Below are 72,089 nucleotides of genomic sequence, written 5' to 3' on the forward strand. Positions count from 1 at the left end.
ATGATCGGAAAAGAGAATGGAAAAATAGAGAAGCCAGCCTACATCTTTTAATTGAGTTTTTCAGCCAGGAGGCCTAAGTGAGGAATAAAATCAAACACTTGGCATGCGTTGTTTTTTGAACTAAGGGAGCTCAAAAGGGGGCTGCAATAGGATCCCAAAATCTCAAGAGGACAATCAAATAACAGTTGGGCGTTTGGTTTGAAGTGAGAAAATAAAAGGATAGTTGGGAACAACTAAATAATCAAATGGGCATGAGCAGTAGAATACCTGTTGCACGGGCTGTTTGAATTTCAAAGAAGACAAAAAGCATGCCATTGAGTGGCATTGATTTTGGAGGCTTACGGGTATTATTAGAAGGTCATATATATATATATGTGATTTTCTGGGATGGAAGGATTATAATATATATATATCTATACAATAGAAGTCAAAGCAATGAAGGCAGTGGCGTGTGCATATATGCCTTCTGCAGGTGTAAATGCACTTATATATATATGTGTGAATGATTAGTTATGCATATGGCTTATATTATATTATATATATACATATATATATATATACTAGAGGTGACAGGACCGCCCCCGAGTTTCACCCAGAAACCCGGAGGGGTCCTGCGGGAATCCAAATTCAAGGAAAATCCTACCGAAAATTCGGCAGAACCTCCCCTGAAAATGGACTAACCCAGAAATTTCAAACCTGTAAAAAAACACTTCTAATCATCAACCACCTCTACCACAACCAAATAGGGTCTCAGACCCAACATTTTCACAGAAATTCAACTTAAGATTTTAGAGTGGTTATCAGAGCTGCTATTCTATTACAAGGAATCTCTATAAAAATTAAAGGGCGCCTACAGGTTCCGACTAGGGAGATGGTTGTGACTGCCTCGACGTTATTGGCTCGACCTCCACCAAAGCTATTACCTGGGGGACAATTTAAGACAAAACAAATAAACCGTGAGACAAACTCAGTGAGTGGACAGTTTAATGAAAACGAAAATAAAAATAAACTTCTTGTTTTAGAAAATCTTTCAAAAAACCACATTTAGAACTAAGACCTCACGTTACACTCTGAAATCCCCCCAGTTTTAAAACGCTTTCAGAAACTCGCTCAAAATTAGTTCTGATAACCAAATAGAAAATAAACTATTTATCAAATAGAATTTAAATATTTAAAGTTCTGAATAGTTTTATAATTTAAAATAATTTATCACCATAAAACCGTATAATACGCATACAACACACCAAGCCAGTTACCCGGAGAATCTGTCATACATGCGCAGAGCCGAAGATCTGTCATACGCATGCAGAGCCTAAAAGTCTGTCGTACGTGCACGCAGAGCGGCCCCCAAAGGGCGAAGCATCCCGACACACGGCCCAAAGCCTATGTGTGTGCCGTGATGGGTCCCAAAGACCTATCTAATCTGATAACCTGGAAGGGTACTGAAGTGGGTGCTTGAAAATCAATAACTCATAAACCCATAATCCAAATCTCAAATCCTTTCATTTTTCTTTCAAAACTCTTCTTAATAAAACCAAACTCATCAAAATACATTTCCTTAAATTGTAATATCTCATAACAAATATAAACATTGGGACGAAGAATACGAAATATACATGATCTTTCCATAACCAAGTTGAAATTAAATACGCCATTCCAAATCATAGTACGTACTTTTAATACAAATTTATATATGAAAGCGCGTTAAAATATTTCTTGATCGTGAAATTTATGAAATCCAAGATAAACGTATTTAGTTAATATAAATGATTATTTGATAGACATTTAAAATTTAAAACTCAAAATGAATTCAAGTTAAGCCAAAGAAATTGAAACCACATAAAAACATAAATCATTAAAATTCAAGGTCCACTCACAGTGAGAAAATTCTAACTTCGATCCTCCGCCGGATCGTCACGAACCCCAGTTGTCTCACCTAAAGAATAAACCATAGTTTCAATTAGTCTTGAGTCGATAGTAATTAAAGTGTGTACAAGAAATATTGAACCTAATTGCCACGCCCATTTATCAATTAACCCGAGGATTTATTTACTTAATGCACAATAACTCCGTAAGCACTACTTCCTTCTTCGAATCTCCTTGGCTCAATCCACCCTCAACCACAACACCAAAACACATCATAAACTAAAGAAAATCAGCGGAAGGTCTTACCTTGATCGGAAAATTCTTCCTAAGATGAATTTTGTATCGGCAAGGTCACAAACCTATGTCCAATACTTCTCGGCTTCTCCAACAACTCCGGACCTAGCCAAAACAACAACCTATTTAGAAATTGCTCTTGGAGCAAATCCAAATTTCACGTTATGACAGCGGTGCACAAGACTACCACTAGTGCCGCCCAAAGTGGCCATTTTCAAGGCTAAAATAACCAAATAAGGATGACTTCAACAAGGCCCAATCAATTTCTCAATCCTAAGCATAAATTGAAATTTCTAGAAATCAAATTGTCCCAAAATAACAACAGTATTTCGCTCCCAATTGAAAATCCAATTTGAAACCCGAAATGGCCCTAAAACCCCAATTTTAAATTCTCTACAATTACTCAAAATAAAGCACCCAAATACTGGGAAATTGGCAGCCCATACCTTAATGAGAAAACCCCATTTAAATCCTCGAAAATTGGTGGTGAAAACTGGCCGGAAATTGGAGGATGAGGCTGGCGGTTTCGAGGTGGTTCTTGAGTCGTTTCCGACCCGTGGGAGCTGCTCGGTACAGGAGGAGGGCCAGGCTAAGTTGGTCGGCCAAAGGAAGGGTCGCCGGAGGTCTCAGGTGGTCGGAATGGCCGGCGACGTGAACGGAAATGGTGACTGGGTGCAGAGGTTGAGTGCGTACAGAGGAAAAAGGGAGAGAGAGACTAGGCTCGGGGGGGCTGGTCGGCACTAGGGGGTGCGATGGGTGGCCGGTGATGGTGGCTGATGGTCGCTGGTGGTGGCTGGTGGTGCGCGCAGAGGAGGGTGCGGTGAGGGAAGAAGATGAAGAGAGAGGGAGAGAGAGAGAATCAGGAGAGAGAGAGAGAAATGGCTGATTTAAATGGTGGTATTTGGGCTTGAAATTACCCAATTGCCCCTTTCTAGAAGATTCTCCACCCTTCTTACTAAAATTCTCAAATTGAACACCGTTTTTGTCTACGCGTTTGGAAACTAGAGTTCTAATTCACCGTCTCGAACTTAAAGGCTACAAATTTGAAACAAAACACCCCTCTAAATGCTAGAATTCCCTTCCAAAAATTTGATAAGGCCCGTCCAAAAGATATATTTTTTATTAAAGAATTAAGACTTGGGTTCGGGTCGTTACAAGAGGTCAAAGAGGTAGCATATATTGCAGTAAGTGGCGTGGCCTTTTCTCTAGTTGGCTGAGTTTGTAGTGGCAATTGAATATATATACATGCAGTTAATCACATTGTATATATACTGCAGTAAGTGGCTTTTATGTTCATGCACTAGTATATATATTATACATATATATAATATACATACATATATATATTTTATTATATATGGTTAGATATTTAGCTTAAAAGTATGTGTATATATATATATTGTGCCTAGCCAAATATATATTTTTAGAGACCAAAAAGTGGTTTTATTTTTAAGTAGGCGCATACTATTTTGAAAAAGAGACATGGAAGTTGGCCACCCAATGCCTATAAATATTTTGTCCAGTCTCATTCTTCTTGTTTTGTCCGGCCTTCTTCTCCCTATTTTGTCCAGTTTCTCTCCTCTCCTTTTCTACTAAAATTTCTTCTAGGCTATCCAGGCTACTTCTACCCACAAAATATCCTATGATTAGCCTGGATTAATTTTTCCCATTATTTCCATCCACCCAACTACTCTATCATTTTTCACACCCAAATACCATCTACATAGCCCGGGCAACTTTATTTGGTTTTCAATGATTTGATCGCCCAATCTTTTTTCTTGATTATTTCGCCCAAATATCAACTATGTTGACCACCCAACCTTGTGAGCATGATGAAAGTGATCAATTAAAAATCTATCCAGGCTACCCCGCCCTTGGTTTCAAAAGTGTTGTTCGCCCACTACATGAGGCCGAGAGAAATGGCTTATATGAGGCCGGGAGGAAATGCCTACAAGAGGCTGGGCGAAAATATTTTGTGAAGTAGCTTCAAAGGCCTAGAAGAGGCCGGATTTTGGCGAGGGATCATGAAAGTGGCTCGACTTGTGTGGGTGAAAAGCCAAAATATTTTATTGAGTGGCTCAATCCATTATGTCGTATCAAATAAAAGAGTAATTTCGACCTATTGAGAGGCTGGGTCATCTCTTTCTCATGTTTTTATAAGATGAGTTGGCCCAACTAAATGCAGTTTGCTAGGTCATGTATAATTTCAAGCAAAGAGAAATAATTTCGGCCTAGTTTGAGGCCGGGTTATGTAATTAAAATAACGAAATCGGTCCCATCGAAGATAAAAATGGGCTGGGCAGTTTTATTATTGGGTATAAAAATAAAAAGAGTTGGTTCCAGCCTAGTTTTGAGGCTGGGTCGTTTCATTTTATTTTAATTTTTTAATTAAGTTTGGGTCTCAATATTTGGGCCGAATTTTTATTAAGCTTAAAACCTCAAAGAGCTTGATCGAGCCCGAAAGCTTCTTGATGAAATTTCTTAGCCAATAATGGCTCTGCCCAAGTCACATAAGGATTTCTCATCCACCAAGAAGTTATACTTAAGCTAGAATTCCGTCCAAGTAAAGAGTTCAAATTTGGAAAAGATTCTCATCAACCATCAATGCTCAAGATCACGTGGTTATCAAAGAAGAATCCGGTCGAATCCTAATTTCAAGAGAGTTCAAATCCCATCTGTACAAGGAGTCTAGGGGGAATTCCGGGCCAAGTAATGGCCCATTGCTATCCTAACCCTTATATATAGACGCATTCATAAGAGAAAGAGGACATTCAACACACAGCAATCAACTCACAAATTTCTCAAGCTTTCAAGAATCACTCAAAGTTCTTTTGCTTTCGATTTTACTTAGTTGCTACCGTTCAAGGCACTTTTAGGTTTTTCAATAGTTCTAGTTCACTAGGTTTGTAGCTCTGCCATCATCTTTCCCAAAGGCTTGTGGTATCGATTTAGTTTTGTTCTTTACTTTTCATGCAACTTTGTTTGTCTTGATTTCAACTTTAATGCAATTTTCCTTTCATTCGCCCTCAATCTAATGCCTGTTATTTTCATTGTTTCTTTGAATCTTGAAGTTAACTTGGTTGATCAAGATCGCATTGAGTTTCATTATATTTTTGTTAACCATAGTTTCTTTGTTTTGCTTGGGCACTTGCACCACTTTGTGCACGAGTTCGATCACGTAATTTTAAGGAGGCCAACTAGTGGGTCGCATTCCGATTCCGACTAGGCCTTTAAGAGCCTTGTCCCCGAGGCTAGAAAAGAACATAGGCCAAGAGTGGTTCCTAACTTGGCCGATCAATCGCTTGATAAGAATCAATTTAGGCGCAGTTACTCAACCCAATCACTATCACATTCTGATTGAGCCAAAACTTGGCTTGACGGTGGCACGCCCCGTACTTACACGAAAACGGACCAAAGTGTTGCTTTTGGCCAACCTTGGCTAAAAACGAGTGAACATGGGACCATCAAATCTCAACTACAGCTCAACAAAGATGGCTTTATAAGCTCATGGGGTTTGACTTTGTTATTGAGTATAAGAGAGGAAAAGAAAAACATTATGGTTGATGTGCTTTCAAAGAGAGAAGAAGCGGGCAAAATATCAAATGATATGAGTTACCTAGCTACTATAAGTCAACCAATTCCATATTGGGTAAAAGCTGTCAAGGTGGAAGTAAGAACTTCTTCAGATTTGCAAGAGCTAATCCAACAAATTAAAAAGGGAGAAGTTGGGGGACCAAGGGACTTCAAAGATGGAATCATTTATTTCAAGGCTCGCATTTATCTTGGAGCAAATTCTCCTTTTATTAATACATCATTGGGCAGTTCCACAACAGTACCCATGAAGGATACCAAAAACCACTCCAGCAACACAAATAAGAACAACTTGCTCCTTATGGGTGGGAATGCATAGAAGAGTTCGTGAATTCATTGCATCCTGTGATATTTTCTAGTAACACAAATCAGAACAACTTGCTCATTCTGGCTTCTGGCTTACTTCAACCACTTCCGGTTCCTTCACAAGTGTGGGAAGATATTTCAATGGACTTTCTTGATGGGTTACCAGTGTCAAATGGCAAGACAACAATCTTTGTGGTGGTGGATAGGCTCTCCAAATATGCACACTTCATTTCAATATCTCATCCTTATATTGCTTTTGGAGTTGCACAAATTTTCTTTGACAATGTTTTCAAGTTGCATGGCATCATGGCATGCCTAGGTCCACTGTTTATGATCGAGATCCAACATTTACAAGTCATTTTTGGGCGGAATTATTCTGTCTGAATGGCACTAGTTTCAACTAAAGTTCAGCCTATCACCCCCAAACCGATGGTCAGAGTGAGATGGTTAACTGCACGTTGGAGATGTATTTACGGTGTTTTACAAGTACACAGCCAAAAACATGATGTAAGTGGCTATCATGGGCAGAGTATTATTACAACTGGCACTCCACAATCAAAACCACTAGCTCCTTTTGAGGTTGTTTATGGGCGAACACCACTTACAAATATTATCTTATATTCCGGGTGTGGCTAAAGTTGAAGCTGTTGAAAACGAGTTGACCGATGCGTCGTGACCAAATTCTCAAGGATTTGCAGATCACTATTAGAGAGGCTCAAGCACGCATGCATGAAACGAGTATATGATCGTGGTCATAGGGAAAGAGAGTTTGCTGAGGGAGAATGGGTTTATGTGAGATTTCAACCATATTATCAGACATCCATTTCTTTGCAAAAATATTTAAAACTAGGGGTTGTGGCTTATAAACTGGATTTTCCCAAGGAATCTCGAATTCATCTAGTGTTTCACGTCTCCATGCTTAAAAAGAAGATTGGTCAGAAGGTTATAGTTCAAACAGAGTTGCCTGTTACTATTGTGTTGATGATACTCTTTTCCCAAATCCACAAGCCATTCTTGATCAGCGAAGTTGCAGGAAGAAGTAAGAGGTTCTGGTTCATTGGCGTGGATTATCTCTAGTTGAAGCAACCCGGGAAGATTTGCAGACCATGAAGTTGCAATTTCTAGACTTCTGCCTTGAGGACAAGGCTATTTTTTAGGAGGGGAGAATGTTATGAGCTGATAGGATCGCCCCCGGATTTCACCCTGAAATTCGGAGAGGTCCTGTGGGAACAAAAATCAAGGAAAATTCTATCGAAAATTCGGCAAAACCTCCCCTAAAAATGGATTAACCCAAAATTTATAAAACCTGTAAAAGCACTTCTAAAAACAACATCAGCCTCTACCACAACCAAAAAGGGGTCTCAGACCCAAACAACACCACAGTTTCAGTATGCTTCTCAGAGCCACTACTTCTATTACAGCAAATTTGACAGTTAAAGTAAATAGAAACTTCCAAAATGGAAGCGATGCCACAAGATCCGAGTAAAGAAAATTGGACGTTATGCCTCGACGTAATTGGCTCGACCTCCACCAAAGCTACGGTCTGGGGGAAACAATTTAAGACAAAACAAGAAAATTGTGAGATAACTCAGTGAGTGGACAAGTTAAGAAAACGAAACATAAAATTAGATTATCTTTTAGAAGTCACAAAATAAAAACCTTTAAGACCTTACAATCGCTCTTTGAAATCCCCCAGCTTTAAAACTATTTTCAAAATCTATTCTCAAATGTCAAAAGAACTACTTAAATACACGATAGAAGCGTCAAACAAGTAAGAAGTCGTTCTTTAAACCTTTTTGAGTAAAAGTATTCTGTAGCACCATATTTAAGAATCCAAATTAACATAAAAAGAAATTTCTTCTTTAAACTTATATCATAGAAAAATCCTTGAAAAGGGGAATGAAGTTTCACCATACTCAAACCCGTAACTGCAGACAATGTGCTGACCACAATCCTGCGCACAGGCAGGCTCAAATCCTGGCCACAATCTCGTACGTAGGGGTCACTCTGTACAAGCAGGCTCGTATCCTTACCACAATCTAGTACGGAGAGGCAGGCTCGTATCATGGCCACAATCTCGTGCATTTTACACAGGCAGGCTCTTCCGATCAATACGTGTATTTACACAGCAGTTTTTAAAATATTCTTTAAAACCTGTAATTCAAATGCTAAGCTAATTGATTATAAATCCATAAGCTCAAACTCACGATTTAAAGATTTAGGTTTCCCAGAATGTTATTCTAAAACTATAAATAAAATCCCTTCTCCTTTTCATGAATAATAACCCTCAAATTGAAAAATTATGGCTAACTCAATTAGGTAAGGAAAATATCTATTCAAATTTTTTAGCAAATTGGAAACCAAGAATCCAACTCACAAACCTTATTTCTGAACCAAAACTCAAGATAACTAATATAAATTAAATCATGAAATCATAAAACACTTGCAAAGCAAAAGTCCACTCACAAACCCTTTTAACTAAATCCATACTCAATTAAATCAAGAAAAGAATTAAATTATAAAATGTACAAAACATTTTAAAAAAACAAAAGTCAATCCACTCACAGTGAAAATCCTAATTTCGATCCTTTGCCGGATCGTCTCGAGTCACAGTCGTCTCGCCTATAGAAAAAAAAAATAAATAATATTATTAGTCTCGACACAAGAACGTTCCAATGAGTGTGCATGTTAAGCCCAACGTCACAACATATTTTCATTTCCTTCCAACGGTTAATAATTTATTCTTCTTAAATACAAGAGCGCTCTCTCAAACGTCCCGAAACTTCCCGGCTCACACCAACATCACCCACTCTTCTAAAACCAATTATAAACCTCAAAAATAAATCTACGTAGCCGATCTCAATCGAGCACACCGTCCGGGAGTAAGTTCGGTATTGGCAAGGTTTCAAATTACAATTCGAAATACCTTTAATTCCTCCAATCTCTTCCAACATAACCAAGACCAACAACTAACCTAAAAATGGGCTCTAAGATAAACTTACATCCAAAAGGTGACTGTGGGGGTCGAGGTCACCACGGGTGCCGCCCAAAGCGGCGGCGCCAAAATCAATTTAGTTAAAAATACCCTTTTTCCTTAAACCCACGCAAGAATTTTCAATTCTAAACAATCATAGAGGTTTCATAGGGTGTAATTATCCAAACAAACATCAAGAAACACCCCAAACCTGGAATTCAAGGGGACCCGAAATGGATTCCTAAATCAAATTTTCAAGTTTCAGATTTCTCAAATATTACTCTACCAAATATATAGGGAAAGAAAGCCCGTACCTAGACTGGAAAAACCCACCAATCGATTTCGTGATCGGAGTTCGGTGGTGGCCGGAATCGGCAAGAGAGGCCGGTGGCTGGGGGAGTTTTCTGCTCGAGGGGGCACCGGTCGGCGGTGGGGAGGTCGAGGGAGGACGGCCGGCCCACAGGGGTCACGCCGGTGGTTTCGTGCAGCTGGGACAGTGGCCGGAGGCTGTCCTCCGGTGGTGCTGCGTACACAGAAGGGAAGAGAGAGAAGAGAGTGTCGGAGGGAGAGAGAGAGAGAGAGAGAGAGAGAGAGAGAGAGAGAGAGAGTATGAACTAGGGGGTGGTCGGCGTCGGGGTGCTCGCCGGAGGTCGTGGTCGGCGGTGGCTGGCCGGCGATGGTGGCTGGGAGAGGGCGTGTGCGCGGGGAGGAAGATTCGAGAGAGAGAGAGAGAGAGAGAGTGTGTGTAGTCGGGGGGAGAAAGAGAAAATAAAAATGAGAGAGAGAGAGACTGTTTTTTGGTTTTTAAAACCCCTTTATGTAAATTTATAAAATTGCCCCTCACTTTAAAAGCCCATATCTCTTAAACCGTAACTCGGATCGACATGTGCTACTTGTCTATGAACTCGTGGACTCGAGACCTATTTAACGTGCCCAGAGTCAAAGACGAAAACCCACTAATTTTAAAAGTCACTTTTTGGGTCAAACCCAATTTAAAACAAAAATTAAAAATTGAATTCAAAACCTTTTATTTCTGAAATAAATTCTCAAAATATTTAAAATAATTCCTTGAAAAAAAAAATACGAAGTCTCACAATTTAATCTCCCACTACGCCTTTAAATGACCATTAGGAATAAAACATAAAAATTTTAATTTCTAATGAAACTTGGATCGGGTCGTTACATAAGCCTACGTTACATTTGAATAAGTCATCCTTGGTAAAGAGTGGATAAGTAGCTTGGTCAAGAGTGGATAGGTTGTTGAGATATTTGATTATTTTCCTTAAAACGTGGTGCAATCTTGCTGTTTGTGGCTGTTTGTTAATTTGTTGCTATTTTATGGCACTCAATTGTAAACACATCTATTTAAGATGTGAGAGTCGGTAAATAAAGGCAGGGAATAACTTTTATCCTATTTGACTCTTATTTGAGTTGTGAGGTCATAGGCTCCTCAATTAGCCTATCTTGCTCGTTACTTTCCAAGCTTTTCACCATAGGTAAGTCCAAGGATCCCCAGTATGTACCAGTCTTCCAGATCAAATCTCATAAGATCAGTATAGATATGTCTATGAGATCTAAGATTGGGGGTCCAGGGAGAGAAAGAGAGTTGAGGAGAGATGGAGCCAGAGAGACAGAATGATGGATTGTTGCCTTTGGTAGAAATATTTATATCAAGGGTATAATAGGCTTTTCAAGTCAAAAAACAGTTAGAAAAGTAAAGATTTCACACACATGGCTAACAAGTAGGAGCCACATCAAAAATGTTATTTAGTGTAATTTCTATATTTAAAAGGGTTTAGGTCTGAAGAAATAAAAAAAATTCAACCCTTTCAATTACAACGCGATAAAGCAACATCTGTATGAGGGCGACAATGTCAAAATCAAAGTGGCAAAGTCATTTTCCTATATGTAGCTGCATACTTTAATTGCTATATTAATAAAATAATAGCCATTAATACATAGGCCCAGTGTTATAGAGTTTTGTAATCACTTCCAAGTAGTTTTTCCATTATCTTCTTGCCCCAGCCATTTTTGTTTGTTTTTTTGATCCCCTCACACCGTAATAGTTACACATGTACACCTCTAAAATAATTAAAAAAATAAGAGAAATTTTTGAAAACTAGTACTTTTTTGTTCTTTTAAAGACATTTAGCAACATTTTCAAAATTTTAAAAATATGAATCTCGAGTAGTGCGCAAGCACTATTTGACAAAGCTCCAATTTTGGTTCCTCACTGTTGTCTATGCTAATCCTCACCCTGGTCCTAGGGAGTTGTGGTGGCAATATATGGATGGGTTGTTGTCCACTATATATTTATGTTCCTTGGTGAGGTGTTGGTGATTTTAATGATATTGTGGATCCCTTGGAGCAACGTGGAGGTAATCCTACTACTGGTAATGGTCATTTTGCTTGGATTTGTAGAAATTCTCTGGTGGACCTAGGATTTATTGGTCCTTCTTTCACTTGGAGCAATAAAAGAGATGCGGGTGATACTATATGGAAGAGACTTGATAGAGCTCTTTGCTGTATGGGTTGGAGGTAGCTGTTTCCGGAAGGGTTTGTTGTCTCCCTTGTTTCGAAGGAGGTTGATGTTGCTCATCCTCTGTATAGTCTTGCTAATAGCTGCAGGCTACTTTTTGGTGGGTTTGCTAATTGCTTGGTGAAGCATGTGTATCGTGAGCAAAATTTTTGTGCTGATCGTTTAGCCTCCTTAAGTGTGGGGAGGGATTTGGCCGGGTGTTCATTGGTTTGATTTCCCCCCTCCTGAGGTCTGCTCCTTACTTTCTGTTGATGCTTTTGGTACTCCTTGTCTTAGAGTTGTAGTTGTTTAGTTTTCCTTTTGGGCTTCGGCCCCTCTTGTACCAAAAAAAAAAAAAAAAGAGAAAGCTCCAAGTATAACTTGAAAGTTATATTTAAAAATTCTAAGGAAAAAAAAAAAAAGGGGATAAACGTCTTTAAATGGCTCAAATTTGGGCCTATGGCTTGAATAGAAGTAAAACCGGCTCAAATGGTTGTAGACATATCCACCTTTATTGAAGCCAAATAGGTATTTGTTGAGCTTAATTTATTTACATTTTTTATCCTCAAATTCATACATTTTTGTCAATGTCTTTTAACATTTTTAGTGTTTTAATTTAGTTATTTAGTTATTTATTAAGTTGTTAGATTTTATTAATTTCATGAATTTTATGAGGCTTAATTTAGTTAGTGTTTTATTTTTTGTAGGATTTAATTATGAAAAGCCCAAAATAAAGAAGAGAGAAGATGAAGAAAATGGCCCAGCACAAAAAGAAAACAAAGAAGAACAAAAGCCCAAAAGAAGAAATGAAGCCTAGCCCAAACAAATGGAAGGCGAAGAGTCACTAAGCCAACGTCACCTTTTCGCCTTTTTCTTTCTTTCTCTTGATTAATCTTCTTTCTTCCTATCCAGTTGCGACACGTGGCATTCTCTATTTTCTTTCCTTCCACCTCCAGCCGCAATTCACTCCTTCATTTGATTAATTAGGGGTGGGCATAATAACCGGCGCACCGAAACACCGAACCAAACCAACCGTCAAAAAACTGAAAAAAAAACACCGAGTTGACCAAAAAATCAACACCGTAAGAGAAAACTGAACCAAACCTGTAACGACCTGACCCAAGTTTCATTAGAAATTAAAATTTTTATTTTTTATAATGGTCATTTTAAGGCGTAGTGGGAGATTAAATTGTGAGACTTCGTATTTTTTTCAAGGAAAATTTTTAAAATATCTTGGGAATTTATTTGAGAAAATAAAAGGTTTTGAATTTAAATTTGTAACACCCCAAACCTCGGGCCCATGAAAATACTGAACATCAAACTGTTAGATCTGCTTTCTCTTACTTTTGAGTCATACACAACAACATAAGTAAATATAATTCTGTCAAAAACATTTTAAACAAAACCACTGAGTAAAAACAATTAATTAAATCTCTCTGGGTTCCACTACCTCATCTTCTCTCCACTGCTTCCTCAGCCTGCTTAACCTGCAAAACACAAATCCTACACCACATCCATGGTGTACCGGGTTATACCACAAACCCGGTAAGCTCAATAGAGCTCGTATGAGTGAAATGACATAATAATAATTGTCCTCAATAATTTTCTAAATTCCCAAACTCAAAAATAATCCACAAAATATCCATACTTATTTAATTACAAAACATTCCACCACCAATCATCCAAGCATCAAGATAATCAAAAACTCCTCATATGCACATCAAATCTCATCAATAATAATAATAAAACATTTTAGCAAATCAATTGCCTAATCGTTAACTATTAACCTCAACATCAATCTCAAACATTCACATTCTAATTAATAACCTCACGGCATAATCACCCTCGCTTCCCTTCTCAACCTTCAAGCCTAAACCTTACCAAGTTCTAACCAGCCCAAGTCCTAACGAACAAAAGTCATACAACACACGATACAAACAAACATCTATCCAATTTCACTCACGACGCTCTTTGAAACCCTCCAACTTTAAAACTATTTCACAAATCCATCTCTTCTATCAAATCCATTTTTAAGTCATCTCAAAACTGTAATTCAAACTCTGAAGAATAAATAGTATTTTCAAGTTGTAAAACTGTTAAAATAACTGAAATAAAAACACAATGCTCTACTGAAACTGTCATTTAAAATATTTACTGAAGTAATTTCATTTCGCAAAATGCTCCACAACTGAAATCTCACGCCACACTAGTACCCGGGGAACTGCTGGTCATACACTGCCGAGTCATCTCTAGGCAAGTGCAGAGCAAATCTATACCTGCTGTGATGCTGGTCATACACCGCCGGTTAGGCAAGTGCAGAGCAAATGCTGGTCGTACACTGCCAACTAGGCAAGTGCAGAGCAAATGTCATGATGGTCATACACCGCCAACTAGGCAAGTGCAGAGCGAGTGCTGGTCGTACACTGCCAACTAGGCAAGTGCAGAGCGAGTGCTGGTCGTACACCGCCGAGTCATCTCTAGGCGAGTGCAGAGCAATATATACCTGCGTGCTAGTCGTACACCGCCGAGTCATCTCTAGGCGAGTGCAGAGCAATACATACCTGCTGAAGGGGGTACTAGTATGTCGGTTTGAAACCGCTTCTGTATATCTCAATCAACCACCTCTCAAAAACTACTCCTCCAGATAAAAACTGAAATTTAAATCTTTCCATAAATCCGCTTAAATAAAATTATTCTCAAATTGTGAAAGCTGCTCGATCAAACTTATTTTCTAAAGGACAGAAATTCATTAATAAAACTTCCCCAAAATAATACCAAAACCTTTTCCAGAAAACTGTCCATACTCAAATAAGTCTGGAAAGAGCTAAATTATAAAATGTACAAAACATTTCGAAAACCAAGGATCCACTCACAGTCTACCCTGAACTATACTGAAACCTTTCCGAAATTGATTCCTACTCACAACCCCTTCCTCACTTGTTTGTCATTCCTACTCACAGTCTATTGTATGATAATTGCCTAATCCTCACTTAATCCTTTAGTCTCAATCTTCGTCAATTCCTTCTCATGGTCTGAACCCTATACTTGGCTTCCTTTAACATAAAGCATTAAATCACACAAAACCGACGATTTATTAACGGTACTCTACATTCAAAGTCCGATACATTTCACTCACAATTTAACTACGTAAAAGACCGAAATACCCTTCACAGGGGCCATTGCTCGGATACCAAATCCGGCAGCATAACGGCATCTAGAATGAGATTTCCCGAGCCCGTGTACCTGTTAGGACAAGACAACCAACTTAAATATAAACAGAAATTTCACAGAATTCACCAAACAACCTCCGAGGGTCTCCTAGAAGTTCAATTTGGCAAAAAGAAGCAAATAACCACTGACCCGCCGCCACAAGTGGCGGAGACAGTGGTGGCAGCGGCGACAAATCCTAAAAAAAATTAGTCTTTCAACTAAAATCAACCCCAATCAACATAGGTACTTCAATTGGACCAAAAACAACTCAGAATTTATTCAAATATGCTCAATTCAATGTAAACCCGAAATGGGTACAAGCCCTAAAATTTCAATCTCCAAATTCTCAAAATTGACACGCAAGAACAAGGGGGAAAGGAAGCCCATACCTAGAGGATCATTTCTCGTAACTGGATCGAGGGCCAAATCTCGCCGGAAAAGCTCGAACTAGCCGAAGAAGCCGTCGGCCTTGGAACTTCGATTCGCCGCTGTGGGAGGTCGCCGGAGCTAGGGAAGAATACAGGGAGGCTCGCCGCGACAAGGGGATGACAACCCAGGTGGTCTGGAGTTGCGTCGTGGCCGGAAAAGCGAGATCGCCGGTAGAGAGACTCGGCCCTGTTTCACGTCGTTTCTCCGTCATGGATGATCGATTGGAAAAATGGGGACCACCGGGAGAGAGAGGGGAGGGAGGCGATGGCGGCAGGCCAAAACCCGAGCCCAGCCGCCGTCGGACGCGCCGTCACGCGCCAGTGACAGGCGCGGCGAGGGTGAGGGGCGTGAGAGAAACAGAGGCGCGGGGGAGAGAGAGAGACAGAAAAATGAGGAGAGAGAGAGGAAATCTGACTTTTGGGTATTTAAAACCCACTTTCATAAAAATTACAAGTTTGCCACTCGCTTCAAAAGCCCGTATCTTTCAAACCGTAGCTCCGATTGACGCGTGCCGCGTGTCTACGAACTCGTGGACTCGAGACCTTTCCAACGTGCCCAAAGTCAAAGACGAAAGTCCATTATTTTTAAAAGTCAACTTTGGGTCGGGTCGTTACAAAATTTTAAATTTTTGATTTTAAATTAGGCTTGACCCAAAGTTGACTTTTAAAATTAGTAGGCTTTTGATTTTGACTTTTGGCCCGTTGGATAGATCCTGATCCCACGAGTTCGTAGACACGAAGCACGCGTAAATGGGAGTTACGGTTTGGGTTTTACGGACGTTCAAATTGAGGGGCAATTTTGTAAATTTCATGAAATGGGTTTTAAAAGCCCCAAAGGGACCAGAAAATTGGGGACTCTCTCTCCCCGACATTCTCTCTCTCTCTCTCTCTCTCTCTCTCTCTCTCCCTCGCCCATTCAGTACCGCCGAACTGTCATCGGCGCGTGGGCGCGCGTCCGGCGGCGGATGGAGGCGGACGAGAGCTCCCCGAGCTCGCCGTCTCTCCCTCTTCCTCGCCCTGGTGTCGGCGCAGCCCAGAAACCCCTCAGAATCGAGAACTCAGATTTTGCCGTTTGGAACTCCGACGTTGACTTGCCGTTTCCGGCGTCTTCGCGGCCAAGCACCGGCCTAGAAAGCTTCCTCTCGTCGAGCCGAGCATGGTGGTGTGCTCCGATCGTCCACCCGACGCCCCTCGAAGACAAATCGACGCTATGAAGGCCGGCGGCTTCCGCCGCCGATTCCGACGATAATTGGTCGTCGGTCCAGTTGTCAAAAACGATCCTCTAGGTACGAGTAATATTTTCCCTAAGGTGTTGATTGTTAATTTTATGAAATTGGTGAAGTTGGATTTTAGGGTTTTAAACCCATTTCGGGTTCCCTTTGATTTCGATTTTGGGAAATGATTTTGGATGGTTTTTAGACAATTCTCACCCCTAATAACCTATAATTGTTATTTGGAATTGAAAACTTTAGGAAATTAATGATTTTAGATTGTGCCGCTGCTGTCACTGTCGGCTCCGCCACTTGTGGCGGCGAGTTGGGTGGTTTTTCTTGTTAATCAGCCTTCCCAGAACTCCTAGAGGCCAATTCCAGGGTCTGTATATGCGTTGGTGAGTGTTGTGTGTGGTTTGGGGCCGGGCAGCCACCGTGCGTGGTGGTTACCGTCCATTTCGGTCGTTGAACGGCCAAGTTGTGAACTCTGAATATTTAAATATTGGTTGTCTGGTCTTAACAGGTATACGGGTTTGGGAAATCTCATTCTCGACGTTGTTATGCTGCCAGATTGGAGATCCGGGCAATGGCGCCGTGAAAGGCATTTCGATCTTTTACGTAGTTAAACATGTGAGTGAAACTTATCGGTTTGTAATGTAGAGTATCGTTAATGAATTGCAAGTTTATGTGTTTGTTGTTATGTGTTAGAGAAGGCTGAGTGTAGGTTTTGGATCATGAGAATGTATAGATGAAGATTTGAGGCTAGGAAATTAATTAGGAATTATAGAGTTAGCCCAAGAATAATTGTTGGATTAGAGAAGAAATGCTTATTGTCGAGGATTTATGAACGAGGACTAAGCAACTATTATACAGTAGACTGTGAGTATGAGTGACAAACAAGTGAGGAGTCGTGAGTAGGAATCAATTTCGGAAGGGATTTGGTGTAGCTCGGGGTAGACTGTGAGTGGATCTTTGGTTTTCGAAATGCTTTGCAAATTTTATAATTCAACTCTTTTCTTGATTTATTTGAGTATGGACAGTTTCTGGAAATGATTTTTGGTATTATTTTGGGAAAGTTTTATTAATGAATTTCTGTCCTTTAGAAAATGATTTTGATCGAGCAGTTTTCACAATTTGAGAATGATTTTATTTAAGCGGATTTATAGAAAGAATTAAATTTCAGTTTTTATTTGGAGGAGTGGTTTGGGATGTGGTTAATTGAGATATACAGAAGCGGTTTCAAACCGCCATATTAGTACCCCCTTCAGCAGGTATATATTGCTCTGCACTCGCTAGAGATGACTCGGCGGTGTATGACCAGCACTTGCTCTGCACTTGCCTAGTTGGCGGTGTATGACCAGCACTCGCTCTGCACTTGCGTAGTTGGCGGTGTACGACCAGTAATATATTTGCTCTGCACTTGCCTAGTTGGCGGTGTACGACCAGCTTTTGCTCTGCACTTGCCTAGTAGGCGGTGTATGACCAGCATCACAGCAGGTATAGATTTGCTCTGCGCTTGCCTAGAGATGACTCGGCAGTGTACGACCAGCAGTTCCCTGGGTACTAGTGTGGTGTAAGTTTTCAGTTGTGGATCGAGTATTTTAAGGCATTGCGTATTAGAATTATTTTGCACCAGTAAATGTTTTAAATGATAATTTCAGTAAGACATTGAGTATTGTTTCAGATATTTTAACAGTTTTACAGCTTGAGAGTATTAATTGTTTTTCAAAGTTTGATTTACAGTTTGAGGGGATTTTAAAAATGGATTTGAAAAAAGAGATTTTGAAAGTAGTTTGGAAGCTGGAGGATTTTAAAGAGCGACGTGAGTGAAATTAAATAGATGACTTTTTACATGGTATGCTAGGATTTGGTTAGATCTAGGCTTGAATCTTGAGGATAGACAATGATGGCGATTATGCATTGAGGTTGGTAATTAGGATGTGAATGGTTGCTGTTTAGAAGTGCTTTCAACAGGTTTTGAAATTTCTGGGTTAGTTCATTCTCAGGGAAGGTTCTATCAAATTTTCGGTAGGATTTTCCTTGATTTTGGATTCCCACAGGACCCCTTCGGGTTTTAGGGTGGAAACCGAGGACGTTCCTGTCAAAACCGTATATGGATGGTTCCAGTTCCGGTTTCATGCTTATTTTACCCGAACCAAACCGTGTAATTTTTTAAAAATATAATTATATATTTTTATGCACATTTTATACATTTTTGTACACATTTTATATATGTTTATACACATTTTATACATTTTTATTTTTGACCCTAAAATATATTTTATATAACCCTATGAGTTTAATATTATATATAATAATGTTTTAGTATATAATTTTAGTTATATCTTTTACAATAAAATTAGTATATTCTATTTCTATATACTCTATAGTCTATGTCTATATAATAATGTTTTATGCATATAGAGTTATATATAACTAAAAACTTAGTATAGTTAGTTATATATAACTATATAGTTAGTAACTTAGTATATATATAGTTGTATACATACTACAATAGTTATATATAACTATATAAATAATATATAATTATAGTAGCATACTAGTATATACTATAGTAATATATAGTTATATATATATACTATACTCATTACTCTATAATTGTTATATATAATCTTATATATAGTTATAACTTATAACCCAAATTTGTCCAAATCCCAAACGAAATCTCAATCTCCCCAAAAATGCCAATATGAATAATAACTCATTAAACCCAGAACCGTAGTAGAGAACCAAACCGAACCGCACCGCACTTTGAATGGTTTGGTTTGGTTTGGTTTTTCTCCTCCCTTTCTGGTTTTTAGCACCGAACCGCACCGTATAGGAACGTCCGGTGGGGTGCACGGTTTCGGGGGTGAACCGGGCCGAACCGCACCCCGCCCACCCCTGTGATTAATCTCTCTTTCTCTCACCCATGTGAGCCACTTCTAAGCCACAAGCCAAGACTAGCCAACTGCCTTTTCTTCTTTTCTCCCTCTCTCACGTTCTCCCATGTAGCCACTCAGCACAGGTCCAAGCCAGCCGCCTCTCTTCTCCTTCCGCCCAGCAAATTGGTTGATTAATCTTCTTTCAACCAACCATACTATGACACGTGTCCCATCCTCCAGTTGTTGACAGCCTTTCTCTAGCCATTCATCCCAGCCTATAGTTGCGCGACATATGGCAAAAATCCTAGATATTTCCAACCTTGCACCAGCCTTTTGTGCTGATCCTTTCTTCATCACTAGCCCTAGTATTTGCCAATTTAAAGGTACCTTCAGCCCCTTCTTCATAACTTTTACTCTACATTTTTAATTTTATACCTTTCTCTAGTATTCTTCTAGGATTTCTCTCTCAAGCCCTTTGGCTATGATGTTTGAGAGAGAATAGGAATGTAATTTTCTTGCACTTTTAATTAATGAAACTTTAATATTATGTCTCTTTTCTCTCTTCTCCTAATCCTTTATTTACTTTATGCTTTTTATTTTATGTAGTTCTTTACTTTATGGTTAGTAGTGTTATTTATTTTCTTGTTCTTTAAATTACATGCTTATTTATTTATTTATTTAAGATTTAAACTTATGGGTGGTCACTAAACCCCCTTACCTTGGTAAGGGGGAAGCACCACCATGAATATTATTAAGTGAGGTCTTTATGTTAATTTCTCCCTTGTTTAAGATCCTACAAGCTCTAGATTTTGATATTAAAATGAGAAAGAGATCATCTTTCACCCATAATGTCATATATTATGGGTAGTTAGATCCTCTTTCCACATTTTCGCTTTATGGTTAATCTTTTAAAACACAAACTTTTTTGAACTCTAGTTGTTCCTTAGGTTTGGTTCACTTAAGTTGCTTAAAGTTTGTATTTTCTTAGAAAAATCAAGATATACTATATAAATCTTCAATTTTTGTGCTCAAGTCATATTTATCTTTATAAGAGAGCATCAAGTGACTCTTGGGTGCCCTCCTTTTTGGAGAAATTACTATAAATCTCACTTAATATGTTCATAAGTGGTGTGGAACCCTAACCTTGGTTCTTATACCATTGTTTAACTTCTAAAACCAAAAAGTTGTTAATTTCCTTTCTAGATTTAATATTTAAATTCTTGCACCTTTATTTACTTTATTCTCTTTTCATCTACTTTATTTGCTTTTTAATTTAGTTGCATTTTATTTTAAGTTGTCTCACAAACCAACAAAATTTCCAAATTAGGTTAGTTTTAAATTAATTTAAGTTTAAGCTTAGTGTATCGTTTTGCATCACTCCTTGAGGTTCGACCTCATTAGTATACTACTAGACTTGTATATTTGAGTAAATAAAACTTTAATAATAGGATTGCAAGATCTGATTCCAAATGAGTAATTTTTCTATGCATATAAGCTGATGTGTGTTAGGAATCCATCCAAATTATAAAATCATACAAACATTAATAAGAAGTGATTTGATATCAAATATTTAATTTCTTTTTATATTTATTTTTAACTTGTAGCTCTAAAAGGATTTTTTATGATCATAAAGAATCCTTTTAGTTCTTAATTGCAACATTGGTTCATAAATTTTTACGCAATTTTCAATTTGGTCTACAAATTAAATTTTGTACCAAAATGGAATACAAAATGTCAATTGTGTCCCATTTTTGCCCAAACCATTCACTCTGTTTGAGTTTTCATCTATTTTGACCACATGAAGTCAATTGGAAAAACAAAAGAAGTTGACAATTTGGACCAAATTGGAAAACATGACAGGACCGCCCCCGGATTCCACCCAAAAAACTCGGAGAGGTCCTGCGGGAATCCAAAATCAAGGAAAATCCTACCGAAAATTCGGCAGAACCTCCCCTGAAAATGGACTAACCCAGAAATTTCAAAACCTGTTAAAAGCACTTCTAAATCAGCAACCACCTCTACCACAACCAAAAAGTTCTTATTCACCAAGGCACATGATAATCAGAGCAAAACTAAACTTCCATTGCAAAATAAAAGTTATATCCACAACTTAAGGGAAATGACGCCGAAGAACTGAAAGTCCTGCCTCGACGTGGTACGGCCCAACCTCAGCGATCTATAACACCTGGGGGGAAAAATGTTATAAACAAAATAAAGAAAACGTGAGATAACTCTCAGTGAGTGGACAGTTTAAATAAACGAAAACATAAGTAAAATTGCTGTTTCAGAAAATCCTTAAAAAAAAAACACGTTTAGCTTTAAAACCTCACTTCACTCTTTGAAATCCCCCAGTTTTAAAACCATTTCCAAGCTTTAAGAATGTTATAAAACTCATGGAACTCAAGGAAAAGATAACTCAAAACACATTTCTCAATAACCAGCCATCTAAATTAACAAAGTCGTAAAAATAATAATAAAATCAAAATCATTATAAAACTCGAAAGATATTTCTCACTTAAAATCCATACTTAAACTCTGAAGATACCAATTCCATTTTCCACCATGCTATATACCCTGAATAATCCTGGCCATACACCTGTGTGGAATTACAGGCAGGCAATATCCTGGCCATACACACGCGTGGAGTAAAATCCAACACGTGCAGGCAATATCCTGGCCATACACACGTGTGAATAAAATCAGCACGTGCAGGCAAACCTGGTCATACGTGCACGCAGAGCAGCCCCCAAAGGGCGAAGCATCCCGACACACGGCCCAAAGCCTATATGTGTGCCGTGATGGGTCCCAAAGACCTATGTATCTGAAAATCTGGAGGGTACTGCAAAGGGTGGTTTGAAAACCATTTTTCTCCATAAACCAAATAATAGATCATTTTCTCATCGAAAGCAAATATTTTCGAAACCTTCCAACAAAACTTAAATCAAAATGCCAAGGTGTATTATTTCAAATAAACATGAAACAAATCCAAACTTTCGACAATACCCAAATTATTAAATAAACCACGTGAATAAAACAAGAGACTAGATTCTTTTCCAAAGTCCAACAACTCAGAAAAATCAACATCACGGAATAACTAAAATGATACGATTTTTATAACTTATTAAGGATTAAACAACCAACTCAAAGATTTTTATTTCTCAAACAATAATTAGAAAACAAGTATAAATTAAATTATAAACTTCCATAAGCATTTTCAAAAATAAAAGTCCACTCACAGTTTAACCGATCAATGTCTAATCCTTTCCGGAAATACGTTCCCATTTCATGATCCCTTCTTGTTCGTCACTAAAAATAGCCAAAAGACGAGGCTCCATCCACCTAACACAAAAGTACCACTAACTTAAATAGTCAAGAATACGAGTGTCGATTGAAATCGAATGAAGAAAAATCTAAGTGCCCCTATGACTTATCCGAAAGTCTAGAGTTCGTCCCGAGTTAACTAAATTTTATACCAAACAAACGCGATTACTAAGTCGCCCAATTATCAATACAACTCCAAGATCAACGTAAACGATATAAATAAATCATCACCAAGTAATTATCTAAACCACCTTGTTAATTCGATTCCAAGTTCGGCAACTGACCAATCACATAATCGAGCTTCCCAAACATCCTTTCTCACGTCTGATAACCACCATGACACGGCTTAAGGTTTCCTTAATAGATCGGCCACGAATTGTTGTCCTTAGGATATGCATACTCTGTCCATAAAAACAATGCATTACAATCTAATTCCAGAGTTCACAAAAAATATTAATTTGGCCGTTGATCAATCGATTTGGGTGATAACCACCATGCACGGTGGCTGCCCGACTCCAACTAACACATCAAAACTCACCCAAAACACAACGGAGCCTGGATTTTGTCTCTAAGAGTCCCGGGGAGGCTGAATAGCAAGAGGAACCACCCAACCCGCCGCCACAAGTGGCGGTTTCGACGGGGGCTGCGGCGGCACAATCTAGAAAACACCCCAAAACAACTCCAATTAGTCCTAATTGCACGGTAGGACGTTCAATTGCACCAAAAACAACTCGATTTCATCTCCAATTTAAAAATTCGAAAAATAACAAAAACTCTTAAATCAAAATTTCAATTTCTCAAAATTGGGCGTGTCCATCTTAGGGGAAAGATTACCCATACCTCGAGGATCGTTTTTGACAACTGGACCGACGGCCAAAAGTCGCCGGAAATGGCCGAAATCGGTGGTGTGGCCGACGATGGAGATTTGGTTTCCCAAGCTCATTGCTCCGTCGTGGAGCATCGTATGAACGAATGGAGACCATGGCTAGACTCACCATGACGAGGGGAACAAAGCCCAGTAGGTCCGGCCATCCAATTTCTACCGGAACAGTGAAATCGCGGTGGTGCAGCCGCAACTTTGCTGGCTTGCTGCGCTGTCGTGAGTGGTCGGATGGTTGATCCGAGACAACCAATAGAAAGGTATCGTCGATAGCTTTCCAACGCCACCAAGAACGCCTGAATCGGAGGTCGGGAGCGAGAGTTATGGCCGGTCAAAGTTTGGTCAAGAGGAAAGGATGAGAGAGGAGAATTCGGGAAGAGAGAGAGAGAATGCACGAGAGGGGGAGAGAAATGAGGAGAGAGAGAGGGGTTTCTGACTTTTTGGGTTTAAAAAACTCACTTTTGTATAAATTACAAGTTTGCCACTCACTTCAAAAGCCCGTATCTTTCAAACCGTAGCTCCGATTGACGTGTGCCGCGTGTCTACGAACTCGTGGACTCGAGACCTTTCCAACAGACCCAAAGTCAAAATTGAGAACCCACTAATTTTAAAAGTCAACTTTCGGGTCAAGCCCAGTTTAAAACAAAAATTAAAAATTAAACCAAAACCCTTTTTATTTTCCAAATAAATCCCAAAATCCTTAAAGTAAGTTATCGTAATATTTAAAATAAATCTTTGAAAAAAAACATTTCCAAAGTCTTTCACATTTCGTTTCCTTATAAAATCTCTTAAAATGAACCAAGTAGAATAAAAATTTTAAATTTCCGAGAAATTTGGGTCGGGTTGTTACAACCTTCCCCCCTTACAAAAATTTCGTCCTCGAAATTTAGTATAAACATAAAAGATAGGTGACACTCAAATTCAAAATCTTCTATCAAGTTTTGAAGCCGATTCCTCCAATGTATGATCCAACCAAGAGACTTGACCAAAGTTAATCTCTCCTTATATGTAGTATCTTGCTTCTCTGATCCAAACAAATTCGAGGTGGATTGTCGCTATGTCGATATCCAGAGGTGAGCCACAAGCTCCTGTCTTAAAATTATGGTGATGACGTGCCCTGAAATTCGTTAGGTGATTCATAAAAATTTCATCATTGTACCGCGGAAGTATACGTCACGAATAGGTAACGAGAGAGCGTCTTCTTGTCCATAAAGAAAATCAAGATGAGACGTCAAGATCGTTATCAGTGCATGATCGTGTATTATGCTGTCTGACCACAACAATATACAATCGAAGTGTTTGCTAAATTACTTGAGTTGACCCGCGAGTCCTCAACTTGCATGACTCATAGCTGTAGTCCATAATTCTGTTTTCATATCCGAAGAAAACTCGAGATCTTGCCCAAACTATCTCAATTCATATCGATCTCGCTAATCTCCTTGCTAACAACATGTCAGGGTGATCAGTCTAAGTCTCACCATGCTTCCGTTGCGCTACTCTAATTAACTTTGTAAGCTCTAACAATATCCAATACTATTAGAGATAAATCCAATGACAACCTCGAGCATCATTATTGTGATTTCGTCTATCGAGTAATCATTAACCTCCAGTCGTGAAAGTTTAGTGAGTTACTAAAATTTTCGGGTTCACCCCTAACTTAATTCACCACTTCACATGCTACTGACAAACAATGTACTTCTTCTCTCTTTTTCTTTTATCAATACCACTAGCATCCATTACCTTAGGGCTGTCACTTTCAAGATGCTTACTATCTCCTAATTTTTATTATCGTTCCTCACCTACGGTCGTGTCACCTTACTCAGTTTCCTTAATTTCCTTCCATGAACTTCCGAAACAAAATCAATCCATAAAACCTTTAATCATACTTATGGTATACTTATTCCAATCCATACACATGAAATAAAGTCAATCAGGTGCCACCATATATCGTAACTTTTCCTCCACATAGACAATCCAATATGTCGACGTCTATCCTTGTTTATCTTTACTATAATCCTTCAATTCTCAACTCCAAATTATAAGTTCCATTCCATAACGAGACCTGACATCAATCCAACATAACTTATACATTTATCAATTCTTCGGACATTTATCCTCAGCACAAGACACCAAGCTTTACTTCCATCACATGATACTTAAGTCTCCAAAATAGTAAAACTCTTCCTTACTATCCATCAAGTCATCATCAACTCAACTTTAAAAATAAAATCAAACTTATAAATCTCTTAATCATTTTTATAGTATCCTTATTCCAATATATAAACATAGTACACTAAACTCTTATCCTTTATTTCAAGTGTCATGCCGTTAGCACTCTTAGCATCCTCCATCACATATCACATTACTTCAATCCTTTGAACATACTACTTAATCACAAGTCGCGAAGCCTTCCTTTCATTCACATCTAATTCTCAATAACTCCCTTGCTCTTACTTCACACTTAGCTTAAGATCCATTCTAATTCCAAGTGAAATTTCCCTTGAGAATTTATATTCTCTTGTAATAACTAGACACACACTTTCTTACTCCCTCAACCGTAACGATACAAAAGAATTTATATTTCATCAACTTCCCTTGAGTTTAATCATGTTACCTCCTCAATATTTAATCCCACTGTGTCGAATCAATAAACTTTCAACCAGATCACTATCTATAGGATTAAAACTTGATTGCTCGAATTGAGTTCATAACGTCTTACTGAAGCTTTTAAATTTTGTTTGTCGAAGAGTATGATCACAACCATCAAGTATTTTCTACCGTCTCAATTCCCCCTTTACTGATTATCTAAAAGTCCTCGAGTGTAAGAATCAAGACTACCGCTAATCACGTTAACGTCACGTCAATAAATAAACTATATCCCCCAAAACTTACTACAACTTCTGTGAGGTCGGCCACGTCGAGGAGGCATATCCATACAAGCTGACGAGAACCTTTCCATAGACCGAAGGATGCACACAAGGTGCCGAGTCTACAGGAATTTTAAAACCTAATGCTCTGATACCAAGTTGACAGGACCGCCCCCGGATTCCACCCTGAAAACCCGGAGAGGTCCTGCGGGAATCCAAAATCAAGGAAAATCCTACCGAAAATTCGGCAAAACCTCCCCTGAAAATGGACTAACCCAGAAATTTCAAAACCTGTTAAAAGCACTTCTAAATCAGTAACCACCTCTACCACAACCAAAAAGTTCTTATTCACCAAGGCACATGATAATCAGAGCAAAACTAAACTTCCATTGCAAAATAAAAGTTATATCCACAACTTAAGGGAAATGACGCCGAAGAACTGAAAGTCCTGCCTCGACGTGGTACGGCCCAACCTCAGCGATCTATAACACCTGGGGGGAAAAATGTTATAAACAAAATAAAGAAAACGTGAGATAACTCTCAGTGAGTGGACAGTTTAAATAAACGAAAACATAAGTAAAATTGCTGTTTCAGAAAATCCTTAAAAAAAAAACACGTTTAGCTTTAAAACCTCACTTCACTCTTTGAAATCCCCCAGTTTTAAAACCATTTCCAAGCTTTAAGAATGTTATAAAACTCATGGAACTCAAGGAAAAGATAACTCAAAACACATTTCTCAATAACCAGCCATCTAAATTAACAAAGTCGTAAAAATAATAATAAAATCGAAATCATTATAAAACTCGAAAGATATTTCTCACTTAAAATCCATACTTAAACTCTGAAGATACCAATTCCATTTTCCACCATGCTATATACCCTGAATAATCCTGGCCATACACCTGTGTGGAATTACAGGCAGGCAATATCCTGGCCATACACACGCGTGGAGTAAAATCCAACACGTGCAGGCAATATCCTGGCCATACACACGTGTGAATAAAATCAGCACGTGCAGGCAAACCTGGTCATACGTGCACGCAGAGCAGCCCCCAAAGGGCGAAGCATCCCGACACACGGCCCAAAGCCTATATGTGTGCCGTGATGGGTCCCAAAGACCTATGTATCTGAAAATCTGGAGGGTACTGCAAAGGGTGGTTTGAAAACCATTTTTCTCCATAAACCAAATAATAGATCCTTTTCTCATCGAAAGCAAATATTTTCGAAACCTTCCAACAAAACTTAAATCAAAATGCCAAGGTGTATTATTTCAAATAAACATGAAACAAATCCAAACTTTCAACAATACCCAAATTATTAAATAAACCACGTGAATAAAACAAGAGACTAGATTCTTTTCCAAAGTCCAACAACTCAGAAAAATCAACATCACGGAATAACTAAAATGATACGATTTTTATAACTTATTAAGGATTAAACAACCAACTCAAAGATTTTTATTTCTCAAACAATAATTAGAAAACAAGTATAAATTAAATTATAAACTTCCACAAGCATTTTCAAAAATAAAAGTCCACTCACAGTTTAACCGATCAATGTCTAATCCTTTCCGGAAATACGTTCCCATTTCATGATCCCTTCTTGTTCGTCACTAAAAATAGCCAAAAGACGAGGCTCCATCCACCTAACACAAAAGTACCACTAACTTAAATAGTCAAGAATACGAGTGTCGATTGAAATCGAATGAAGAAAAATCTAAGTGCCCCTATGACTTATCCGAAAGTCTAGAGTTCGTCCCGAGTTAACTAAATTTTATACCAAACAAACGCGATTACTAAGTCGCCCAATTATCAATACAACTCCAAGATCAACGTAAACGATATAAATAAATCATCACCAAGTAATTATCTAAACCACCTTGTTAATTCGATTCCAAGTTCGGCAACTGACCAATCACATAATCGAGCTTCCCAAACATCCTTTCTCACGTCTGATAACCACCATGACACGGCTTAAGGTTTCCTTAATAGATCGGCCACGAATTGTTGTCCTTAGGATATGCATACTCTGTCCATAAAAACAATGCATTACAATCTAATTCCAGAGTTCACAAAAAATATTAATTTGGCCGTTGATCAATCGATTTGGGTGATAACCACCATGCACGGTGGCTGCCCGACTCCAACTAACACATCAAAACTCACCCAAAACACAACGGAGCCTGGATTTTGTCTCTAAGAGTCCCGGGGAGGCTGAATAGCAAGAGGAACCACCCAACCCGCCGCCACAAGTGGCGGTTTCGACGGGGGCTGCGGCGGCACAACCTAGAAAACACCCCAAAACAACTCCAATTAGTCCTAATTGCACGGTAGGACGTTCAATTGCACCAAAAACAACTCGATTTCATCTCCAATTTAAAAATTCGAAAAATAACAAAAACTCTTAAATCAAAATTTCAATTTCTCAAAATTGGGCGTGTCCACCTTAGGGGAAAGATTACCCATACCTCGAGGATCGTTTTTGACAACTGGACCGACGGCCAAAAGTCGCCGGAAATGGCCGAAATCGGTGGTGTGGCCGACGGTGGAGATTTGGTTTCCCAAGCTCATTGCTCCGTCGTGGAGCATCGTATGAACGAATGGAGACCATGGCTAGACTCACCATGACGAGGGGAACAAAGCCCAGTAGGTCCGGCCATCCAATTTCTACCGGAACAGTGAAATCGCGGTGGTGCAGCCGCAACTTTGCTGGCTTGCTGCGCTGTCGTGAGTGGTCGGATGGTTGATCCGAGACAACCAATAGAAAGGTATCGTCGATAGCTTTCCAACGCCACCAAGAACGCCTGAATCGGAGGTCGGGAGCGAGAGTTATGGCCGGTCAAAGTTTGGTCAAGAGGAAAGGATGAGAGAGGAGAATTCGGGAAGAGAGAGAGAGAATGCACGGGAGGGGGAGAGAAATGAGGAGAGAGAGAGGGGTTTCTGACTTTTTGGGTTTAAAAAACTCACTTTTGTATAAATTACAAGTTTGCCACTCACTTCAAAAGCCCGTATCTTTCAAACCGTAGCTCCGATTGACGCGTGCCGCGTGTCTACGAACTCGTGGACTCGAGACCTTTCCAACAGACCCAAAGTCAAAATTGAGAACCCACTAATTTTAAAAGTCAACTTTCGGGTCAAGCCCAGTTTAAAACAAAAATTAAAAATTAAACCAAAACCCTTTTTATTTTCCAAATAAATCCCAAAATCCTTAAAGTAAGTTATCGTAATATTTAAAATAAATCTTTGAAAAAAAACATTTCCAAAGTCTTTCACATTTCGTTTCCTTATAAAATCTCTTAAAATGAACCAAGTAGAATAAAAATTTTAAATTTCCGAGAAATTTGGGTCGGGTTGTTACAAAACAACTGACATCTTATGGACCATTATGGTACAAAATTTAATTTCTAAATAAAGAATCACGTAAAAACTTGTGGAACATTGTTGCAATAATATGAGAAACCTCTAGATCAGAGCATATAGCTTCAACAAAACCACCACAAAAGAGTGGAAAAATCACCACAAAAGGGTGAAAAAATCACCACAAGAGAGAAGTGAGAAACTGAGAGTGAGAGAACAAAGGGAGGTGAGTGAGAAATAGGTGGAGGTGGATAGGAGAAAGGGGGAGGGGGAGGGGGAGGGGTAGAGGGGAGTCGGCTGACTCTCAAAACAGCCCAAAGGTCCTCTTGATTATGCTTATACCAGTGATTGCTTCGTATTCAAAGGAAACAATTAATGTTGCATTTTTATTGATTTAAAGATTCTTGTTTTTTTTAAACAAAGGAGTCATGTACGAATTTCTAGCTAGTTACACCCCTTTAGAAATAAAGAAATAAAGAAATTGAAAGGAATAAAGGATCCATCAATTACATATAATATACCTAACCCTTAATTAAGCTCAACTCAAACGCTCACCAAGAACCTAAATGCAAAGGAGAATATTCAATATTCTCATCCTCATGCCTAGGCTAATTTGTACATTAGACAAAGAAAAGAATTAGCATAGAAATGGAAGCAGCCGCCAGAGCTACCAGAAGATCTCAATTTCCTGTTAATTCCTTCACCCAAGAAAATCCACCAAAGTCCAATTCTTTCTTATTCTCTTTGTTTATGGATGTCACACTTCAAAATGGGGTATAGCACTTTGGGCATGTGGCAGCGCCACATTGGTCTTCAACCTCAACGCACTCTCACTAAGCCCTAAGTAAGAACATGCCAAGATCGAAGATCAATGTAAGGCTTTAAATAAAAACCAAACTAACTCCAAAACAGTGGGGAATTTTTTTTCATTTTTACAATAAATAATCAGAGTGTACCGAAATAGAAGCTTTGTAAAATTGTGAGCTTTTAGTTATTCACCTTTTAAGATAAATCAATTTCCAAGTATAAAGACAGACCCTTTGTTTTAAAATTAATAAACAAAACATCAAATAAGAAATTGAAATCCATTTCAAAGTGAAAACTTTATTTTAAATCCTAATTTTTGTGTAAACAAATCAACATATAGAAGTATTAAATAACAAGTAAGTAATTGAGCCATACTAATCCTTAAATAATCAATTCCACAGATTTCTCAAGTAAAAATATAAAAAAGATAGTAACAAAGGGATAGTAACAAACTCATCCATAATTGGGTCATCTTCCTCATTACACTACTATAAAAGCACTTATTATTGCCAGAATTAAATCGCCAGGAAAAACAATTTTCTGGCGGAAAAATAGCGAAATCCGCCAAGATTATGAAGCAGTGGCGGATAGAGTTTCCGCCAGCATTAAAACTGCAGGCAAAACACTTTTCCTGGTGGACAGCTGTCTAAATCTGCCAGGAATACCATTTTACGCTGACAAGGCATTAAAATTTTCCTGGCGGATATATCCGCCGGCATTAACTTATTCGCGTCGGATATATCCGCCGGCATTGAGTAATTCCCAGCAGATATAGCCGTCGGCATTCACTAACCCTGGCGGATATAACCGCCGGCATTGATAGTATATCCGCCAGGAAAAGTAATAAAATATATTAAAAAAATACTTTTCTGGCGAATATATCCGCCGGTATTGATAGTGTATCCGCCAGGAAAAGTAATAAAATATATTAAAAAATCCTTTCCTGGCGGATACAACCGCCAGAATTATTGAATATATATTAAAAAAAATAAATGAAATTATATTTGAAATAATTAATATAAAACATTTCAAATAATAATTATACACTAATAAAGATAAAATCTTTCAATTAAAAATACATGTCAAATAATATTGTTCCATCAATAGAGATAAGATAAAGTAGGCAAACAAAAATAATCTACTCAAGTCCCGCAACAGAACCCGAACCGGAAGCTGAATGTGATCCTGATCCTCCCTGCGGACCAAACTGTCTCAGAAATTCATGATCACCTAAATTACCGGAAAGCAATCCGGAAAATCCAACACCCATAGAATGATGTGACCCGCCAGGAGATGGCTGAGAAGGTACCTTTAGCCGATACATAGGCATTTGCTAAGGTGACTGAGGCATAAACGGTATCTGGTACATATGATGCATCGAGAACATTCCATAGGGAGAATGTGGAGGCTGACTCTGGCCAGAAGGCTGTTGTGGATGCGAGTTCTGCGGGTGTGTCTGTGTCTGCATCATCACTTGATGTTGCTGCTGCATAAACATCATCATCTGTTGCAGCTGCAGCTGCTGTAGCTGAGTCTTTAACAGCTCAATTACCTCCTCTTGGGCATCCTGCTTAGCCTGCACAGCCTCATGCTTCTTCTGCCATTCGAGGCACTGTGCCTCCAAAAGAGCTTCTCTTGGCTTCAATGATCTCCGAGAAGAAGTACTAGATTGAGCCCTAGCATAAGGCACCATTTCAGGTGTCACGCCATGTACATAGAGTCGAATTTTATTTTTTCTCTCAGGACCCATCTCCTCAACATACACTTCTGTGCGAAGTTCAGAAATGTCATCTGCTCCAGACTCAACCCGTGAGTCAACATAATTCTCCATGGACATCTAATAAACAAATATTTAGATAACTTTATAAGTTAAATTTAAGAACATAAAATACACATTATGAAAAAAGAAAAAGAAAAACTAGTATAATATTTACCCCTCTCTCCTCCGATGGCACATCAATCCAACTATTGTCTTTGCGCGTGTGGGTGACACGAAAGAAAGTAACGGGATCGGGTTCAAGTCCATGCTTCTTCTTCTAAAAATTTAAACCATTAAAAAAAATAATTTTGAATATATTTCTGTGCCTTAATTAAATAAAATTGTAACTCAATAAGATGAAAAAAATTAACTATACTCACATAATCTTCACGAAAACGTTCAAATGTCCACGATCCTGATGTATGGCTCATCGTTTATTGAGAACGATTAGCTTTATTTTTCACAGCTATCTCCTAAAAGGTCAAACAGAATATAAATTAGTTATAATTGCACATACTAGTATTATTAAATATTTGATTAAAGATTGTCACCTGAGTTTTTGGGTTATCCCAATGTTCCACCATCTTCGCCCACTGCACAAGATCTACATTATTGGGACATCTCAACCGCCGCTGACCTGTCCTGCCAGTGTAGTACTTCCCTTTCAAATATGCTTTGTATTCTTTATAAGCATGTTCAGCAATGTGCAAAGTCATGGTCTTAATCACGAGCATTTTTACCAAATCCTCATCACGAAAAGTGATAGTGCCCTATATCCATAAAAGATTAAAAAAAAACAATTATAAGTAAATATTTACAAGTATTTTACTTTTAATATCATTTTAAAAAAATAAATTTATAACCGTATTTTGTCCCACAAAGTGTTCTTTGTTTCTTCTTCAACCAATCTCCAATCATGCACTAGAGGAACATTTTTGGGATCTTTTACTTCAGAAGATATAAACTTGGAAAACTCTTCACTGTTTTGAGAAATACACTTCCCGCTCGGACTAAATTCACAATACTCTTTACCCTTATGATCTTTACCAGCCCACTTAATCTTTCCGGGACCACGTCTTCTCCTTTGGGGCATTGGTACATATTAATCCAAATTAATATACATAAATGACAAAAATATTGTAAATAATAGAATAAATAAAAACTTTATATAAACAAACTATAACTTACCATTTGAACTAGTCTCAACCTGCTCATCGTGGTGCTCGTCCATATGTTCTTCATTATCACTCATCTAAATAAATTATAATTAACTATATATATATGTAACGACCCGACCCAAATTTCCACTAAAAATTTAAATTTTTATTCAATTATGGTTTTAAGAAGTTTTTAAAGGATGTTGAATTGTATTTTAAAATTTTGAGATTTTATTTGGAAAATAAAAAGGGTTTTGATTTAAAGTTTTGATTTATTTATTTTTGTTTTAATTTAAGCTTGACCCAAAGTTGACTTTTAAAATAAATGGGCTTTCGATTTTGACTTTGGGTCCGTTGGATAGGTTTCGAACCCACGAGTTCATAGACACGTAGCACGCATCATTTCGAGTTACGGTTTGAAAGATACGGACATGTGAAGTGAGGGGCAATTTTGTAAATTTATAAAAGTGAGTTTTAAATACCCAAAAATCAGATTTCCTCTCTCTTATATTCTCACTCCTCTCCCGCACTCTCTCACTTCTCCCTCTCTCTCCCCGAGCTCACTCTCCTCCCCCTCTCTTCTCTCACCGGCGCGGCCAGCTCTGGCCTACTTCCCGGCGACGAGTTCCTCTCGTCGTCACAGACCCCACAGACCCCCAGTTTTCTCTCTCTCTGTGACTCCCTCTTCTCCCTCCTCCACTGCGCTTGACCAGCTCAGCCCAGCCCGGGCAATTCCGGCCACTACCCGACCGGCCTAGGCCACCGGCGAGCCCTTCTCTCAGGCGCCGACCCCCTTGTAGCCCAGCCCCCACACGCGCGAGAACGAGGCCAGAAGAAGCCCAGCTCGCCGCCACTGCTTGCCGGATTTCCGCCAAATCCCAGCTCATTTCATCCCTATTTTTGGTGAGTTTTCTTCCTTTTCCATTGGGCTTTCATTTCCCTAAACTTATATTGATTTATTTCGAGTAATTGGGAATCTGAAATTTCTGGAAAAGGAGGCCATTTTGGGATTTACTTTGGGTTTTTGGTTTAGGGGCGACTATAGTTGTTATTTTGGGTAATTTCATCTCTAGGAAACCAAATGTATGTTTGGAATTAAAGATTTGAATAGATTTGAGAAGTTGAGTTTGCAAGGGTTGGAACCCATTTCGGGTTTGCTAAGGATTGGCTGAGTTTTGGGGTGATTTTGGAGCCGTTTTGGGTAATTTTCCACTAGTAGAAACCTCCAAGTGCCGACCCTAATGAGAAACTTCAAGAATTTTGAGTTTTGGATGAGTTTGATCTTTGAAACCGTCACTTTGGTCAGTGACAGCAGTGATGACTACTTTTTAGTTACTAATTTTGGTTTCTAGGGTCCTTTAGAGAGTCTATTTGGGAATGATTGTTGATTTTGGATAGGGTGGAAGTATGGGTAATGTTCGGATTTCTTTGGTCGGTGTTTGGGTACCTTTCCGTTACCAAAATTAGCCTTAAAATAAATCGTGGTTTTGGGATAGGCTATATATTTATTGATGTATTTAAATTTTGGAATGATGGTTGAATTATTTTGTGTTATTAACGATAAATTGAGCCGAGAAACCTTAGGGGCGGTTCTGGAAGTGTTATTGGTCAATTCGTGTAGATCGTAAACCAATCGCGTAGGAACGAAGTCGAGTGGGACGTTAGACTCCACACACACATCCTTTAAAGGTCGTAGAACCGAGACTAATCTATGTTTTTGTTGTTTATTTTATAGGCGAGACGACCGTGGCTCGTGACGATCCGGCGGAGGATCGAAGCTAGGACTTTTCACTGTGAGTGGACTTTATTTTGCAAATACTTTTCTAAATTCATGATTTATTCATTTGGTTATTGAATTTGTTTGAGAGATAATAGAAGTTGAATTGGATCTTTGATTTGGAAGTGTTTTCTTAAATTATGATTTTATTATTTGGTTATCATGAGTCTTGAATTAGAAATATTGATTTGAGAGTTAGGACATTTTCCTTATGAACATATGTGGTATGTAACGACCCGACCCAAATTTTCACTGGAAATTTAAATTTTTATTTAACTATGTTTTTAAGAGGTTTATAAAATATGTTGGATTGTATTTTAAAGATTTTGAGATTTATTTGGAAAATAAAAAGAGTTTTGATTTAAATATTTATTTTGTTTTAATTTGGGATTGACCCAAAGTTGACTTTTAAAATAAATGGGCTTTCAATTTTGACCTTGGGTCCGTTAGATAGGTTTCGAACTCACGAGTTCATTGACACGTAGCACGCACCGATCCGAGTTACAGTTTGGAAGTTATGGGCGTTTGAAGTGAGGGGCAATTTCGTAAAATGGACAAATTGGGTTTAAAAATCAGATTTTTTCTAGAAGTTTCTCTCTCTAGAACATTCTCTCCCTTTATTTATTCTCTCTCCGCACATTCTCTCGGGCGGGCGCCTTCCTCCCCTGCGCGCACCAACCAGTCACCACCACTGGCCTTCGCCGGCCATTTCCTCCGACCCGGACCTCCGGCGAGCATCTCCCCCCGACGCCGACCACCTTCCCAGGCCTCTCTCTCTCTCTCTCTCTCTCTCTCTCTCTCTCTCTCTCTCTCTCTCTCTCTCTCTCTCTCTTTCTCCTGCAGACTCTCTCTTTCCTCTCGTCTGCGCGCGCAGCCTCACCACTGGAGGCAGTGGTCTGACCACTTTTCCGGCGGCGCAAGGCCACCAGCGTGACCCCCAGGAGCCGGCCTCCTCCCCTCGGCTTTCCCTTCGCCAGCCGGTGTCCCCTGTGTGCAGAAACAACTCAGAAAAAAAAAACCAAGCCAGCCGCCGATTTCATTTCTCGATTCCGGCCACCTTCGAGCTCCAATCAAGAAATTGGTTAGTGGATTTTCTTCTTTTCTTCATGGGCATCCAAATCCATATGGTTTAGATTGTCAATTTTGAGGATTTTTGTGAATTGAAATTTGGGGTTTTTAGCCAGTTCGGGATTCCATGATTTTTTCTGATTAGAGGGTAGTTTTTGGTTAATTGTTGGACAATTTCTATTCCTATGGACCACTAGGGGCAGATTATAATCGGTAATTTAATTAATTTTCGAGAATTTTTGATTTTTGGGTTTTGAACTACCACTTTAGGCGATGACGGTGGTGGTTCCGACCACCCAGCCATCACCTTGTTTAGTTAATATAAATTTTGGGCCTGTTGGAGTGGATTTTGTTGTTGGTTAGATAGAAATCGCTTAGAGTTGACGAAACCTCAATTTGGACCGAGTTTTGGGAACTTTACGATACCGAATGACTTTCGAACGAACCCCGACTGAGTTATAGCGTGTATAAGGTTTGAATGAGTGATTAGAGTGGATTAAAAGGTTTGGGTGTTGTTGGAGTTAGAGCCGGGAAGGAGCTAGAAGGCTTTCAAGTGATTGGGCCTTAAGTGGAATTTTAAAACTAACCATGAGAAAATAAAAATAAAAATAAATAGAATTAAGCGGAACGTTTAGGTTCACACACGCATCTTATATTTTCATTGAGCCGAGCCTAATTTCATATTTATTTGCGTATATTTTAGGCAATATCAACGAGGCTCAAAACAATCCGACGGAGGATCGGCGTTGATTTCGCACTGTGAGTGGACCTCTTGTTTTTATAAATGATTTATGAATTTCATGGTTATTATTCTATTTGTTATCCTGAGTTTATTTAGATTATTGCATGGTGGGTTGGACTTGGTTTTCAAAAGAAATTTAATAAATTTCATAATTTAAATCTGAAATTCAAGAGGCATGTATACTGATAAATAAATTTAGTGTATGAACTAGTTTGGATAATGCTGTGATTGAGGTTGTGCGAGAATACCGGCCTGCCCGTGCATTGATTCGCTCTGTACGGGAAGTGGCGAGCCTAGATTCCTGCCTGCTCGTGTATGGATTCGCTCTGCACGAGAAGTGGCGAGCATTCCTGCCTGCTCGTGTATGGATTCGCTCTGCACGAGAAGTGGCGAGCATTCCTGCCTGCTCGTGCATCGATTCGCTCTGCACGAGAAGTGGCGAGCATTCCTGCCTGCTCGTGCATCGATTCGCTCTGCACGAGAAGTGGCGAGCATCCCGGCCTGCCCGTGCATTGATTCGCTCTGCTCGGGAAGTGGCGAGCATACTTATATAATGTGGCGAGTTTAATTACCCAAGAATATGACTAGAAGCTTTTCGGATACTTATATAATGTGACGTTTTATTTCGTAGCCTAGAGATGGATAGTTTACATGAATGACAAATGGAGGATGTGAGTTAAATATGTTTATAAAGGGTTTTTCTGAAAAGATATTTAATCTTTGATTTCACTTCCATTTAACCGTCCACTCACTGAGCCTATCTCATCGTTTTCTTGTTTTGTCTTAAATTTCCCCAGGTACGAGCGGTCGAGCCAAGAAGAACGTCGAGGCACTCTGAAAGCGTGTGAAGACCTTGTAGGCTTTTAGAGTTTCATTTTAATGCTATTTGTATAAAGATAAAATCTAGAATGGCTCTGATAACCTATGAAAATTAGTTGTATTTATCTTTGGACGGGTCTGAGACCCTTATATGCTTGTGGTAGAGGTGGCTGAAAGACTTAGAAGTGCTTTTGACAGGTTTTGAAATTTTGGGTTAGTCCATTTTCAGGGGAGGTTCTGCCGAATTTTCGGTAGGATTTTCCTTGATTTTGGATTCCCGCAGGACCTCTCCGGGTTTCAGGGTGAAATCCGGGGGCGGTCCTGTCAACTTGGTATCAGAGCATTAGGTTTTAGATTCCTCAATTCTGCACTGAATGTGCATCCCTATTATTGATAAAAGTTTGGTTTTCATATAGGTATTATGTCTTATCGACGTGGCCGACCGCCGGGAACCCACCGTAGAGTCGCTGAAGGTACAGATGAGACAGAACAAGGTTTTGAGCAGTCAATTAATAGATTAGCCGAAGCGGTTACTATTGCTATGCGTACTAGAGCCTTTCCTGACGGCGAATACAGTATTGAGCGTGCCCGTAGGCTTGGGGCCTCAAATTTTTCAGGCACTACTGACCCTAGTGAAGCCAATGAGTGGATAACACAACTTGAAAGGATCTTTGAGGTTATGGGATGTCCCGATGATCGAAAATTGGTCTTAGCTACTTTCCTACTAGTAGGCGATGCTTATCACTGGTGGGACTCCGAGCGTTTGGGACTCACGGCGGCCGACATCACTTGGGACAGATTTAAGAGAGTCTTTTATGAGAAGTACTATCCGCGGGTATATTGTGATGAGAAGAGGGCTGAGTTCCTGAGGCTTAGACAGGGATCTATGTCAGTAGCAGAGTATGAGAGAAAGTTTACTGAGCTTTCTAGGTTTTGCCCAGCACTTGTGGCAGACGAGGCAGATCGATGCTCGAGATTTGAGGATGGTTTGAGAGACTCTATTCGCACGGCGGTTACTGCGGCTAACCACTCCACCTTCTCTTCACTGAGAGATGCTGCCATGAGGGTTGAGAGATCTTTAGCTGAACGGAGCAGCAGCGGCGATGGGAGACGTCGCCCTTATCAGAATGCTACAGTGACCATCCAAGAGGGGCAGCTTTAGCTCCAGCTCTTCAGGGAGCGGTAGATTTAGAGGTGTCAGATATGGTTTTGGTAATAGTCCAGGATCTAGACTCAGTCAGGATTCTAGTTATCAGTCTGTGGATATGTCAGGCCGAAGCCCAGCGCAATCGAGCGGTTTCCAACGTAGACGAATTCGTGGGACAAGCCACCCTTTATGTGGTTTGTGTGACAAACGTCATGATGGTTTATGTCAAAAGGGAAACACCGGGTGTTTTTATTGTGGGCAGATGGGGCATATCAAGAAAAATTGCCCAACATTACAGCAAGAGGGTGATGGGCCAACAGGATCTGCCCACCACCAAAGACAGACTAGTGGTGCCCAGTCCAGCCATGTCAGTAGAGGTGGAGTACAACAGAGGGGCCAGCCAGGACGCCCTAGAGCCCAGGGCAGAGTTTTCGCCATGACGCAGCAGGACGCTTTGGCTTCTCCGGATGTCATCATGGGTACGTTATCCATCTTTGGGCATAATGCAATATTTTTATAGACTCTGGACACACACACACTTTTGCGTGTCACGTATTCTCGTTTTGGTTGTCGATAAGAGATAAACTTTCTCAATTTGTGGGTTAGAGTGGTTTTCAAAAGATTTAAAGGTTTTAAATTGATTTACTTCGTAATGGTCTTATCCTTGAAAACTTTATCTAGGGTCTGGTGTTTCTATTACATTCTAAGCTTTTATTTCTTGAGGCTCACTTAATTTATTTAAGTTTGTCGTGGGGTGATATTCTTAGTTTAAATATCCATGGTTTTCTCAAACGGAAGGAAATACCAAAATTCACCCATATTTTAACTTATGGTTGCTGAAAGGAGGTTTGATTTGATGGGTGATAAGAAGTTTGCAACTACAATTCACTTAAATTAAAATTTTCTACTAAATTTCGAGGACGAAATTTTTTTTAGGGGGGAAGGTTGTAACGACCCGACCCAAATTTTCACTGGAAATTTAAATTTTTATTTAACTATGTTTTTAAGAGGTTTATAAAATATGTTGGATTGTATTTTAAAGATTTTGAGATTTATTTGGAAAATAAAAAGAGTTTTGATTTAAATATTTATTTTGTTTTAATTTGGGATTGACCCAAAGTTGACTTTTAAAATAAATGGGCTTTCAATTTTGACCTTGGGTCCGTTAGATAGGTTTCGAACTCAAGAGTTCATTGACAAGTAGCACGCACCGATCCGAGTTACAGTTTGAAAGTTATGGGCGTTTGAAGTGAGGGGCAATTTCGTAAAATGGACAAATTGGGTTTAAAAATCAGATTTTTTCTAGAAGTTTCTCTCTCTAGAACATTCTCTCCCTTTATTTATTCTCTCTCCGCACATTCTCTCGGGCGGGCGCCTTCCTCCCCTGCGCGCACCAACCAGTCACCACCACTGGCCTTCGCCGGCCATTTCCTCCGACCCGGACCTCCGGCGAGCATCTCCCCCCGACGCCGACCACCTTCCCAGGCCTCTCTCTCTCTCTCTCTCTCTCTCTTTCTCCTGCAGACTCTCTCTTTCCTCTCGTCTGCGCGCGCAGCCTCACCACTGGAGGCAGTGGTCTGACCACTTTTCCGGCGGCGCAAGGCCACCAGCGTGACCCCCAGGAGCCGGCCTCCTCCCCTCGGCTTTCCCTTCACCGGCCGGTGTCCCCTGTGTGCAGAAACAACTCAGAAAAAAAAACCAAGCCAGCCGCCGATTTCATTTCTCGATTCCGGCCACCTTCGAGCTCCAATCAAGAAATTGGTTAGTGGATTTTCTTCTTTTCTTCATGGGCATCCAAATCCATATGGTTTAGATTGTCAATTTTGAGGATTTTTGTGAATTGAAATTTGGGGTTTTTAGCCAGTTCGGGATTCCATGATTTTTTCTGATTAGAGGGTAGTTTTTGGTTAATTGTTGGACAATTTCTATTCCTATGGACCACTAGGGGCAGATTATAATCGGTAATTTAATTAATTTTCGAGAATTTTTGATTTTTGGGTTTTGAACTACCACTTTAGGCGATGACGGTGGTGGTTCCGACCACCCAGCCATCACCTTGTTTAGTTAATATAAATTTTGGGCCTGTTGGAGTGGATTTTGTTGTTGGTTAGATAGAAATCGCTTAGAGTTGACGAAACCTCAATTTGGACCGAGTTTTGGGAACTTTACGATACCGAATGACTTTCGAACGAACCCCGACTGAGTTATAGCGTGTATAAGGTTTGAATGAGTGATTAGAGTGGATTAAAAGGTTTGGGTGTTGTTGGAGTTAGAGCCGGGAAGGAGCTAGAAGGCTTTCAAGTGATTGGGCCTTAAGTGGAATTTTAAAACTAACCATGAGAAAATAAAAATAAAAATAAATAGAATTAAGCGGAACGTTTAGGTTCACACACGCATCTTATATTTTCATTGAGCCGAGCCTAATTTCATATTTATTTGCGTATATTTTAGGCAATATCAACGAGGCTCAAAACAATCCGACGGAGGATCGGCGTTGATTTCGCACTGTGAGTGGACCTCTTGTTTTTATAAATGATTTATGAATTTCATGGTTATTATTCTATTTGTTATCCTGAGTTTATTTAGATTATTGCATGGTGGGTTGGACTTGGTTTCAAAAGAAATTTAATAAATTTCATAATTTAAATCTGAAATTCAAGAGGCATGTATACTGATAAATAAATTTAGTGTATGAACTAGTTTGGATAATGCTGTGATTGAGGTTGTGCGAGAATACCGGCCTGCCCGTGCATTGATTCGCTCTGTACGGGAAGTGGCGAGCCTAGATTCCTGCCTGCTCGTGTATGGATTCGCTCTGCACGAGAAGTGGCGAGCATTCCTGCCTGCTCGTGTATGGATTCGCTCTGCACGAGAAGTGGCGAGCATTCCTGCCTGCTCGTGCATCGATTCGCTCTGCACGAGAAGTGGCGAGCATTCCTGCCTGCTCGTGCATCGATTCGCTCTGCACGAGAAGTGGCGAGCATCCCGGCCTGCTCGTGCATTGATTCGCTCTGCTCGGGAAGTGGCGAGCATACTTATATAATGTGGCGAGTTTAATTACCCAAGAATATGACTAGAAGCTTTTCGGATACTTATATAATGTGACGTTTTATTTCGTAGCCTAGAGATGGATAGTTTACATGAATGACAAATGGAGGATGTGAGTTAAATATGTTTATAAAGGGTTTTTCTGAAAAGATATTTAATCTTTGATTTCACTTCCATTTAACCGTCCACTCACTGAGCCTATCTCATCGTTTTCTTGTTTTGTCTTAAATTTCCCCAGGTACGAGCGGTCGAGCCAAGAAGAACGTCGAGGCACTCTGAAAGCGTGTGAAGACCTTGTAGGCTTTTAGAGTTTCATTTAATGCTATTTGTATAAAGATAAAATCTAGAATGGCTCTGATAACCTATGAAAATTAGTTGTATTTATCTTTGGACGGGTCTGAGACCCTTATATGCTTGTGGTAGAGGTGGCTGAAAGACTTAGAAGTGCTTTTGACAGGTTTTGAAATTTTGGGTTAGTCCATTTTCAGGGGAGGTTCTGCCGAATTTTCGGTAGGATTTTCCTTGATTTTGGATTCCCGCAGGACCTCTCCGGGTTTCAGGGTGAAATCCGGGGGCGGTCCTGTCATGGTAAATTTCAATGGTTTAAGTTAGGGGTGGGCACTAAGACCGAAAATACTGAAACCATACCGTTCCGTGCCATTCCGTATCGTTTGGTCTCATCCTTTTTTTTTTTTTTTTTCAATTCCGTACCGATCCCGTACCGTACCGATCTCAAACAGAATGGGATCAGTCCTGAATGTTCAATACCGGGATGGTCCCATCCCATACCGATTAATTAAAATTTAATTATTTAATTAATGGGCCCAAATATCACTAAGCCCAGTTCATTTTTTAACTTGGATTTAGAAGATGAACCTTGTCTTGAAGAACTTGAATTTTATGAAAGTGTTGAAGCAGGTAATGTTTTGTTTATTATCTTAAACTTTACTTGGTTTGCTTTGTAAGTTTGTATTTGTTTTGTAAGTTTCATGGACTAAGTTACTAATTATTATGAATTATTTTGCGTAGAATATGCAAGTACTACCATTATGCCACTTGTAGTTTGAAGAGTTCAAATCCAAAAGCAAAGGGAAAGTAATTTGGATTTCAATTACTTATGAGTTTGAGATGTAATAAGCTATAAGGCTTAATTATGTTTGTTGTGTTTGTGATGTAATAAGCCATATGTTTAATTATGTTTTTCAATTTTTTTTTAGTTTGGGATGTAATAAGTCATAAGGCTTAATTATGTTTTTTAGTTTGGATTTGGTAAATAAGCTATAAGGCTTAATTGTGATTTACTGATTTATGAGTTTATGTTTGAACTTTGAAACTTTGAATATTTAAATTGTTGAAGTTTATGTTGTATTGTTGTTTATTTGAATTTTGAATTCTTGAATAATTGAATTCTTGAAGTCTTGAAGATGAATTGATTTTTAATCTTGAATAAAAACAGGTTATTACTTGAATTTTTGTTCCGTTTGCATAGTTGAATAAAAATATGTTATGTTTACAGGTTATTATTTGAAGATGAATCTTGAATAAAAATTGAATAATTGAATTTTATTATTTTTTAGTCTGGGATCGGGATGGTACCGAACCCGTACCGAACCAGTTTGGTACGGGACGAGATGGTACCATAATCCCAAAACCCCCATCCTGTCCCGTACCGATCCCGAACTTAAATCATGAGATGGGAACGAGATGAGGTAAGTCCCGTCCTCCCCCATCTCGTGCCCACCCCTAGTTTAAGTATCGTTTAACATGGATTTGATTTGAGTTACGAATTTTATGAAGTTAAATGAGCAGTTTTAAACCGCCATATTAGTACCCCCTTCAGCAGGTATATATTTGCTCTGCACTCGCCTAGAGATGACTCGGCGGTGTATGACCAGCACTCGCTCTGCACTTGCCTAGTTGGTGGTGTACGACCAGCACTCGCTCTGCACTTGCCTAGTTGGCGGTGTATGACCAGCATGACATTTTCTCTGCACTTGCCTAGTTGGCGATGTACGACCAACATTTGCTCTGCACTTGCCTAGTCAGCGGTGTATGACCAGCATCATAGCAGGTATAAATTTGCTCTGCACTTACTTAGAGATGACTCGGCAGTGTATGACCAGCAGTTTCCCGGGTACTAGTGTAGCGTGAGTTTTCAGTTGTGGAGTATTTTAAAGAATTATATTACACCAGCAAATGTTTTAAATGACATTTTCAGTAAGGCATTGCGTATTGTTTCAGATATTTTAACAGTTTTACAACTTAAGAGTATTAATTGTTTTTCAGAGTTTGATTTACGGTTCGAGGTGATTTAAAATGGATTTGAAAGAAGAAATTTTGAAATGGTTTTGAAACTGGGGGATTTCAAAGAGTGACGTGAAGTCTTAGTGCTAAATGTGGTTTTGATGGATTTTCTGAAAACATAAAGTTTACTTTTGTTTTCGTTTCTATTAAACTGTCCAGTCACTGAGTTTATCTTGTTTTGTCATAAATTGTCCCCCCAAGTAGTAGCTTTGGTGGAGGTCGAGCCGATAACGTCGAGGCATTTTACGTCCACCTCTTGACTCGGACCCTGTAGGCGCCCTTTTTATTTTTGTAAAAACTTCTTGTAATAGAATAGTGGCTCTGATAACCACTCCTAAGGTTTAAGTAGGTTTTCTTTGAAATTGTTAGGTCTAAGACCCCTATTTGGTTGTGGTAGAGGTGGTTGATGATTTAGAAGTGCTTTAACAGGTTTTGAAAATTTCTGGATTAGTCCATTTTCAGGGGAAGTTCTGCCGAATTTTCGGTAGGATTTTCCTTCATTTTGGATCCCACAGGACCTCTCCGAGTTTCATGGTGGAATTCGGGGGCGTCCTGTCAATATATACACCACCAAATACATACTACATAAATATTAATTAATTAAATAAAACTAAATTGCTATAAAACCAATATATAAACACACAAATATATTTTAACGTATAAAACCCTCGAAAGGTAAAAACCACGAGACCTAGTCCAGCACAAAAAAAATTCACTAATAAAAAAATATTACATAAGAGTTCTTAATTACAAAACAACACCAAAAAAAAAAATTAATCTAAGCATCTATATCATCATCAAGCTCATCGTCAGCAATTGAATTAACCAATTCAGTGGGCAAATGTAATGCTTCATCAAAAGGTGTCTCTTCCACGCCAACCCTTGTTTTCATATCTTCATTGTCAAGTACCCGATCATCCAAATTTGGTATGGCATAATCATCAGTTGTATCTTTATTCTCTAATACATCAAAAAAATCCCTCGGATGCGTTCGGACCACTACCTGCCAATATGTTTCAATCAAATCTGCAACATAAAATACTTGCATTGCTTGTGAAGCTAGTATGAAAGGGTCATCCCTAAATCCCAATCTATTGAAGTTCACCAAGGTAAACCCATATTGATCTGTCTTCATACCCCTAGGACTTCCATTATCAAACCAATCACACTTAAACAACATCACACAACAACCCATATCTTCTACCTCGGTAGGACCACAATATCTAACCAGAAACATATCAGTGACAACACCATAGCAATTAACTTGCCCAACACCACCCGGAATATTTGTAGGTACAAATACCCCACAATTCTGATTCTTATGCTTATCATCCACCGATTTTATTCGAAATCTGAAACCATTAATAGCGTGGCTTTTGTCTTTCATCACAAGTGTGCGAGGAGGATTAGCAAGCCAATGCAAGTCATCGGATATCAACGGATCATTAGCATAAAACCTTGCATTAATCTGTGAAAAAGATGATGTAGAAACATTAGGTAAAAATTAATATTAGGGACATGATGCAGAAACTTAGTAATTGAATTCTTACATGTTTCTTGAACCATTCAGGAAATTCCTTCTTGCTTATCTCCATGATTTGTGGCCTAGTGAACCTTTCTCTTTGATGTTTATCTCTCAAAAAGTCCTCATGTTGCCTTCTAAAAGGGATTACTTCATCACAATTATCAAGAATGTATCTGTGGCATCGATTCTAATCATTTAGATCAAACTCCACATTTTCACCTGAACCTAAATATTGGCCTGTGGAGTCAAATATTGATAACCCACCACATATTCCACGTCTAATACCATATGCATTTCGACCCTTACGATTACGACGAGTATCAACATCTCTAAGGTACATGGAACAGAAAGATAAACCCTCATCAACCAAATACCCTTCAGCAATAGAACCTTCAGGACGACTCTTATTTTGCACATACCGCTTCAGTGTTTGCAAATACCTTCAATATTTAACATGAATAAAAAATATGAGAGAGTCAAAACTAAAATTAATGAAAATTAAGCATAAGGAAATGACCATTACCGTTCAATGAGATACATCCATCTATATTGAACTGGTCCTGCAATAGCAGCTTCATTTGCCAAGTGAATTGGGAGATGCACCATGACATCAAAAAATGAAGGAGGGAAAATCTTCTCCATCTGACATCAGGTCAATGCAATTCTAGAGTTTAGTTGATTGAATGCTGCCTTAGTTTCCTTCTTAGTACACAACTGTCTAAAGATAGCACTCAACTCTAGTAAAACCATAGTGATAGATTTGGGTAACAGACAACGTACCGCAAGCGAGAGTAATTGTTGCATTAAAACATGACAATCGTGACTTTTCAACCCATTTATTTTTCTCTCATTCACATTCACACATCGAGACAAATTTGCTAAATATCCATCAGGAACCCGAATAGTAAACAACACTTTGCAAAATGAGGTTTTTTCTTTTTTGCTCAATGTGAATATTGCCGGGGGCAAAAATGTTTTATCTCCTTTTCTACGAGAGTGTTGACTATATCTTATATTCAAGACTTCAAGATCTGCACGTGCAGCCAATCCATCCGTTGTCCTTTTCGCAATATCCAACAATGTTCCAACCACATTATCACATACATTCTTTTCAATATGCATGACATCGAGATTGTGTCTGATCAAAAGATGCCTCCAATAGGGTAGTTCAAAAAATATGCTTTTCTTTCTCCACTGACCATTATTACTTCTAGAAATTGAAGGCCTTCGTCTTCTTTGTCCAACAAAAGCATTTTGGTCATGCTTTCCAAAAGTGAACCTCAAACTAGATAGTTGTTCAAGACATTGTAACCCATTCAACTGTCTTGGTGCCTGACGATCTTCTCGATGACCATTCAATGCTACTTGTTCCCTTCGAAACCTATGCCCAATTGGTAAAAATCTTTGATGCCCCAAATAACAAATCTTACGACTCACAGGCAAAAGTTCAGATACATTATCATCCATGCAATGCGGACATGCTTTATATCCCTTAGTACTCCATCCAGACAACATTCCATAAGCTGGAAAATCACTAATGGTCCATAACACAGCAGCCTTCATCGTAAAAGTTTGGTTTGAAAACACATCATACGTGGTAGTGCCAACCTCCCACAACTCATTCAACTCATCAATTAATGGTCGCAAATACACATCAATGTCATTTCCAGGACTTCTCGGTCCTGGAATCAACAAGGACAATAATAAATTTGGTTGCTTCATACACATCCATGGAGGCAAATTGTAAACAGAACGCACAACAGGCCATGTTCTATGAGCATTGCTCATATGGCCAAAAGGATTAAATCCATCACTTGCCAACCCTAAACGCAAATTTCAAATTTCTGACGCAAAGTCAAGGTACAAATTATCTAAATGCTTCCATGCTGGAGAATCTGACGGATGCCTAATAAACCCATCCTTGGGACATTTAGTTGCATGCCACCTCAAATGTTCAGCAATATGCTTCGACATATAAAACCTCTTCAATCTTGATTTTAAAGGGAAGTACCACATAACCTTAGCTGAGACTTTCTTTCTAGAAGTATCATCTCCTTTGTTATCTTTATATCTTGATTTGCCAAAAACCGAACATGCAGTCAATTTTGAGGTGTCTTTCCAGTATATCATGCAATCATTAGGACATGCATCAATCTTCTCATATGTGAGACCCAACCCATTTATAAGTTTCTTTGCCTTATAACACGAGTGCGACAAACAATCTCCATCAGGCAGCATTCTTTTAACCAACTCTAGTAACGTAATGAACAAACTGTCCGGCAAACTCCCTAAACACTTGATCTTGTACAATCTTACAACGGCCTCCAATTTCTTAAACTCTTTACAACCAGGATATAACTCTTGATCTGCCTCTTCAAGCAACTTGAAAAAACTTTCGGCCTCTGCTGGATGCGCATCCACGATAGTAAGTTGGGTCGATGACCCAACCTCTTCTTCCGCTACTGGTTGAACAAATATGTCATTAAGAAAATCATGCATACCATCCATCTCTCCTCCTACGTCATCTTCTATCTCCCTTAAATCTGGCTCTCCAATATTAGGCTCCCCATGATGCTGCCACCAAGCTTTTTTGTAATCTTTATCCATATCATGCCAAACAAGATAATCCACAATAATTTGTCTTCCAAAAATATATCTATTGCAACATTTTTTACACGGACATTTCAATTTATCTGGCCCAACACCATTCGCAACCGCTTGATCCAAAAACAAATTGATTCTATCTACGAATGCCTCTAACTGTCGCGGTATCGTCAACCAAGTCCTATCCATGCTTTAGCTCTTAGATGAAAACTCTAGACCCTGATGCCTACAATCTTTCAATCTCTATCATGTAGGCATACCTATTCATACCTATTAGATTAAATTAAAAAAAATATTCAATAATAATTTATGATTATTTATATATGTCGAACAAATAAATTAAATTCACAAAATATTCACAAATAAGTTGTATGTTTGTCAATCTACTTAACCATTTTTTTTATTTGAACTGTAACAAATAAATTATATCTACAAATAAGTTGTTTTATATTTATTTATCTAATTAACCTAAATTTTTAAAAATTTTCAGTCAATTTTATTTTTAATTTGAAATAGAACAAATGAATATATTAAGTTCACTAATATGTTATATTTTTATTTATCTATTTAACCAAAAATTTTCATTTTTTTATTTCTCCTATTATTTTTATTTTTAACGTTGATACATGAACACTAACATAATACTAAAATTTTTCATATATACTACCCTAATAATTGTATGTTAGCTAAATAATTAATATTTTTCATACTACCCTAATAATATATTAACACTAACATACAATGCAAAAAATGAACACAAATCTAACATATACATATATATCAATTAAATCAAGCATATATAATTTTTAACATATCTAACATATATTAACATATTTCAACACCAACATATAAAAACATATTAAAAAATATTCAAGCTAGTCATAGAAAAACCTTGTTGCAAAATCAAATCAACACTTAAATCTTGCTGCACCAAACTCACCACTTAATTGGCCTGCAAAAAAAAAAAAAACACAAAAAATCACATATATAACAATAATGAAAATGGATATACAAATACAAAAATTAAATATAATCTAGCATATACAAAAATCAAATTCGGCATACCCCCAAAGAATTCAAGAATGAAGTGGATCTTGGCCTTTGAGACAAGAAATTGGAGAAAATTTGGATAAACCTAACAAATTATAAAACAAAATCAGAAAAAACTTAACACAATCTGAAAATAAAATCATAAATAAGAGAGAGAGAGATTACCGGAGCTTGGTGGCGAGCGTGGTGGTTGAGCCGGAGCCAAGCGTGGTGGTGGCAGCGATGAGGAGGAAGAAGAAAGAAGAAAGATGGAGAAAAAGCAATAAGATGGAAGAAAAAGAAAGAATCGGCGCGAGGAAGAAGAGAAGCAGGAAGAAGGAGAAGAGAAAGAAGCGGCGCGAGGAAGAAGAGAAAAGGAAGGAGAAGAAGAAAGAGGGTGCGGATTAGGTTAAGTAGTCAATCCTGGCGGTTTTGACCGCCAGGATTTATTGATGCTTGCAGTCCAATCCGCTAGGATTGAGATCGCGAGGGAATTTTCCCTCTCACTCAATCTTGGCGGATTGGACCGCCACCATTTATAAATCCTGGCGGTCTATTTCGCCAGCATTGATCAATTGTAACGCCCCGAACCTCGGGCCCATAAAAATACCGAACATCAAACTTTTAAATCTGTTTTCTCTTTCTTTTGAGCCATGCACAACAACATAAGTAAATAAATATGTTTAATAAATCAGAATATGAGCCCAAAAACATTTATATAAAATCACTGTATAAAAACAATCACATAAATCAAAATGGGTCCCACTGCCTTGTCTTCTCCTCACTGCCTCCTCAGCCTGCTTAACCTGCAAAACAACAACCACACTGCACCATATCCATGGTACACCGGGTCATTCAAACAAATAACCCGGTAAGCTCACTAGAGCTCGTATGAGTGAAATGACTAGATAATAATTATCCTCAATAAAATCCTCAAGTTCCATACTTAATAATAATCCACAATAATATCCATAAATATTCAATCACATAATAATTTCATCACCAATCATCCAAGCATCAAGATAAATCATAAATCCTCGTAATCAAATCAAATCAAATCCCACCACTAATAATAATAATCATTCCATCATTCTGGCCAATCAATTGCCTAATTGTCAACTATTAACCTCAATCTCAAACATTCACCTCCTAACCCATAACCTCAAAGCATAATCACCATCATTTCCATTCTCAAGGATTCAAGCCTAGACTTTACCAAGTTCTAGCCAAACCAATTCCTAACAAGCAAATGCACACAAGAAATCAAGCAAATAGTTAAACTAACTAATTTCACTCACGTCGCTCTTTGAAATCCCCCATCTTTAAAATACGTTTTTGAAACTTTTCGCAAATGATCAAAAGAAAGAAATATATCAAATATTCGTTGTAATGAACTCTTTCACAACTTAACAAATACTTACATCATCAACATAATTCCAATAGAAAGATTCTTTATAATAACTTCAACTTTGAAATTCCTTTTTGAACATAGAAAATAATGGGAAGTAATAAAAATACTTTCTCTTATAAAATTTCTAGCTAAAATCCCTCTTTTTGAGTCTTGAACTGATAGAAAATAACTAAAATATTTTATCTAATTAAGTTTTTAGTAAAAACGTTTGCCATATAAGCACCCAATTGACAGGCTCCACATTGCTACCGTACAAGACCGTCGCACCAAGTGGACCGTCTACATAACCTTCCACCCGCACCGTCGCAATGCCGTCATGCGAGTGGACTTACGGTGTCCCTTGTACCGTCGCAACGCCGTCATACAAGTGGACTTACACTGGCCCTTGTACCGTCGAATCGTCGTCGTACAATAAGCTAAAGTATTGTACGTGCACATAGACTTACGGTGTCCCTTGTACCGTCGCAACGCCGTCATACAAGTGGACTTACGGTGGCCCTTGTACCGTCGAATCGCCGTCGTACAATAAGCCAAAGTATTGTACGTGCACATAGACTTACGGTGTCCCTTGTACTGTCGCAACGTCGTCATACAAGTGGACTTACGGTGGCCCTTGTACCGTCGAATCGCCGTCGTACAATAAGCCAAAGTGTTGTACGTGCACGTAGACTACCCCCAAAGGGCAAGGCATCCCGGCACACGGCCCAAAGCCTATGTGTGTGACATGATGGGTCCCAAAGACCTATCTGTATCTGTACCTGTGGGTGAGGGTACTTATATGGCGATTTGAAAGTCACTCTGCCACTTTCTAAAATCATTCTTGTAAATAGATAAAGTCAGCAAATTACGATTTCTTAAGCTTTTCACAAATCCTCAAATCATGCAATTAATAAATCGTCTCAAAATAATATAGCTCTTATAACCATAAGCCTTTTAATATCAAAATCAATTTCACCATTCAACAACTCCAAATAAAACTCAAGGTATCAAATAAGAGTTTAAATCATGAAACTTCATAAAAACGTTTATAAAACAAAGTCCACTCACTGTCTACTCCGAACTATACCGAAACCTTTCCGAAATTGATTCCTACTCACGACCCCTTACTTGTTTGTCATTCCTACTCACAGTCTATTGTATAATAATTGCTTAATCCTCACCCATATACCTCAACAATAAACATTTCTTCTCTAGTTCAACAATTATCGTCATAGCATCTCTATAATTCCCACTTAAACATTTAGTCTCAATTCCTCGTCAATTCCTTCTCAAGATCTAAATCCTATACTTAGCCTCCTCTAACATAAAACAACAACACATAAAACAGACAAATTCACTAACGATACTCTACATTAAAATCTGATAAATTTCACTCACAATTTAACTACGTAAAAGACCGAAATACCCTTCACGGTGCCATTGCTCGAATACCAAATCTGGCAGCATAACGGCATCGGGAATGAGATTTCCCGAGCCCGTGTACCTGTTAAGACCAGACAACCAACTTAAATATATACATAATTCACAACTGGTTGTTTAACCGTCCAAAATGGTCGGCCGCCACCACACACGGTGGTTGCCCGGCCTTAAACAACACGAAAATTTCATAGAACTCACCAAACAACCTCCGAGGATCTCCTAGAAGTTCAATGTGGGCAAAAAGAGACAAACGAACGCTGACCCGCCGCCACAAGTGGCGGAGGCAGTGGCGGCAGCGGAGAAAGATCCTTAAAAATTTGTTTTTCAACTAAAAATCAACCCCAATCAACCTAGGCACTTCAATTGGACAAAAAACAATTCAGAAATCATTTAAATATGCTCAATTCAAGGTAAACCCGAAATGGGTACAAGCCCTAAAATTTCAAATCTTCAGATTCTCAAAATTGACACGCAATAACAAGGGGAAAAGAAGGCCCATACCTCGAGGATCATTTTTCACAATTGGACCGACGGCCAAATCTCACCGGAAATGGCCGAAAACGGCGGTGGAAGCCGACGGCTGACTTGGCTTCCCGAGCTCATTGCTCCGTCATGGAGCATCATTTGGACGAACGGAGGCCATGGTTGAACTCACCGTGGTGAGAGGAAGAGGACCCAGTAGGTCCGGTGTCCCGTCGTCGCCATAAATGAGATCACCGGCGGTGAGCTGTGTTTTCTCTCGGTTGTTCCTGCGCGTGGAAGAGCTCGCCAGTGCAAGGGAGACGCGAGGGAGGATGGCCGGCGGCTAAGGGTCACGTTAGTGGCCTTCGGTCGTCGTGGGTTGGTGACAGGACCGCCCCCGGATTCCACCCTGAAACCCGGAGAGGTCCTGCGGGAATCCAAATTCAAGGAAAATCCTACCGAAAATTCAGCAGAACCTCCCCTGAAAATGGACTAACCCAGAAATTCAAACCTGTTAAAAAGCACTTCTATACAGCAACCACCTCTACCACAACCAAATAGGGTCTCAGACCCAACAATCTCACAGAAATCCAACTTAAAATTTGTAGGGTGGTTATCAGAGCTGCTATTCTATTACATGGAATTTTTACAAAAATTAAATGGCGCCTACAGGGTCCGGCTAAGGAGATGATTTCAACTGCCTCGACGTGTTTGGCTCGACCTCCACCAAATCTACTACCTGGGGGACAATTTAAGACAAAACAAGAAACGGTGAGATAGGCTCAGTGAGTGGACAGTTAAATGGAGATGAAATCAAGTCTAAATATTTTTAACTCTAAAACCTCACGTCGCTCTTTAAAATTCCCCAGTTTTAAAACAATTTCACAAGTCTTAAAAATGTTATAAAACTCATGAAAAACAATTAATACTCTCAAGCTGTAAAATTATTAAAATATCTGAAATAAAATGAAATGCCTTAATGAAACTGTCGTTTAAAACGTTTACTGGTGGAATATATTTTCTCAAAACACTTCACAACTGAAAAACTCACGCCACACTAGTACCCGGGAAACTGCTGGTCATACACTGCCGAGTCATCTCTAGGCGAGTGCAGAGCAAATATACACCTGTGCTGGTCATACACCGCCGAGTCATCTCTAGGCGAGTGCAGAGCAATTATATACCTGTGCTGGTCATACACCGCCGAGTCATCTCTAGGCAAGTGCAGAGCAAATATACACTTGTGCTGGTCATACACCGCCGAGTCATCTCTAGGCAAGTGCAGAGCAATTATGTACCTGTGCTGGTCATACACCGCCGAGTCATCTCTAGGCAAGTGCAGAGCAATTATGTACCTGTGCTGGTCATACACCGCCGAGTCATCTCTAGGCTAGTGCAGAGCAATTATGTACCTGCTGAAGGGGGTACTAATATGACGGTTTTAAACTGCTCATTTATCTTTATAAAATTCGTAACTCAAATCAATATTTTCAATTCAAGACTCATGATAACCAAATAATAAAATCATAATTTATGAAAACACTTCCAAATCACAGATCCAATTCAACCTCTAATATCTCTCAAACAAATTCAATAACCACATAAATAAATCATGAAATTTAAAAAAAAAAAAACATTTGCAAAATAAAGTCCACTCACAGTGAAAAGTCTTAGCTTCGATCCTCCGCCGGATCGTCTAGGCCCACGGTCGTCTCACCTATAGAATAAACAGTAAATAGTATCATTAATCTCGACCTCAACGACCAATTACAAGGTGTGTGTATAAAACTAAGTATTTCGTTCAACCCCCTATTTTCAACGGTAAAAATGAACTTCATCTTAAAGCCCATAAACCCAAATTAGTATATATATTCTTCCCGGCTTAGAACCCGCAACACACCAAACTTTTTATTCCGTCAACTCTACTCAAATAAAACTTCTTGCATAGGACTCCGCGGTCGGGGTTCGTCCGAAAGTCGTTTCGGTAACCAAAAGTATCCAAGTAACACCCAATATTGAAGTTTTCGTCTATTTGGGTAACACCCAACAGTCCAAAACAACGACCGACTTAATGTGAGTTCTTGATTTCGTGTCCTCTTGAAGAATTGACGGCTGAGTGGTCGGAACCACCGCCATCGCCACCCACCATAGTGAATCCTACAACTTACTCCAATTTACTCCAAATTACTCCAAATTTTGATCCTAAACATCAATCATCCTTCCTAAGAGGTGGAAATCGCCCAATAATAGCCCAAGAACAATCTCCAAAACCAAATTTCAAAGCACACCCGAATTGGCTTTAAACCCCCAAATTTCAAGTTTCAAATTTCTAGTTTTTAACAACCAAATACATAAGGGAATGAAAAACCCAGTAGGAGAGAAGAAAAACCCACCGGAAAAGCATTGATTGGCGACGGAGGATGGCCGGAATCCTGAGAAAAATGGCGGCGGGCTGGGTGGTCTCTGGCCCTGTTTTTGCGCGTGTGGGAGCTGGGCTGGCTGGAGGAGTGGCCGGGAAGGGTGGTCGGCGTCGAGGGAGGCTCGTCGGAGCCTTAGGTCGCCGAAAAAGTGACCGGACGTGGCTGGGTGGCTGGGGCAGATGTGTGCAGGGGTGGGTTGCGACTACGTGTTGTGGCCCTCGTCGAAGTGGTGGCTGGCTGGGGGATCGGCGCCGACTCGCCGGTGGTCTTGGGTCGTCGAGACGGTGGCCGGGGCTGGCCGCGCCGGTGAGAGAAGAGAGGGGGAGGTGAGTGAGCTCGGGGAGAGAGAGGGAGAAGTGAGTGTGCGGGAGAGAGAGAGAGATATATATATAAAGGAGAGAGAGAGTGTTCTAGAGAGAGAGAGAAATTTCTAGAAATCTGATTTTTAAACCCCAAATTGTCATTTTACGAAATTGCCCCTTGCTTTAAACGCCCATAACTTTCAAACTGTAACTCGGATCAACGCGTGCTACGTGTCTATGAAATCGTGGGCTCGAAACCTTTCCAACGGACCCAAAGTCAAAATCGAAATCCCATTTATTTTAAAAGTCAACTTTGGGTCAAACCCCAAATTAAAACAAAATTAAAAATTTAATTCAAAGCCCCTTTTTATTTTCCAATAAATCTCAAAATTCTTTAAAATACAAATCAACATTCTTTAAAGACCTCTTAAAAAAAAACATATTTGAATAAAAATTTAAATTTCTAGGAAAAATTTGGGTCGGGTCGTTACAGTTGGCAGGCGAAGGTGAGTTTTCACCGGAGCTGGCTGTGCGCAGAGAGAGGTAAGAGAAGGCAAAGAGAGTCGGGGAGAGAGAAATAAAAAGGGGAGAGAGAATGTTCTAGAGAGAGAGAGATCCCTTTAAAAAAATTTGATTTTGAAATTTTTAAAACCCAATTTGTAAATTTTACAAAATTACCCCTCATTTCAAACACCCATATCTCTTAAACTGTAACTTGAAATGATGCGTGCTACGTGTCTATGAACTCGTGGGCTCGAAACCTGTCCAACGGGCCAAAAGTCAAAACCCAAAGCCCACTAGTTTTAAAAGTCAATTTTGGGTCAAGCCTAGTTTAAAACAAAAATTTAAAATTAAATTTAAAACCCTTTTTAATTTCCAAATAAATTCTCAAAATCCTGAAAATAAATTCTAAAATTAATTAGAATAATTATCTAGAAAAGTACGGGGTCTCACATCAATCATGGCGGTCCAATCTGCCAGGATTGAGTGAGGCGCGAGAGTTTTTCTCTCACTTACTCCTGGCGGATTGGTCCGCCAGGATTGATCAATGCTGGCGGATACTATCTTCCGCCAGGAATTCTTAAGCATTCGTGGTGGACAATGCAACAACTCTAATCCGCCAGCATTGTCCGCCAAGAATGACCATTTTTGTAGTAGTGTCATTACTTGAGTATTCAGATGTGGGTGGTGTTGGTATGCTATTCCTTGGTGAATTCTCTTTACTTCCAAACCTTCATCCTTCACTATCTGAAAATGTCTATGAAGCTAACCATTCTTTTGTCCTAGAGGTTTCCCGCAACTTAACAAACTGTGTAGGGGTGAGCATCACCAAAACAGCTGATCACACACTCAAATAGTCCAACAAAACTCAATCATTTCAATACAAACAATTCAATAAAAAGTAGGGTATATCAATGGCCTAAGCCCTTGCTGAAATGGCTTAAGCTCAAACATGTAATTTAAAGAATAAATGGAAAACTATTTAAAACATTTAAATGGAAACCAAATCATTCTTTGAAAAATAAACATATCTATTTTCAAAGATCGAAACCACAATTATACAAGCATATGTATAATCAATTTCAATGCTCAAAAACACAATTACACATAGATCAAGTCATGGCTATAATTTTATAAATATTTCCATGCATTCTCGAGTTGGGTATGGCTAAACCATTATGCATCTATTATTAATATATCCAACATGATTATTCTCATGAAATGCAAATGTATGTTTAATTAAATAACAATGCAATCGTACATTTTCCTCCATAACATTGCAAACCCGTCAAAGTTTATAAACAGTGGACTTATTCTCTAATTTGTAAACTTGATTACCTCTATCCCTCATATCTTACTAAAAAGTAAGATCTAGATAGTAAGATATCCTTTCATTGAAGTAAATAACAAACCATCTATTTCCCCTCGAGCGTATTCTTAACTTTCATAACCAATTCTAGAAGACACTTGCATGCATACTATTTAGGGAATTGAAACCAAGGATAGAGTGAGAACCGTACCCCTTCATCTCTAATTAGGAAGTCCAAACACTTAAACTACATTAATGTAAATATTCTTGATTTAATAAATATGAATGTTAATGTATGCCTTGGGCAGCCCCCATGAAAGGCATGGCTGCCCTCAATGCTTCACATGTATATATTATGCTATGTAATCTTGTAATGACAATTCAAATATATAAATAATTCATTCCTTTAATTAATCATATAACACAACAAGTATAAAACAATAAGAGCAATTAAATAATTAAACAACCAAGTTTATTTTTAAAAACTCAGATCCAAAACCAATAGTCAAGTCCAAATAAACATATACTTCTTGTTGGTTCAATCATCTTTTACCCTTTAATCTAGTTCTTGAACCTTAGAACCTTCAAGTTTAACAACATGATAGAAAATCAATCCTTAATAGTTTTCGGGTACCACCAATTACGTAAGCCCTATTAGTTTAGGTCTAGGTGATCTAGTACCCTTTTAATGCAACATTAAAATAGCATGTAATTGGTTACTTTCCAAAATAAACCAATCTAAGTTCACTAGAACCTTAAATCCTATGTTAGTTTTAAAACTAAACATGCATGCAGCCCTAGTAATTCAATTCTCAATTAAACTTACATAAGTCCACTTGTCTAATCCTAGAACAAATAAGTTAGCCTTTTCCATCCTAATTAGGCAAATTGAAGTAATCAACATGCATACCCAATTTAATTTATTCTCGGTTTCAAAAGCAAATTGATTACTAACTAAATAAATCATAATTTCCTTTTGAGGTTAATTATTTAATTCCAAACAAACATAGCAGCCAAGAAGCAAATTAAAACATCTAAGACCAGAAACAATATGAGTCAAGCATTCAAGGAAACAACCATTTCCATCAAATTAACTAGGAATTAAATCATATTGAACATAGAGTTTAGAAAGGACTAGCTCCCCCTACCTTAATTGAAGCTTCTTGTCCTTGTGGTGATCCACCAAACTGAAAATCAATCCCAAACACAAAGGGAATTAGATTTCACATTGACAGGACCGCCCCCAGATTTCACCCTAAAACCCGGAGAGGTCCTGCGGGAATCCAAATTCAAGGAAAATCCTACCGAAAATTCGGCAAAACCTCCCCTGAAAATGGACTAATCCAAAATTTCAAAACCTGTTAAAAAAAAACACTTCTAAGTCTTTCAGCCACCTCTACCACAAGCATATAAGGATCTCAGACCCGTCCAAAGATAAATACAACTAATTTTCATAGGTTATCAGAGCTATTCTAGATTTTATCCTTATACAAATGATAATAAAAGGGAACTCTAAAAGCCTACAAGGTCTTCAAACGTTTTTCAAAGTGCCTCGACGTTGTCCTTGGCTCGACCGCTCCTACCTGGGGAAATTGTTAAAATAAATAAGACGTGAGAGAAAAGTCTCAGTGAGTGGACATAGAAGTTTTAATAGCATGTAGTTTTTCGTAAACTCTAAATTTGATTTTTCCTCTAGAATTCCCCAGTTTTAAAACATTTTCATAAATCCCTTTCTAAACCATCTCAAAACTGTAAATCAAACTCTGAAAAACAATTTATACTCTCAAGCTGTAAAATTATTAAAATATCTAAAATAAAATACATTGCCTTAATGAAACTGTCGTTTAAAACGTTTACTGGTGTAATATAGTTTCTCAAAATACTTCCCAACTGAAAACTCACGCCACACTAGTACCCGGGAAACTGCTGGTCATACACTGCCGAGTCACCTCTAGGCAAGTGCAGAGCAAATATACACATGTGCTGGTCATACACCGCCGAGTCATCTCTAGGCGAGTGCAGAGCAATTATACACCTGTGCTGGTCATACACCGCCGAGTCATCTCTAGGCGAGTGCAGAGCAATTATGTACCTGTGCTGGTCATACACCGCCGAGTCATCTCTAGGCAAGTGCAGAGCAATTATACACCTGTGCTGGTCATACACCGCCGAGTCATCTCTAGGCGAGTGCAGAGCAATTATGTACCTGTGCTGGTCATACACCGCCGAGTCATCTCTAGGCAAGTGCAGAGCAATTATACACCTATGCTGGTCATACACCGCCGAGTCATCTCTAGGCGAGTGCAGAGCAATTATGTACCTGTGCTGGTCATACACCGCCGAGTCATCTCTAGGCGAGTGCAGAGCAATATATACCTGCTGTAGAGGGTACTAATATGACGGTTTAAAACTGCTCATTTAACTTTATAAAACTCGTAACTCAAATCAATATTTCTAATTCAAGACTCATGATAACCAAATAATAAAATCATGATTTAAGAAAAGACTTCCAAATCAAAGATCCAATTCATCTTCTTTTATCTCTCAAACAAATTCAATAACCAAATAATTAAATCATGAATTTAGAAAAGTATTTACAAAAGTAAAGTCCACTCACAAAGATTGCCCTAGCTTCGATCCTCCGCTGGATCGTCACGAGTCACAGTCGTGTCTCCTAAAATAAATAGAATATTAAAATATAAGATTAATCTTGGCTCAACTACATTTAAAAGTGTATGTGGCAACTTCAACATCTCCCTCAACTTCCATCTTCACAACGGTTAATAAATTCCTCACCTAACTATAAACGCTCTCTAATTCACTCCGAGTCCTCCCAAGTTCAATTCCCACGTCACACGCACTCTCCAAACTAATCATAAACCCAAAACAAAACCTATGTAGGATCTACTTTGATCGGAAGTTCATCCGAGAGTTGTTTTGATATCGGAACAGTGTTTAATTACTGCCCAAAATGGGGTTTCATCAACTCGAGCTACTTCAACTTATCCAAAACCATTAACTAACTCAATACAATCCAAATTTCACATTCGACAACCAAATTGACGGTGGGGGGTCAGAACCACCGCTGTCACCACTCAAAGTGGCATTTCTAAAATCCAACTTTCACAATCTCTTAACATTTCTCAAATCTTTCAAATCTACACAACAAATGGGGTTTTCTAGGGGTAGGAATTGTCCACAAATATACAAGAATAACTTCCAGAATTCGAAATCTAAGGGCAACCCGAAATGGGTTCCAAACCCCAAAATCCAATTTCTCCCAAACTCAAAATTTAACTTTCAATTTTAATTAAATTTTCAGGTTCTAAACGACCAATGGGTATTTTAGGGATGTAATACATCACAGAAAAACAGAGGGAAAAGCCCTCAATCTGAAATCTACAGAAGAATCCGAAATGGCCCTACAATCCTCCAAAATCCAAGTTTCTAAATGTTGAAATTGATCAAGATAGATATAGGGGAAATAAAACCCATAGAAAATGGAGGAAAACTCACCTGAAACCAGGCCAAAATCAACGCCGAAAATGACTGAGATTAACGAAGAGGGGTGGCTGGCTTGCTGATTTTCCGGCTTCGATCCGCCTCCGTGGGTGGCTGGGTGATGAGGTGATTGGCAAGGAAGTGATGACCGGTCAGAGGGAGTGTTTCCCGACTGGTGGGGCAGCTGGGTTTCGCCGGAGTTGTGGTGGCGCACGGGTCAGTGCAAAAACAGAGTGTGTGTGAAAGAGAGAGAGAGAGAAATAAGGAGGCTGGGGGGTGGGGTCGGCGACGACGAGAGAGTCCCGCCGCCGGCCTCTGGTCACTGATAAACTGGCCGGAGCTGGCCGCGTCGGAGAGAGGAGAGAGGGGAGAGTGTGAGCTCGGGGAGAGAGAAAGTGAGAGAGTCTGTCTGTAGGTGCGGAGAGAGAGAGATAAAAGGAGAGGGAGAGTGTTCCCGAAAATTCTAGAGAGAGAAATCCCCTTCTAAATCTGATTTTGAAATTTTAATACCCAATTTTGTAAATTTTACGAAATTACCCCTCGCTTCAAATGCCCATAACTCTCAAACCGTAACTCCGATTGATGCATGCTACGTGTCTATGAAATCGTGGACTCGAGACCTATCTAACGGACCCGAAGTCAAAATTGAAAACCCATTCATTTTAAAAGTCAACTTTTAGTCAAACCCCAAATTAAAACAATAATAAAATAAAAAATTTTAAATCCAAACCCTTTTTATTTTCCGAATAATCCCAAAATCTTTAAAATACAATTCAACATCTTTTTTAAAAAAATCTCTTTAAAGCATAGTTAAATAAAAATTTAAATTTCTAGTGAAAATTTGGGTCGGGTCGTTACACACATTCTCAAACTCAAATGAGATTTTCTAAGGTTTTGATGTCGTTTTGGCTAAGTTAAGTGGAATCCGAGACCTCCAATATATAAACAAACATCCTATATATGACCTCAAAAAAGTTCTAAATCATGTATGCAAACATAATTGGAAGTTTAAAAACCAACACATAGGCCATGGCAGAAAAGAGGTATGCTGCAGCCTAGTTTTTGTTAAAAAAGTGGGGTTTTGACAACCCAAATTTCATTCCAGAAGTAAACGAACTCCCTCATATTCATAGATCAATCCCATGGATGATTGTAACTTGTGTGAACCAACAATTTAGGCCAAAAAGCCTTAATGGCAAAAATGGCAGTTTTGAGGTAAGTTTGTTTATTTAAAAATGCAAATGGCCAGTACCTGCTTATTGAATTTTATAAAATCACATAAAAATAGTTTGAATAAGATTTTTCACAGGAAATTAGAAGACATACTAACACTCATGCACAAAAATTTTCAAAGCAATTCGAGTTTTGTAAGTATGCTTTTCAAAAGCCTAAAGTTCATATTAGAAATCTAATTTTGATGCATAACCACTGTTCATGTGGTAAAAGTGTCATTTTCGGGTTTAATGCACCAAATCAAGTAAAATCAATTGGTACAAGACCAAAATCTGTCCTATAATCTACTGTGATGATTTCAAAACAAGTCTCCAAGTAAAACAAAATTCGAGCAAGCAAACCTCAATAATTTTCTTTGAAAAAGTTGCAGAAAATAGGCAAATTTTTAGGCAAATTTTAAAAATGCATAACTCACTCAATATAAATGGGATGTGCACGATTCTTGGCTTGAATGAAAGGTGTATATGTCTGCACTCTGTAGCTTTGCACAAAAATAGTTTTGCAAGATTCTTTCTTGATTGGTACAAAAATCAAGTTTTGTCAAGAAAGATCAGAAAATGCGAAAATAGCCAAATAAGGTTAGGTTGTGAGACTCTTGGATTTTTCTTTGGATGTACTTAACCCTAGCCATTCAACAAGGGTAAAAGGTATTGAAAATCAGATTTTAGGGGTAGGGTGATGGTTCTTACCAATTCTTGCTGAGGTTTCCAAAGAGCAATGCAGGCTGCAAAACTCCCTTCTTCTCGGATTGGCTTCCCTCTTCTCCTTCTCTTGTTCTTTCTCTTCCTCTAACTCTCTCTCTTTGCCTAAGAACTCAGAATTTTGTGGGGGGTTTGGTCTAAACAGTAATTGGTTCTTGATGAGTGTACATTTTGCATCATTTTATGATACTAATTCCCTAACCTAGAGTGTTAGAACTCAATACTTTTGTGTCTGTTATCTTTTTTTTTTGTGTTTTTAGGTCAAATGAAGCATAAATAGGAAAAAGGAGCAAATGGAGCCATTTTGGGACATTTCCTGGTCAAACTAGGAAAAGAGCAAAAATCCTAGTCAAATGAGGATTCCTAGTCGTACAAGGAAACATCAAGCCTAGAACCATCATTATCAAGCTAGAAATGAGAAATCATAATTGGAGCAGAAATTCCTGATTGAACTAGGAAACTTAACCTACTAGGGAAATGAGTCCTAATGAGGCTAGGAGTCACTAAGGGCAATATGGTCATTATGAGAATTTGAAATAGATAAGAAATCCTACATCTACAAGGAATCCTAGTGAGACTAAGAAAGGTTGGTCAAAGTCAACTCAATCAAGTCAAGGTTCCAGAAGCTTCTAGAAGGTATTGGACATTCATGGAATCAAATGGGGTGAAGAAATGAATTCGAATCCAAGAGGGAGAGATGGGCGAAATTGGAAGTCAAAGTCAAAAGTCAAGGGTTAACCATGTCATGTCATGAAGTCAAATGGGCCATGAGCCTATGTGAAGTCGAAATCAAGAGGTAGCAGCCCATGCATGCATGTGCAAGTGGCAGCCTATTCCTTGAAACCCTAGCAGCCCATCACGCCGAGCCCATGCGCATGTTTGAATGAAACCCTAAAGGGCCATGTGCATGTCACTTAAGCCCAATGCGCCAAAGCCTTGTAGCAACCCATGAGGTTTAGAAACCCTAGTCCTTGCCACACACCCCTATGCCTTGTCTTATAATGATTTCTCTCCTGCCTCTATATAAACATTTCATTCTCTCATAATTCAGGGATCCATCAATTCACAAAATTAAGAAAGAGAGAGAGAGGGAGAGAGAGAGAGAGAGAGAGAGAGAGAGAGAGAGAGAGAGAGAGAGAGAAGGAGGCGTGACTTGAGAGAGGGAAGGAAAGACCCTTGCCGCAAGCCCTAGCTCACCATTGCCGTGAGCCCACCTGCTTGCTAGGTCTCTCTCTCTTCTTCCTCTTCTTGCCGCAGCCCCCTTGTGATGTTTTCTTTAATTTTCAGTTTTCTTTTCTTTTGGAATTCTAGTTTTTAATTGTTTTGTGTAGTTGATTTTATTTTCATTATGGATTGAGAATTTATTTATATATTTTAGTTTTGTTTCTCTATTTTAATTATGTAGTAGTTTATTCTATCTTGCATGTTAAGCGTAGGTTGATTTTCGAATATGTCATATTCTAACAAATCGTTTATCCGTGTCTTGATAAATTGATTTAATGTTTGCACGTATCAAATTTCTATTATCTATTTGAATCCGTTTGCTAGCTGTTTGCGTCCTTTGATTGGTGACAGGACCACCCCCGAATTCCACCCTGAAACCCGGAGAGATTCTGTGGGATCTAAAATCAAGGAAAATCCTACCGAAAATTCGGCAGAACCTTCCTTGAAAATGGACTAACCCAAAATTTCAAAACCTGTTAAAAAACACTTCTAAGATAGCAACCACCTCTACCACAACCAAAAAGGGGTCTCAAACCCAATTATTTCAAAATAACCTTATAGTTTAAGTATAGTTATCAGAGCCACTAGTCCTATTACAGCAATTATTACATTTAAAGAAAATGAACTTCCAAAATGGAAACGAATCCCTACAAGATCCGGGGGCAGAATGGATGTGATTTGCCTCGACGCGAATGGCACGACCTCCACCAAATCTATTACCTGGGGGACAATTTTAAGACATAAAATAGAGAAATGGTGAGTTAACTCAGTGAGTGGACAGATTGATTGAAACGAAACAAGGTTAAAATGTCATTTCTGTACAATCATGTAAAACTACGTTTAACTTCAAAATCTCACGTCACTCTTTGAAATCCCCCAATTTTAAAACGTTTTCAGAAACACGTTCAAATTTTTTTTCATAATTTAATAAACCAAATAGAAGCATAAACCATTTATCAAATAAAAAAATAAAATAAAAAAATAAAACTCAAATCTTTTTGTATCCATCTAAACTTTCTTTAACAAAACCAAATTCATAAATCCAAGAAACTTTGAATATGCATTTGTTCAACTCACAATATCTCAATTCATAAATCCATAAAACTTTTAATATGCAAAAACCATAAGTATCAATTTAAAAGGAAAATTTTAAAAACAAAATTCTAACTCAAAATCTTTTAGCTTAAATTTCAAACTCAATATAGCCAAGAAATAGAATTTAATTATCAACATATAAAACATTTCAAAAAAATTAAAAGTTAGTCCACTCACAGTGAGAAAATCTAATGTCGATCCTCCGCCGGATCGTCGCGAACCCCGGTCGTCTCGCCTATAACACAAACGATAAAATATGAAATTAGTCTCGACTCCAATACATTTAATTTTGTGTGTGTTAATCCTAATGTCCCGCTAAACTCACGCTCGAGTAACGGTTATAAATCATCTTCCTCAAAACTATACGCTTTCTAACCTATTCCTAAACTATCTCGAAACTTCCCGGCTCACACCAACGTTACCCACACTTCTAAAACCAATTATAAATCTCGAAAATAAATCTACGTAGCCGATCTAAAAAGAGCACACCATCCGAGAAAAGTTCGGTATCTAAAAACTATCCAATTACGATCCAAATTTGAAATTCTCGTCAACCCAAGGGCATCCACCTAACCAAAATCAATAATCAACTTAATTTGAGTCTCAAATTTATACTATCCAAATAAATTGACGACTGGGTGGTCAGAACTATCACCGTCGTCGCCCACAGTGACGGATGTCTAGCCTAAAAGTCACAAATTGTCCAATTTCTTAATTTTTCTAATTCTAATAATCAAATATCATTTTCTAAGGGTGTAAATTGTCCACAACTACATTAATATCATCCATTTTCCGAAATTCTCAAGAGGAACCCGAAATAGGATCTAAATCCCCAATTTCAATTCTCCAAAATTACTCAAAATAAAGCACCAAAACGCTGAGAAATGACAGCCCATACCTCAAGGAGAAAAACCCACTTAAACCCTCGAAAATTGATGCTGAAATCTAGCCGAAAATTGGTGGATGGGGCCGGCGATTTTGAGGTGGTTCTTGAGTTGTTTCCGACCCAGGGGAGCTGCTCGATGCAGGAGGAAGGCCAGGCTGAGCTGGTCGGCCAAAGGAAGGGTCGCCGGAGGTCTCAAATGGCTGGAATGGCTGGCGGCGTGAGCGAAAGTGGTGACTGGGTGCAGGGGTTGGGTGCGCACAGAGAAAGGAAATAGAGAGAAAACACGGGGAGAGAGAGTAGGCTCTGGGTATGGTCGGTGCCTGGGAATCACGTCGATGGGTCTGGGTCGGTGGGAGGTGACCGACGTCTGGGAGAGGTGGTAGCTGCGGCAGCTGGTGAGCAGGGGTGGTCGCGGGGAGGAAAGACAGAGAGAGATAGGTTTAGGGAGAGAGAAATAAAAGGAGAAAGAGAGAGAAAGAGAGAGAGTATACCAGAAAATTCTAGAGAGAGGAAGAGAAATCAGGAAAATTTTCTGATTTAGGGTATTTAAAAACTCACTTTTATAATTTTACAAAATTGCCTCTCACTTCACATGTCCTAACTTTCAAACCGTAACTCGAAATGATGCGTGCTACGTGTCTATGAACTCGGGGGCTCGAAACCTATTCAACAGACACAAAGTCAAAATTGAAAGCCCATTTATTTTAAAAGTCAACTTTGGTCAAGCCCAAATTAAAACAAAAATAAATAAAAATTTAAATCAAAACCCTTTTTATTTTCTAAATAAATCTCAAAATCTTTAAAATAAAATTCATCATCCTTTAAAAAAATTCTCTTAAAAACATAGTTAAATACAAATTTGAATTTCTAGTGGAAATTTGGGTCGAGTCGTTACAATTGGTCACCTTAGGATAATTGCATCTAATTTATTTATTAGGTTTAGATGTGAAATAGTCAAAGACACTAAATCATAAGTAACAAGGGAATAATAAATTGTTCTTGATAATGGTTTTGTAGGACCTCTACAAGGAAATAGTCAAATGTATGTTGTGCATGTTTGACGTTCTCATAGATTTTAATGACTCTTGCATGGGTAACAGCTGTCTTGGCTTAGTACTAGGGAACATGTAAGTTAACTAATTAGGGGAGGTCTAAGAAGCTCTTAATTATGTCTTAGAGGAATAATTGCGAGAAAGTAACTAGCCAAACCTTTTTAGTAGTCAAATTTTGATATGTTGTGTTTAAATTAATTTGCCATTAGCCTTGGATGGTTAGGGTATGCTTATTTGAATTGATGGCTGAATGCTTGACATTGCAAGATAATGTAAAGTGTGTGTGCGTGTGGTGATGTGTGCATGTGTTTCCAACTTCCAAAACCCCCCATTTAGTTGTTCTAATTGATTAATTGAATTGATTTGGTGTTTATTAATCATTTCATGTGGGATCGACCTCGTGCTTGTACGCTTTGCTACTGATGCAATTTGTGCACTTGCGAGTATACTTAGAATAGAATGCATTTTTATTTTGTTATAAGAAAACAATCAATAGTTCTTGTGTCTGTTGGAGGGAAAACTGAAGAGACATTTCCTTTCTTGCATGGGAAAGGTTTCTGACAAGGCTCTTGCACTGTTTGTTAGGGCTTTTGGTTTCCCAAGAGGCTTCTAATAGGCTGGCCAATCCCTTAGGGCCTTTTTAATTGAGTGTTTAGTCTAAAGCTAAGCTACACAGCCCAATAACCAATCAAAGGTTTTTATTTAACCCAAGTCATTTAATTAAAAACCATCATGACCTTTTATTTGGTTTTTCTTTCCTCTTTGCCGAAAACACACACTAAGTCCAGCCCTAGTCATGACCTCCATGTCACACAATAGCCATCATTTTTATCTCTTGCTCAAGTAATCTAGGTTTCTAGCCCTAGTGGTCTAGATTAGTCAAAGAAAATAGGGTTTCAAGGTCAACTTTGCAACCCTTGGTAATTCTAGTTGTCAAATCCTAATTCTAAACATGTATAAGTCACAAATACATGTTTGCACAAGTAAGAGCATGTGTGTGATCCGAAAGGATCTCTTGAGTGTCCAAACAATCAATAAAAATATGTCATTTAAAATGAGTGCATTAAAACAATTTTTGGATGAAATATAAACACACAAGCTTTTGGCTTTCCTTTGAAATTCGAAATCACCAATTGGATGGACAAAGTAGCAAATAATTAATTTAACCAAACATAAGCAATTAGGTCAAAGTGTTGTACACAAGTGGTCATTTAGTCATTTTAGGCATGTATAAGTGTGCCTATGCCATAAAACTCGAAATCACCATAAATATGTGAAAATAAATATGGTTCAAGCAAGTGACATAATTTTAAATAAAACATTTAGATAAATGTAATTCCATAAACTTGTCTATATGGAATAAATCCACATTTGTGTTCAAAAGAAATAACAATTAGTTCTAACTAATTTAAATTAGCCAAGTAACACCCTTAACCCAAAATCAATAAAATTTAGGGTGTTACAATGGAGTCCTTCATAGGTGACATTGCGTCGTATTGTGGATACCCGAGGGTTTGGAAAGCTGGATCAAAGAAGTCTTCCACCCCATTAATGATGACTCGCCCATCGTTGTAGAGATCCCATCACTGACTTTGACTTGGTTAAGAGATTCATTAAAGACTCTTAGAATATGAACCACACATAGTGGGTGTATTGTATTGGTTTATATAGTGATACAATTTCAGAGTCCAGCATGCTCATGGACTTGTTACATGATAATACAAGAGATAAATACATTACAACCAGAGATAAATACAAACAGAAGAGTTAGAGTAGGACTCGTCTATTACACCCCTGCAAGCTGACAATATTGTTGCGCACAAGAAGCTTGGAAAAAAAATCCTGAAAATGGGTAGTTGACAGCCCCTTGGTAAAAATATTTGCAATCTGATCTTTAGAGGATATATAAGAGACATGTATCTCCTTGAAGAAATGCATTATGAACGTCCAATTGACGAGTAGACCAATTAAATTGAACGGAGAGTGCTAAAATCAATCGATTGTAGAACGATTGACAACCATACTGAAGGTGGACGAGGTAGGTGATAGGCTGCACATTATGAGAAATAGTGGGTGAAGCAAGTGCGTAAATTCTTACTGGAGTTGGTTGCATGGGTTGTGTAGGAGAAGAAGGTGCACTGCGGGATTGTGGGGGTAGGCAAAGGCGCGCGTGACATTGGGGGCTGTAGAAGAAGAGAATCCCGCAACATGTGGTGACGAAGGTGGTTGCTGGTGAGCTAGACTAGGGACAACATGTTTAATTTTTTTAGGTGTGATATTGGTAGACGATGGAGCAGGTGGCGACACAAAGGACCCAACAACAAGTTGGGCACCTGGACTTGAAGGAGAAGAATGCACCCCCGTAGGTTGAGCTTTAATGGTCTCTCGAAAAGGAAAGCTATGTTCATAAAAATCACATAACGAGAGAGAAAAATACACCCCGTGGATAATTCAAGACATATATATCCTAGCTAAATAATTTAACGAATAGCCCATAAATAAACATTTAAGAGAACAAAATTGAAGTTTATTTTTATTATATGGACGAATATAAGGAAAACAACTATAACAAAAAAACTTTTAGGGAAAATTCGAGGCAAATGACTCCAACTTGTGTGTCAGAGTCATATCAGAACTCCCCTTTCAAAACTGTATCTGTCAGGACTATTACTTCACTTCAGCGGCAAATGAGGTTATTCTGTTAAAAATATTAAAATATTATTTTTTTCACTATTAAAATATTTAAGAAAAAAAAAACACTAAAATAAGAAAATTAATAAAAAATAAAAAACTAAAAGAAGAAAAAATAAAAACAAATTAAAGAAGAAGAAATATTATAATTGTTAACGGAAAAAATAATTATAAATATTTTTTATATTTTGTCTTCTTTCAATTTTTTCATTTTTATTAATTTTATTCTTTTAGTGTTATTTTTTAATTTTTATAAATATTTTAATAATGAAAAAAATAATATTTTAATATTTTTAACAGAAAATGTTATCAAATTTGACGGAATAGCCTCATTTGAGGCTTAAGTAAAGCAGTAGTCCTGACGGATACACTTTTGAAAAAGGAATCCTGATCTGATTTCGACATCTAAATTGGAGTCGTTTTCCTAAAATTAACCCAAACTTTTAAAAAGGAATAATCAAGATACTTAGATACTTAATTTTTTTACTAGTTATTTTTGTACTTTCATTAGATACTTTATTTTAGTTTAGGTATTTTCATTAAGTTTGATTCTTAGGCTATTAAATTTCGGTTTCATTTTAGGTATTTATTTTCATTAGATTAATTTTTTAAAAAATTTTCTATTTAGTTTCCCTTTTCTTTTCTAATGATTTTTTATTTTCTCTTAGGTATTTTCATTGTTTTTTTAATTTAGGATTTTTCATTAACTTTGATACCCAACATTGAATTTCAAAAAGAGCTATGAGAAGTAATCAAGAAATATTCAATAAAAAATTAGCTCCTAAAAAAAATTCAAAAACCAACAAATAAGATATTTAGTCACATGGGTTTTTCAGGAACAAAAATCTCATAAAAAGTCAACTCATAAATACTGATGATCAAAGGACTCAAATTAATTTATGATCTTACACCTGGGTTTATTTAGATTCTAATTTTATGTAGGGATTTAAATCTAAAAGCCCCTAAAATTTATAACAAAATAATTCTAGATTTTTTTTTTGTTCATGAATAATTCTAGATTCAGTAAGGAATTAAAATCACATACACTATATTTAATAAGTAATCGACAGATAAAAGATATTATAACAAAAAAAATAAAAAATAACATTGAACCAAAGAAGCATAATTTGAATGCAGTAAGAGATATGTAGGATATAAGACATCAAGAATATAGCAATTCAATCAATTATATAATGATAATAAAAGTAAGGAAAAGATGCAACCTAATTCTACTACAAGGCAATTACAATGAATAGAATAACATACATATATATAAGAACAATACAGATAGAAATGAAAGGAAGAGAGAAAGAAGGAGAACATCGTGAGAAAACTTAGGGCTTCCAAAATTTCCACTACAAGAAAAAGGGACATGAGGCACATACAAAGTGGGCACAAATAGAAATTTGTGACATGTTATTTAATAAGGGACATAAATATAAATATATTTGTGTTCTGTTACATTTGGTATATGTGATTGTGTCTTTTTTATGTGTCTTATTATATAAGACATAATTTTCGTGCGTTTTTACATATTATTACTGTAGAACAATTTTATTAAAACTCGTATGAGGCTGAGGAAGTAACTAAATCTATTCATAAAATTAAAAATAATATTAAATTGGGTTTATACTCAAATATTTGTGCTCTATTAGTCACTGTCTCTCTTTCAGTCTCTCAGACTCTCTCGCCGTCTAGTGCCGCCCTTTCTCTCTCTCTCTATCTCACACTCATCTCGCCGTCTCGCGCCGGCGTCGCCCTCTCTCTATCTTTGTGAGTCTGTGACTCTGTCACTCATCTCTCTCAGTCTCTCAGTCTCTCGCCTCTCATCTCTCACGGTCTCATCTCCGTCGAAGGTCGCAGCTTCAAAACTCAAAATGTATGTCATCTCTCTCTCACTCTCATATCTCGTGCAATTTTAATTAGCGTTTGATTTGGGGATTCACGGGTTAGGGTTCAATTTAGGTTTTTTCTGTTTAATCAATTAGGGATTTTTGTATAATTGTTTTTTTGTTCACTTCTTAGGGTTTGATTATCGGCTTAAACAGAGGGATTTAATTTGATTATCTGCATTATTTTCATCGATCAGTAAAATGTTGTTTGGTTATCTGCGTGTAATTGAGTATCTGCATATTTGATTATATGTTCTGTTCTATTCTGCATAGGGACTAAAATGTTGTTTGGTTGTTTGATTAGTAAACTAGAAAACTCATTTGGGTTGGGTGTTATTAAATAAATTGTATTTATGGGTTAGTCACGGTTCGTTTATTAAGGTATGTTGGCCTCTGATTTCCACTGCAATGTCCTTTAATTAGGAATGCCAACAATGTATGGGGTGGGTTTGGGGTTGCCGGTACCTGCCGCTGGGTCAAATGCCCACCACTAACTA

The 72,089-nt window shown here is 38.4% G+C and overlaps 3 protein-coding genes, 3 long non-coding RNA genes and 1 pseudogene across 6 annotated transcripts; 1 reads left to right on the forward strand and 6 right to left on the reverse strand.

Moving 5' to 3' along the window:
- Nucleotides 1-21,196: 21,196 nt before the first annotated feature.
- Nucleotides 21,197-23,257, reverse strand: LOC147292853 (uncharacterized). Its single transcript, XR_015120818.1, has 4 exons — nt 23,143-23,257; nt 22,856-23,005; nt 22,520-22,622; nt 21,197-21,468 (listed from the first exon to the last, which is right to left on the reverse strand). It is a non-coding gene; the product is annotated as an uncharacterized LOC147292853 (long non-coding RNA).
- Nucleotides 23,258-26,517: 3,260 nt separating this feature from the next.
- Nucleotides 26,518-29,243, reverse strand: LOC147292854 (uncharacterized). Its single transcript, XR_015120778.1, has 5 exons — nt 28,819-29,243; nt 28,517-28,636; nt 28,230-28,379; nt 27,894-27,996; nt 26,518-26,842 (listed from the first exon to the last, which is right to left on the reverse strand). It is a non-coding gene; the product is annotated as an uncharacterized LOC147292854 (long non-coding RNA).
- A 2,604-nt stretch (nt 29,244-31,847) lies between these two features.
- On the reverse strand, nt 31,848-33,525 carry LOC147292855 (uncharacterized; annotated as a pseudogene).
- Nucleotides 33,526-36,236: 2,711 nt separating this feature from the next.
- On the forward strand, nt 36,237-42,393 carry LOC147292856 (uncharacterized). Its single transcript, XM_086230943.1, has 7 exons — nt 36,237-36,288; nt 36,979-37,034; nt 37,815-37,872; nt 38,253-38,948; nt 39,061-39,462; nt 41,435-41,490; nt 42,270-42,393. The coding sequence occupies exons 4-6, from the start codon at nt 38,258-38,260 to the stop codon at nt 41,479-41,481; spliced, it is 1,140 nt and encodes a 379-aa protein (XP_086087069.1). The 5' UTR covers nt 36,237-36,288; nt 36,979-37,034; nt 37,815-37,872; nt 38,253-38,257; the 3' UTR covers nt 41,482-41,490; nt 42,270-42,393.
- Nucleotides 42,394-45,113: 2,720 nt separating this feature from the next.
- LOC147292857 (uncharacterized) lies at nt 45,114-48,653 on the reverse strand. The gene is made up of 3 exons (XM_086230944.1): nt 46,384-48,653; nt 45,886-46,300; nt 45,114-45,803 (listed from the first exon to the last, which is right to left on the reverse strand). The coding sequence occupies exons 2-3, from the start codon at nt 45,928-45,930 to the stop codon at nt 45,114-45,116; spliced, it is 735 nt and encodes a 244-aa protein (XP_086087070.1). The 5' UTR covers nt 45,931-46,300; nt 46,384-48,653.
- Nucleotides 47,697-48,653, reverse strand: LOC147292858 (uncharacterized). The gene has a single exon (XM_086230945.1). It carries the CDS (start codon nt 48,651-48,653, stop codon nt 47,697-47,699), a length of 957 nt encoding a protein of 318 aa, XP_086087071.1.
- Nucleotides 48,654-64,635: 15,982 nt separating this feature from the next.
- LOC147292859 (uncharacterized) lies at nt 64,636-66,448 on the reverse strand. Its single transcript, XR_015120897.1, has 3 exons — nt 65,970-66,448; nt 65,249-65,306; nt 64,636-64,696 (listed from the first exon to the last, which is right to left on the reverse strand). It is a non-coding gene; the product is annotated as an uncharacterized LOC147292859 (long non-coding RNA).
- Between the last annotated feature and the right edge of the window lie 5,641 nt (nt 66,449-72,089).

The sequence above is a fragment of the Dryas octopetala genome, chromosome 2, assembly GCF_963921425.1.
Source record: "Dryas octopetala chromosome 2, drDryOcto1.1, whole genome shotgun sequence".
Lineage (NCBI taxonomy): Eukaryota > Viridiplantae > Streptophyta > Magnoliopsida > Rosales > Rosaceae > Dryas > Dryas octopetala.

Bases quoted from the DNA above. Each gene is read 5' to 3' on its own strand.
- LOC147292857 (XM_086230944.1), bottom strand. From the start codon at position 45,930: ATGGAGATAAGCAAGAAGGAATTTCCTGAATGGTTCAAGAAACAT. The intron at 45,804-45,885 runs GTAAGAATTCAA...TCTTTTTCACAG, and splicing joins CTGAATGGTTCAAGAAACAT to ATTAATGCAAGGTTTTATGC.
- LOC147292856 (XM_086230943.1), top strand. From the start codon at position 38,258: ATGTCTTATCGACGTGGCCGACCGCCGGGAACCCACCGTAGAGTCGCT. The intron at 38,949-39,060 runs GTCGCCCTTATC...GTAATAGTCCAG, and splicing joins CAGCAGCGGCGATGGGAGAC to GATCTAGACTCAGTCAGGAT. The intron at 39,463-41,434 runs GTACGTTATCCA...CGTATATTTTAG, and splicing joins TTCTCCGGATGTCATCATGG to GCAATATCAACGAGGCTCAA.
- LOC147292858 (XM_086230945.1), bottom strand. From the start codon at position 48,653: ATGGATAGGACTTGGTTGACGATACCGCGACAGTTAGAGGCATTCGTA.